The sequence below is a fragment of the Sorex fumeus genome, unplaced genomic scaffold (assembly GCF_029834395.1).
Source record: "Sorex fumeus unplaced genomic scaffold, SorFum_2.1 ptg000014l, whole genome shotgun sequence".
NCBI classification, from domain to species: Eukaryota; Metazoa; Chordata; class Mammalia; order Eulipotyphla; family Soricidae; genus Sorex; species Sorex fumeus.
In genome coordinates, this window is record NW_026606071.1 from 33,801,328 (window position 1) to 33,873,416 (window position 72,089).

The 72,089-nt window shown below is 39.8% G+C and overlaps 1 pseudogene; it reads right to left on the bottom strand.

Annotated features, from left to right (window-relative positions):
* Positions 1 to 26,118: 26,118 nt before the first annotated feature.
* LOC130021171 (charged multivesicular body protein 1b-like) lies at positions 26,119 to 43,854 on the bottom strand (annotated as a pseudogene).
* Positions 43,855 to 72,089: the final 28,235 nt, after the last annotated feature.

Consider the following 72,089-nt stretch of genomic DNA (forward strand, 5'->3'; position numbering starts at 1 on the left):
TTACTCTGCCCAATACATTAAACAACACTTTCAGGATTTCATAAAATCTTGAGCTCTATCATACACAATGACGATTAGCTGAAAGGTATCTTAACAGATCAAGCTCTGCTAACTGAACATTAGGCATCATATGTCTGAAAGTGCTATTAACAAGAAGAGTTTATATGTTTGACGACTAACTCTTCTATGCCTTTTACGTTTTAAATCCTGGACAAAAGGAACTGTTCCTTTGCTCTTTGTGTAAGGAAATGAAAGTACCACACCCAAGCAAAGATTGATGGGGAAGCATGTAAGTGATGGACTGTTGTCTTATTTTGCCCCATGATCCAAAGGACTTATTCAAGAGGGTGCTTGTTGTGGTTGATAACTCATCCAGACATGAACCTCAGAGGAGGCACCACCCTCCCACAGGGTATGGGAGGAGGCCCTGGTCCTAAGAGACATGACTAAGACAAGGTCATTGATGGGTTCATAAGCCAAACACCATGTGAACATCAGTTCTACTAGTGTCTGCCCTTTGCTTTACCAGTAGTTGCATTTCCTCTTTAAAAGGCATGACCAAGGAATAGAAAACCACAGACCTTAATTTATCCCAGCCAAAGCAACCAAGAGAGAAACACAGAACTCTTTTAGGAGTTCAAACTCCCTTTATAAATTCTGGCATTTTGTGGGCAAAGTTATTTATCTTGATTTTTTTTCTTCGAAGATCACCTTCTCCTTTATATACCTCTGATTTCTAAATGAAAGAATCTGTCTTATAAAATAACAGCTATAAGGCACGGACATGTGGTATTTGAGTCATATCTCAAGTATAAGAATCAAGTGAAATGTAGATCCCAAATGTCTGCAATGAATTAAGACTAGGGTTAAAAGTTATCTCAATAAATCGAACTTTGTTTAGGATATCCAGGGAAAATTGTGCTACAGTTGTAACTTTATGGTGTCATATCATTTTTGGTCTCCTAACTTTTAGAATTTTGCCTCAAGATGTGTTTTTAAATAAAAATATTGTTTTCTTTTAAAAGAAAGTCAGTTAAATATGACATAAGCTTTAGTGACACCCTACATGAATAGACACAAATACACACACTAGCTTGTAACTCTATCCTATGCACTTTTGAAAATATTTAATAGCATATTCCACATCCATTCAAAAGGTAAACAAATGAGAATATAAGAGGCATAAACTAACCAAATTTCTTTTTCTCTAAATAAATAAAAGAAATGCATACTCTACTTGCTTGATACCTACAGTCTTCCAAACCTGATATCAGACTCCTGTTTCCATACCCTTTTCTTTTTTACTTAATCAGAACCCCTAACAAGTAAGAACAAATTAAAACTCCTTTACTTTTCCACATTGCAAACTTTATTTCACTTAACAAATATTTATTGAATTTCTATAAGATGCTCATCACAGGGATCAAAGCTGATCATAATATAAAAAGGTGAAAGACTTCTAACATCAAGAGAAAATTCTAGAGAAAAAAATCACAAAGTCATCATGTCAGTTTCTCTTATATGCACCTATGAGCAAACACTCTTTAATTTAATTGTCATACTATTAAGAAAAAAATTGCAGTTCTCCAGCCAATAAAATTGACACCTATGAAGCTAAATAGGGTTCCAGAGTTTCCTGTTCTGTAGAAAGGCTCCAAAACTGCCCTAGTATGGGTAAATGGTAAAGGTCTAAGCAGTGCAGGGTGGATTCCTCGTATGCTATGCGTTCTGAAACCTTTTTCAGATGTGTTGTCTGCCTCCATTACCACACAGAGAAGCATTAGCCAAGGGAGTATTCCCTTACTACATATTCTTCACTGGGGAAATTTAGAGCACAGAGACCAAGGGCACTCTCGAAGGATTTCCAGGGGAGATTGGATTCATACTGAACCTGCAGCTGGATGCTGAGAGACCTGAATTAGGTAAGCATAGGAAGGAAGGAAATTAAAGAAAGAAAATGGAAAAAAGAGAACAGAAAGGTTTTCTATTAGAGGAGACAATATATTGAGTTTGGCATCTAGAAAGAACATACATGGCACATTTAGAAGTCAATTCAGGGGCTGGAGCGATAGCACAGCGGGTAGGGCATTTGCTTTGCACACAGTTGAGCCGGGTTCAATTCCCAGCATTCCCCCGATTCATGAGGTCCCCTGATTCATGAGGACATGAGCCAGGAGTAACCCTTGTGCATCGCCAGATGTGACCCCAAAAGAAAAAAAAATCAATGCACACAGTACAAGAACTGCATTAAGTTATCAAGACCAAGGCTGTGGGGATTCCTTAGAAAAAGAAAAATGGTAATTCCACAGCCTCCAGCAATACACTCTTAAGCATCTACCTGAACGAGAGAAAAACACTCATTCAAAGGGATATTTTTACCTTGTCTCCATAGCAGCGCTATTCAAAAAAGTCAAACCTAGGAATCTACCTAAATGCCTATCAACCAGATAAAGAAGCTGTAAATACTTTTCTACCATTGAAAATGATAAAATCCTGCCTTTGGGGGAAAATGAATGGAACTAAAGGAGATTACACTGAGCAAAATAAGTCAGAAAGTGCAATACAATTACCAAACAGCCTCACTCCTATGTAGAACATTAATTAATAAATTAAACAAATGGTCAAGAAACACAAAAGCCAACTCTGTGAAAATTAGGGTGATTGTTCTTCGAGCCAAAGGACATGAGGGTGGGAGAAATGAGCAGAGAGGTGTTTGGAGTAGTAGTGGGGTGGCCAGCACTGGAACTTTGGTTGTGGAAGTGGGAATAACTACACCAATCCAGAGTTGTGTGAACCCTCCAAATTCCATAAAATTGTAAACCAATGAAAAAATAACAAATATTCTAAAAGACTATAAAAGGCAATAAAGGTATGTTGAAATGCCAAATACATGAATCATATATTTTATATAAAATATATTTTAATATATTAAAATTAAAATTTGCCTATACACACATACATATATATGTGTATATATATATATGTCACATCTGTTATTTTCCTTATTCGAATAATCCTGAAAGTTAGATGGTACTACCATCATTTTTTGGCTGGAGCGACAGCACAGTGGGTAGAGCATTTGCCTTGCACGTGGCTGACCCAGGTTCCATTCTTCCATCCCTCTCAGAGAGCTCAGCAAGCTACTGAGAATACCCTGCCCTCACGGCAAAGCCTATCAAGTTCCCCGTGGTGTATCTGATATTCCAAAAACAGTAACAAGAAGTCTCACAATGGAGACGTTACTGGTGCCCGCCCAAGCAAATGGATGAACAACGGGAGGACAGTGCTACAGTGTTGCCATCATTTTATAGATAAATAGAGTTGGAGGGATTAAAAAATTTACTCAGCAAAGCCACTACAGTTTTCGAACCCAGTTCCGATCCCTATGTCATTCACTTCAAGTAAGAATGGGAGCATCCCTAGGTCTGAGTACTGGATAAGGAAATGTATTGTAGTAAAGAGGGATGCCTAGATCACCCTGGACCCCAGTTTTTAAAGAGGAGGAGGACAGAGAAGGAAAGTAATCAAGAGGGAAAGAAGAGAACGGGAAGTAAAGGGTGATATGGGTGTGTGTCATTCAAAACACAGACTCAACAAAACTGAAAACTTGAGAGCTAAGTAGCAACCACTGAAACTTTGTAATGTGCCCGTCAAGTTGACAGGCAGGGACGGGGTGGTGGTTAGGGTGGGGAGGAAATATGGGAACACTGATAGAGGGAAGTTGATACTGGTGGCTGGATTGATGTTGAAATACTATATGTCCAAAACTAACAATGATTTTGTAAACCACATTTCCTTAATTAAAAAATTTAAATGGGAGCATGAAGAATATACTCCTGAGAGCAAATGAAAATAAAAGTGTTCATTTAAACACAAAATCACACCAAATAAGAAAGAAGGATGAAGCCCGATCGTCACACAAGCTTGGAAATTGACTGGGTAGGATTTTAAAAGCCAAACTAGGGTGGAAATGTGGTTTATTAGACACCGTGGATGGTTTTGCAAGTTTAAAGGTTTCTTAGGAAAGTGGCACAAAGCTTGTGTGCTAGGACGATAAGCCCTGCCCTGGTGCCAAGGACAGATCAAAGTCAAAAACCATAGGACAGGTGCTATCATTTGGAAAACTGTTCTGATGATCTAACATAAGGAGATAACCAGCAGGATAAGCTTGGAGGAAGTGGAAGAAAAGGAAGTGCAGACAATTGCAAATGAAAGGGGCACAACCATTCAAGTTGAGGGCTAGTGGCGCTTGATGACTAATTAAAGGTTATGATGAAAGAGGACCATCTCAGAGGTCTCTCTGCTTCTTTCTTGACTCTTTAACGGTGAGCAGTTGGAAGGGCCTCGGGAACAACTAGGTATTGGACAGCATCCCATAAGGCATTGCAAAACTGGGCTTTCCTGAGGTATGCTCTCACACAGGTGTACATATATTTCTTCCAAAATGACTACAACAACCCATTACTTCTCTCCTTCAGATGTGGCATATTCTTTTCATTTTTTATTTCAAGTGTGAGGCGGGTTGTATGTTCTTATTCTCAAAATCAATTGAGAGCCACTTTTTCAAAAATTAAGGAGAAATCATAGAGGTCTAGTCTAAACTGAGTTACCTTGAATTAGTTCCGATTTTTTTTCATTCCAGTCTCTTGACTTCAAAATAGAAACGATGATTAAAGACGTCAATTCAAGGCAGAAAATTCTAGAGTTCTCATAATCAATACCGAATGACAGCTCTTTGGATAGAGTAAAATGTCTTTGGAATGAGCTATTTTTGGAACCATGCAGTTTTCTTTTCAAGTAGATTTATGCTTAGGTGGAAATCTTCTTAATTCGAGGTACAAACCAGATATTTATTGCAACCTCTGAGGCTCTAAGTCACACAACTTGAATCAGCTTGTTCCTTCTAACACAAAGGAAGCTTTGCAAAGTATTCCAGATGTTTCCTAGATGAACCACCTCTTAAAGAGATGTCACAGAATTTTCCTTCATAAAGATTTGTGAGTAATCAGAGACCTAAGTGTGTCTAAATCTTAATTATTATTCCTCCATCACTTTTATTTATCAGTAAAAAAATTGCCCATTAATATATACTGATAGCATTACCTTTTAGTAAATTACCCACAGACTAGTCAAACAAGCAGTTAAAAACTCTGGTCAAGTCATATTGATTTGTTTTTCTAAGTTCACTTTTTTCCTCCCTATAGGACTATAAAACCATGTTTTTGGTTAGCTACAGGCAGAACCCTTTGAAAGCCTCAATATGGAGTTAATTAATTTCTATATGCAAAATTCTGCCTGCATTTCCAAACTTGTTCATCAACTTATGCTCCCAAAATCTTTGAAATAAAAGGTAAAAACAGCTAAGATCAAGCAACCATAAAATGACTACAAAAATGGGAGAGACCTTGGCTGGAAATCTATAGAATATGTCTGAAATAAGTACTGTCTGAGTTATCAAACTGGACATAATACTCTTTTGTTTCCTCACATGAGCCCAGGAAGGTGCTGCTTTGTGTCGGCTGCATGAGTCAATTCCCATAGGGCTCTGCTCAATGGAAAACAGTAAGTACACAGGCCACAGTGAGCAGACCTGCATATTGTTCTCTCCCTGGAAACCACAAGAAACTATGGTTAGGTTGGGGATTTTAGGAATATATGACAGCCGACTGATTTTTGAAGCAGTTATTGTGACTGAAGTTCATCTTTTAAATTGAAGGGGAATAAAAACCACCCTATCATAGAAGCTGACTCATGGGTGAGAGGCAAGTGGGGACAGAAGTGGAGGCGTTGGTGGAGAGAAGTGGCCGCTGGTGAGGGGATCAGGTTGGAAACATTATATGCCTGAAACCCAATCATGAACAACTTCGTAAATTCAAGGTGACTGAAAAAAAATAAAGAGAGAAAAATTTTAGGAAATAGAATCCATCATCAGCAAATGTGCTTGTGGGGAAAAAGGAGTAAAGATGGAACTGCAAGCATCCAAGTACTTAGAATTGCTTTTACACAGAACACAGTCCAAACACAGTCATCTGAATAAACAAATACTTAAGTGAAAGGAGATCCTCAGAAGGACCTAGAGGAAAATGAGGAAGTAAGCAAAGGCAAAAAAACCAAGAGGTCATTAACAGTATATAGCACAAAATATGTGGAACGAAATACATAGTACAAAGTACATAGAACTAATTCCGTAGCACAAAGTACAGAGAGCAAAGTACATAGCCAAAAGTACATGGTACAAAGTACACAGAATGTAGTGCAAAGTATATAGGGCAAAATACATAGTGCAGGGTACAAGTACATAACACAAAGTACACGGTGCATACTCAAAGTGCTTAACACATAGTGCAAAGTACATAACACATGACACAAAATACATAGTACAAAGTACAGAGTACATTTTGCAAAGTACTTAGCACACAAATTACATAGTACAAAATACATCATGCAAAATATGTGGTATATTCTGCAAGCGCATAACACGCATTGCAAAGTATGTTGTGCAAAGTTCTAAGTCACAATCAAAGTATGTAGTTGGCACTACGTAGTACACAGCACTAGTACAAATTACATAAACCACAGTACATAGCTCATAATACAAAGTACATCATATATAATACATAGTACCAATTTGTGCTTTGCAAGGTTAATCCTCTATGTACCCTAGGATATAGGTTGGATAGCATCTCAGAGCTGCCTCGTTGAAGTGTGAATCAGGGGTATTTACCTCCGTTCTATCAGAGAACTACCCCGGGTGCCCCAGCTCCCTCTTACCCATGTGCACCAATAGAGAGAGTCCTCAAACCAGATCACAGTGGCCACAGGGAAAACTGCCATCCCCATACACTGAGAAGTGACAATGACACATAGGCAGTTCTCGGGCTACATTTACTAAGGCCTTCTAAAGAAATAGTGAGCATGAGTAAACATCAACAGGACAGGGTTAAATGGTGGCGAATAGAAGTTTTTAGAATAGTGGAATTACTCGGTATGATATAACAGTGATTACATGGCATTACACACTTGTCAAGACCCATTTAGTGTACAGAACCAAGAGTGAGCCCTAATGTTAACTGTGGAATTTGGATCATTATGATCTGTTAATGTGGGTGTATCAATTATAACATAAGAATGCCATTCTAATGGGATGTTGACAATGCGGGAGGCTGTGCATTGTGGGGAAGAGGATACATAAGACATCTCTGTACCTTTCTCTCATTTTGCTGTGGGTTTAAGCAACTGCCAGAATATATTAATTTAGAAAACATATATGCACACTGGCAACAAGAACAAGACAGGTGTGTAATGGGTGGTGCCATTTGTGTGAAAAGAAGAGGATTAGCAATGGAGGAATAGATCTGACCAGATAAAGCAGGTAGGAGGCAAGTGAGCATGTAGAACTGTATAGGAACACCCAAATATGCATGCTTAGACAGACTATCTGTGGATGGATACACAATAAATTCAGTATAACAATTGCCTCTAGGGAACAAAAATGAAAAACAAAATGGGATGGAAACTTTTCGCCACTCACCACTATTACTTGAATATATTTATTTATTTATTTGCTGGGCTGGGTTTGGGATTGAGGGTTTCAATGCCCTCAGAGACCCATACTCAGAAAATTTTGTTTTCCTTATGTTGAAGGTAACTGGTAGAAAGAGTGTAAAGGAAACAAAGAAAAATTATGGTTCTAGTTTCTAGTCTAACATGTACCACATGTACCTTCTGCTCAAGTCAGATAGATTGTCTCTGTTCTCTCTCAAATGAGCAGCATTTATTCCTGAATGTTTTATTATGCTACTCCTCTGTTTTCCTCAATAATTGGGTGCTTTTATTTATATACAAGCAAGTCCCTAAGTAAAAGTTCCTTTGTGAATATTTATACTTATTTCTCCTCTTCAATTAGAAAGCGCTGTTGTTTTCCTGGCATATTTTGTATGCCAAAGCTGCAACAGGCTTGAGAGAACTTCTGAGTCACAAGTCAAAATTTATTTTCGTCCTGTTCCATAGAGTCCACAGAGGACAAGTGTGGGTCTCCCTCTGCTTCAAAAGTTTTCATTTTATCCAAATGAAGTCGTTGGTGACTCAAAATTTTTTCGTGTGCAGTTGAATATTTACTCTTGTCCAAGTCTTTTCTTCGCTGGCCTTGCTACTGGACTCATAGTTCTCTTAGAAATAAAGGTATCCAACTATTTTTGGAAGAACAATGCATTTTGGTAATCTACCAGGATGATTCCATGGTAAAGTTATTGCAGCCTTTCAGATATCAAACTCTTTATACATGATAAATGAGAACTGAGAGTTAAGCAGAAATGTTTTCAGCATGCCAAAAGAGTCCACTACACTTTGCCATTGGAGCTTCTTATTTCTTTATTTAATACAGATTGCCAACCCATTTGGTAATTTCAAAATCTCTTTTAAATTTTCAGTCACGTATCATTTTGGAGAAATGGTTGTTGTTTATAAAAATTGAAGCTTGAGGCATGTTAGGTTAAATAAGTGACTTTTGGAGTCTGAACAAGAAATTTTTCTAGGGCATCATAAAAAATATAGAATCACTTCTTAGTAATTGCTTCTTCAATCTATCAGCAATATTCTGTATAATGTCTTTTTCCCCTGCACTGTTAATTAAATAACTGGAGAACTGGGGCATTTTCTCAACTAATAAAAACAAGAACTACAGCCTAGGGGAGTGGGGAGGAAAGCAGGTATAATTGTACATGAATGCATAGCTTTTGGCCCAGAGAAAACCACCAGTGGTGTTTATTGAATCTAGCATAACAGCAAGAAGATAGAAAAGAACAATGAGAAGCTGAGCTGAAAAAAAATGAAGAAAAAAGCACTTGAAAGTAAGAAGCGTGAGCATGAGAGAATACTGCCATCCTACAATTCTGGCTATGAAAGTATATTAAGCAGAAACAGGACTTCAGTCCTATCCTGATGATGCCCGAATCCTCTGACCAGTTGGCAATATTTTCTAGCTGGGTGCAAGACAGAGATAAAGAGAATGAACAATGAGATGTTAAAATGTAGTTAATGGTGGGAGACTGGGCCGGAATAGGGTGTGGGAAAACTTAGGGGAAGACAAAAGTCTTTTGTTTCCACTTAAAACTTATTCTACCTATCCCTATTATAGCACATGATCCCCTGAACACTGTCAGCAACTTCTTTTTTTTTTAATTTAATTTTTATTAGTGAAACACTATGAGGTACAGTTGTAGACTTACAAATTTTTGTGCTTGGGTTTCAATTATACAATGATCAAGTACCCATCCCTCCACCAGTGCCCATTTTCCACACCACAGGTCCCACTATTCCTCCCACCCCCCACCCTCCCACCCCACCCTGACTCTGTGGCAGGGCATTTCCTTTTGTTCTCTCTCTCCTTTTGGGTGTTGTGGTTTGCAAAAGAGGCATTGAGTGGCAATCATGTTTGGTCTATAGTCTACTTTCAGCATGCTTCTCCCACCCTGGGAGGATCCTCCCAACACCCTTTATTTGGTGCTCCCTTCCCTATCTGAGCTCCCTTTTCCCCTAGCATGTGTGGCTGGCGTACAACCCATCGAGCAAAACTCCTGGTACTAATTTCGGCCACTCTTGGGTGTTAGTCTCCTATTTTGTTACTTTATGTTCTCCAGATGAATGCAATCTTTCTATGTCTAACCCTCTCTTTCTGACTCATTTCGCTTAACATGATACTTTCCATGTAGTACCACTTGTATGTAAATATCATGACTTTGTCTTTTCTAACAGCTACTCTGCCTAACACCATGTACAAAAGTAAGATCAAAATGGATTAAAGACCTCAACATCAGACCAGAATCCATAAGGTACATTGAAGACAAAGTTGACAAAACCCTCCATGATATTGAAGCTAATGGTATCTTCAAAGATGTCAGGCCACTGGTCAAGCAAATGAAAACAGAGATAGACAAATGGGACTATCTTAAACTAAGAAGCTTCTGCACCTCAAAAGAAATAGTGACCAAAATACAAAGACAATCTACAGAATGGGAAAGAATATTCGCCAAATACACATCCAACAAGGAGTTGATATCAAGGATATACAAAGTACTGGTTGAACTCCACCAGAAGAAAACATCCAACCCCATCAAAAAATGGGGCGGTGAAATAAACAGAAACTTTCTCAAAGAAGAAATTCAAATGGCTAAAAAGCACATGAGAAAATGCTCTACATCATTAATCATCAGGGAGATGCAGATCAAAACAACAATGAGATATCATTTCACACCACAGAGATTATCCCACATCCAAAAGAACAAAAGCAATCGGTGCTGGCGTGGATGTGGCAAGAAAGGGTTCCTCCTTCACTGCTGGTGGGAATGCTGACTGGTTCAGCCCTTCTGGAAAACAGTATAGACGATTCTCAAATAATTAGAAATTGAGCTCCCATTTGACCCAGCAATACCACTCCTGGGAATATATCCCAGAGAGGCAAAAAAATATAGTCGAAGCAACTTCTGAACACAGAGTCAAGGGCAGGTTTAAACTTTGCCTCGTGAGCTCTTCTCCCCCCAATCCCCTACAAAAATCAACACTTAACCTGAAATTTATAATAGTTTGAATAAAGATATCCAGTTTGCAAAGAAAAAAAATAAGCAGAACCTATGACCTTTCCTTCAATCTTTGATCCCAGATCAATCCTGAGGTAAGAAGCAGAAAAGAATTTGTAATATCTTCCGAAATGAACTGGAAATGAGTAGACGAGTGCAAATTCAGAGCGCAAATATTTTATTTATTTTCAGAAGAGACATACAATGTCCTAAAATATCCTTTGAGGGGCTAGAGTGATAGTACAGTGAGTAGGGACTTTAACTTGCATGTGGCTGACTCAAGATCCATCCCAACTAGTCCCCCGAGTCTATAAGAGGTGATTTCTGAGCACAGAGCCGGGAATAACCACTCAGTATTTTTAAAATTTTTTTTAAATAATTGGGCATTTCCTGCTAATAATGATAAAGGCAACAACCAAAATACTACAATAACAACACATACAATAAACATATAAAATGGCCCAGGCACTATGACAGCTGTTTCACATCTAAAAACTTATTAATTCCTCCCAACCACTCAGTATAATAAATACTAGGATTTAATTTGACAGATGAGAAAATTAGGACCTACAGAGGCTAAATAACTTGCCCCAAATTAGGTTTATAGAGTTAAAGAATGCTGACTGCAAAGGACAACATGAATTTGTGATTACAGGGTATATTCTCATTATAATAGGATGTCTCCTTCTCTCTGTCTCCAGATGGTCATTTAGATTGCTTCATTTGACCCAAAAATATTTGTACAGAGAGTTCTTAAGTTTGTGTTCCTAAATCCAAGAGCACTGCAGGAGGTGTCCTTTGAGGACAATTCATTGAGGCCATTAACCGGAAAGCTGACATGAAACTCGGGTCCATACACCCAAGTTCTCTCTCACTTGCAGACTGGAGATCAGTAGGGGAGATAAAGACTTCTCGTATCTCTCAACAGTGCCCCTCCAGGCAGGATTTCCCACAGGACGGGAAAGTAGCAGGAGAATTGCTCTAAACAACTCTCTACACATAAGCCTCAACCTTTATTTAGGTAACATCTCTCTGGCCTACTGGTTCTACCCCTGCTGCATCCAGAGTCTCCTACTGTGGCTGTTATATCTTAACACTTATCTTATTCATGCTTTACTGGGAAGAGTTTGGGATCCTGCTAACCTCAGAGTCAAAATGTTAACATCTTGCTATCCCCCCATCTAAAATACAGGGAGAAATTAATGGCTAGAAACAGAGCACCTATTCCCTGGAGTCAAGGAAAAGCTTTCATTCCCAAGGAAGAAATGGTTGGTGTTAGGAGGCAAGAAAAGAAAGAGGAGCCAGAGAGATGTTACAGCAAATAGAGCCTTCAGTTTCATGCTGCTAACCAGATTTGATCCTCCAGAGCAGTGCTTGAAGTGATCCCTGAAAGCAGACCATGGAGTATGTCCTGAGTACTCTTGGGTGAGGAAGGAAGGAGAAAGGGAGGGAGGGAGGGAGGGAGGGAGGGAGGGAGGGAGGGAGGGAGGGAGGGAGGGAGGGAGGGAGGGAGAATGCGAAAGAAAGAGAGAGAGAGAAAGGAAGGAAGGAAGGGAAGGAAGGAAGGAAGGAAGGAAGGAAGGAAGGAAGGAAGGAAGGAAGGAAGGAAGGAAGGAAGGAGAAAAAGAAAGAAAGAAAGAAAGAAAGAAAGAAAGAAAGAAAGAAAGAAAGAAAAGAAATTTGGATGTTTCTGTAAATACATAACCCTTGGTTATGGTACTTCTCAGATAGTTTCAGGGATCACTCCAGGCACTGCAGTAAGCATGAGGATGTTATAAAATTCCAAAATTTCTCCAAAGTCCACATGTATCTCTGTGCACTCAGAGCTCACTTGTCTGCCTCCTAAACAGTGCTTACTACACTCTGTTATGTATGCCCATCTTCCCATTAGACCCCACTGTTGCTGCAGCAAAGTGGACACTCAGTAAATGCAAAACAAATGAATAGATATGCAAATTCTAGAGATATCACAGTGGATAGTCAACAAATTATCAAACTTCTAACAGGCTACAGTCTTTCCTTTAATTGGACCCCATCACTTCCATACAAATGTTTAGTTATTTTTTAATGTTTTTAATTTTTCACTGTTGGGGGTATGGTGCCGCCAGCAGGTGAATTTGTACCTGTGAGGCAACTGCATCAGCAGCCTGATGGGACCTTCAGATTTCCAGATACCCCAAAATTACTGCTGTGCCTTTGGTCAGACCCCAAAAACTTGGGACAAAGTTTACCAAGAGAGTAAATGGCCAAAAGTTAGGTATGTGGGAGACACACTCACAAACCACCTTCCACTAAGTTATATAATTGGAGGCATGGTTCCTGGTTCCTGATTGAACTGCTTAATGGCCATGATCCCAGAGACTCAGAAACAAATCTCGAAACCCAACAGCTTTTGGCAGAAATGCGTCCAGTCCCTGCAGTAGGTTACTGGCGCTGGGTCACCCCAGATGGGAATAGATTTCGTGCATTGGCCTGTTCCCCCTGGTGGCCTGGTGGCCACCATCCTCCAGAGACCACTGAACAGTCAGGTTTGGGTCCCCAGTGATGAGACACGCAGGGCCTCAAGGATGGGGGTGGAACCGGCACTTTCCTCCCCACCCCAACAAGGCCCTGAGTCACCGTCCATGAAAGGCTTTTCTGGCTCCTGATCAAGCTGCTTAACATCCATGACCCAAGAGACTCAGGAACAAATCTCGGAACCCAGCAGGTTCTGGCAGAAATCCCTCCAGATTTAATTGTTAAAATTTCGGAATTTCAAAATCACGTAGCCACTGCTGCAGCCACACGACATCATATGTTATTCATAACCAGCAATAGAAAACAAATTGTCTACTATCGCCTTTTCAGCAGATGTGAGTGTTGGGGTAAAATCCCAAATAACAATGGTGGGTGTGGTGTGAAAATATTGAATGTAATCAAAGTAGAGAGTGAGTGATGTGGAAATCATCTGCCCCACAGGTAGGGGGAGGGTTTGGGATGGGGATATACTGGGGTTTTGGGGGGTGGAGAATGGGCACTGGTGAAGGTATGGGTGTTTCATTGTATGACTGAGACTTAGGCCAGAAAGCTTTGTGACTGCTCTCATTGTGATTCACTAAATAAAATTATAAAAAATGGAAAAAAGTAAGGTGCAGTTTATGCCCAATTCAATCAGCTAATCAGTTGAATAAATAGCAGTACTCCTACATAAATAAATAAATAAATAAATAAATAAATAAATAAGGTAAAGGTAAAGGTAAAGGCCCTCCCGTTGATCGTCGATTTGCTCGAGCGGGCCCAGTAACGTCTCCATTGGAGACTTCGTTGTTACTGTGTCTGGCATATCGAATACTCTCGGTAGCTTGCCGGGCTCTCCGAGAGGGGCGGAGGAATCGAACTCGGGTCGGCCATGTTGGCCGCTTGTAAGGCGAACGCCCTACCCGCTGTGCTATCGCTCCAAATAAATAAATAAATAAAAATAAATTTTTCAGTGACACTAATTTCCCAAATTTATTCCTATTTGAGTTCTTTGGGGTCACACCTGGCAATGCTCGTGGGTTCCTTCTGGCTCAGCACTCAGAAATTACTCCTGATGGTGCTTGGGGGACCATATGGGGTGCTTGAGATCAAACACATGTAAGGTCAAGTGTAAGGCAAGTGATCTACCCACTATACTATCATTCTGGCGAATGTTCCAGCACCAGTGCCACCACCAATATCAATTTCCCTTCACCAGTGTTCCCAGGTTCCTACCCTCCCACCCACCCTCCCGCTCCCAGGCCTGCCTCTTTGACAGATACATTTTTAAGCTTGGTTGCTGTGGAGCAATAGCCCAGCGGGTAGGGCATTTGCCTTGCATGCGGCCGACCCAGCAAATGCAAGTTCGATTCCTCCACCCCTCTTGGAAACCCTGGCAAGCTACTGAGAATATCTTGCCCACATGGCAAAGCCTGGCAAGCTACCCGGTGACGTATTCGATATGCCAATCACAGTAACAACAAGTCTCACAGTGGAGATGTTACTGGGCCGGCTCAAGCAAACTGATGAACAACGGGAAGATAGTGTGACAGTGCTGTGGTTTGGAGCCCCTGCTGTTATTAACTCTGTGGATTTAATCCTTCATCCATCTCTCCATCCATCTGTCCATCTACCAAGATTGAATGCCTGTCATAGGATGGCCTGTGCTAGACAACAGAAAAGCAAGGGCAAGCAAAAACAAGACATGCTGAAGATACAGCAAGCTTTCCCCTTATGTTTCTTACAGAGTTAGAAAGAAAAAGAGAGTGAAATATAGGATGAAGTTAAATAATGAATAGTGACTGCCAGAGGGATGACTAAAGTTATGCTCAAAGGGAAAGAAAATGTCTTTCTAAGATGATTAGAAAAGAAGGGCACTGCCAATTCACAGAAAAAAGAAGCCCAAGGAAAGACATTCTAGACAGCAGAGTTATAAAATAGTCCCTTAGCAGTGAGAAAACCCAAGTCTGCCAAGTCATTGCTGTATTGCTGAAGGCAATAAAAGGGTGCCTGATTCATCTACGTACTCTGAGAAAATCCAGCTGTTCTCTGGACAGCAGAATGCCTGCCTCAGGAGCAGAGCTGAGTGTTTAATAAAACGCAGACTGTTTAATAAAATATGTACAGTTAGAGAGTAAACACAAAGCTCAAGAATTCTTGCTGTGTATTTTGTGGTCAGCAGGATACTGTTGTTCCTTTAATAAAAAGCTATTATCCACAGTTGCTGACTCATGTTCTTAAATGCCATGTATGCTGTTCGTTTTGTGACTGTCTTCTAACGGGATATTTATCCTTCTTTGGATACTAGCTCTGAATTTTGATATTCAAAGTAATTCTTCATAGAAGGCAGAAACCCGAAGAAGAGCAGTTCTTAATACATTTGTGCGAGACCCAAACTGTAACAACCAAAACCTAAAAATTTGCCTGTTAAGGGGGCAGGTGACACGCTCATTACTGCTCTCTACATGCTCAGGTACAGCCTCACCCAGCAGTGAACCTATTATTGGACTGTGCAGCCGCATTAGCGGCCATGCCACACTTCATACCACACACCCTACCCATACTCCAAGAGTACCACACCACATTTGGTGGAGTTCAAAGTAGGAGTCAACCAATCTTAGAGGGATTGGTTGCCATTCACCCAAAATGACCTTCCAAGTCTCAAATATTCTTTTTTACAGATATAAATAAAAGCACACAAGGTTAACTTCTAACAACATGTTAGCGATCTCTTATAGAAGGGCTTAATGGTACTTGGGTAGAATACAGCAATCCTCATCCTCTTTCCTCTAAGGATACTTTGTTGTAGCATTTTCAGTGGGTTTTCCATAACAAACAAGACAAAATATATTATTTTGGTTCTGCTCTGGGGCAGGGATTGGGGTTCGTGATGGAAACACCCGAAATATGGTGGCGGGAAGGTGTAATAGTGGTGGCATAGGTGTTTGAATATTAAATGTAATGAAATACTGTGAACTACTTTATAATTTTTTTAATTATTAAAAAAGGTTAGGGGGCAGGTAAGAAGTATAAGGTGAAAAATTGGGAGGGAACCTGGGACATAGTTGGAAAGTGGTTGACACTAGTGGTTGGATTGGTGCTGGAACCTTGAATGCTTGAAACTCTACTATGAATAATTTTGTTAATCATGGCTTAATACTTTAAATCTGTACACCTACTGCATATTTCCATTCACCCAAAATGACCTTCCAAGTCTCAAATAGAATTGTTCCTTCAAAGCCTCTTAACACTTCATTTGAAAGGAATGAATTTAATTGAATGGTCCTAATTATCAGAGAATTGTTTGTATCAAAATTCCAAGCCAGGATTCTGAGTGAATAGAAAGAACAGTGACTGGCATGAAAGAGAAAACATTTGGGGTATTTTATAATGTTCTTCTGATTTCTCAGTAGAAATGCCAGCATGGTAAGTATTTTGAGCCTTAATTTTTAATTAAGCTGTGAAAGAGGTCCTTTAAAATGTCCCCCATGGGGCCAGAGTGATTGTACAGCCCTTAGGGCATTTGCCTTGCACATGCGGCAGAGACTGACTTGATCTTTGGCATCCATCTGGTACTCCAAGCACAGCCAGGAGTAATTACTAGAGTAGTCAGTAATTACTCTGGAGTAATTCCTGAGTAAAGAGCCAGAAGTAACCCCTGACAGGTATGGCTCCAAAACAAAACCAAAAAATGCCCTTCGGAGAAAAGAAGGTAACACAGCAGCTAACTTGCTTCCTAAAAGGTTGAGTCATTCTTCCTACGTCAATTACAATTCCTATGAAAACTTTCTAATTAATAGCTCCCACTACAACTGACAAGGGAGAGCTATATGAATTGGATTATTCCCCTTGTTCAGTTGGCAGCCACATGATTTACCGCAGGTCTCAAAGCCTTCCTAGGAAGTTAGACTAGACTAAGGTCCCCGGGATACATTTAGAGGATATCTAAGAATTTTAAAGTTAATAATTTTATGCTAAAATTAGACCTTGACAGATTTTAAATTTTTTTAACTAGAAACTCAGCACCATCACGTAGCAATAATTAACAAAGGACACTCATTCAGGGATTGTCCAATACTCGCCACTATTTGCATCTTCCTACTTAACTCTTGAAGCGTCATGCCACTTGAATTTAAATCTTTTAATCAATAGGCTAAACTCCATTCTAATGTTGATATTTTTAGGTTGCTATCATATATTTTAAACATAATTTGTATGAATTTTCAAAATAAAAAGACAAATATTTGCCAGTGACCCAGAAATGTAGTAGAGAAACAGATCCATATTTAGAAGGTATAGAAGAAAATAATGATGCAAGAGACTTATTAGCTCAGCCTGGAACATTCTAAAACATATTTGTTCAAGTTTATCACAATATTTGCCTGAAGGTTTCCCTTTTAAAGACCTTCCTTCACTGCTGGTGGTAAAGCAGAATGGTCCAGCCTTCTTGGAAAACAATATTGTTGACACTTGTCAAAAAAAAACAGGAACTGAGTTTTCATAGGAAACAGCAATTCCACTTTTGGACATTTGTCCCAAAAGCCCAAAAAACTCTATCCAGAAATGACATTTGCATTCCTATGGTCATTGCAGCACTGTTCACACTAGCCCCAAATTGTAAACAACCTAAGTTTCCTAAAGTAGATTACTGGAGAAAGATACTTCGGTATCTATACACAATGGAATACTACTCAACTCTAAGAAAAGAAAAAAAAAACCATGCTAATTGCTCCTACGAATGGACTTAGAAATTTTTATGCTGAATGAAGTAGAGGCACACAGTGTGATCTCTCTCATATAAGCGCTAGAAAGGATTAACTACTCGATATAGCAGAGGAATAGCAAGCGGCCAAAGGCAACTGAAACTGAGCACTGGTCTTCAGTAAGTAGCTTATGGGGTGGGAAGGAACAAGGAAGGTACAATAATAGAGGCTAGCAAACACTGTGGTGGAAGGTGTGGTGCTAGAATGTTTTATGCAGGAAACCCTACTAGTTACAGTACTGTAAACGATGGCGCCCAAAATAAAATAAATAGATTTTGTATTTCCTAAAGGGAAGGGAAGGAGAAAAAAAATTTTTTTGCTGTTTTTTTTGGGGGGTGGGGGTCTCACCCAGCAATGCACAGGGGTTACTCCTGGCTCTGCACTCAGAAATTACTCCTGGCTGTGCTCAGGGGACCATATGGGATGCTGGGAATCGAACCCGGGTTGGCCCCGTGCAGGGCAAATGTCCCACCAGCTGTGCTATTTCTCCAGCCCGAGGAGAAAAAATTTTTTAAATATTTCCCCTTTAAAGAAATTTTTGTGTGTGGGAGCATATTTTGCTTGATTTGTGTTATAATATAAATAAAACTATATATATATGCAGTCAGAAGAGGTAATTGTTTTTTACTATATGATATTTTCATGGGCTGGAATGATAGCACAGCGGGTAGGGCATTTGCCTTGCATGCAGCCAACATGGTCGACCCGAGTTCGATTCCTCTGCCCCTCTCAGAGAGCCTGGCAAGCTACCGAGAGTATCTCGCCAGCATGGCAAAGCCTGGCATGCTCCCCGTGACATATTGGATATGCCAAACACAGTAATAAGTCTCACAATGTTACTGGGCCCGCTCGAGCAAATCAATGAACAATGGGAGGACTGTGACTGTGATACTTTCATGGGTATGAATTTGAGGCAACTGTCTCTAGTTCAATGAATTTAAAATAAAGCAAAAATTATGTGTCAGGAATAAAGTAAAGGGAAGGTAGAGATAGTGTTGAATCATGGGTGTTCTGTGTCTACGTTTCCAATATCATTGGCCCTAATACATCTTCAAAACTCAAATGAGCTATAATTCATATTGGTAGTGAAAACACCAATATAGAAATAGAGAATAGAGAAAACTCAGCCATCCCTCACTTTCATTTTATTTTCATCTTATTTCTCTTTAAATTTCTGTTGAGAAGTTTGTCAGTAGCCTAAATTAGATTACATTATTATAACAACCCCCAAATCTCATGATACCAAAGACTCATGTCATATTTTTATGCAATTTTCCTCTGAAAAACCAGACTGCATTATTTTGCTACATCATCTGAAACAGGCTGGTTCCATGTTAGAGAAAAACAGTAGGAGGCCCACATAAGATGTTCCCTGGAATAAACTATAATCAGTCCTGCTCAGATTCCATTGGTCAGATGCAGTCATGACACCTCAGCAATACTGCAAGGGACGTTGGGGGATGTAGTCTTACTGTGTGGCTAGACAAATAAACAATATGATGAAACATCACATTTTTCTGTCACACAGAGCTAGATACATCTGGAATACATAAGTGATAACTTAGGTATTGCCAAAGGTAAAGATCAATTTTATCTTCACAATTCAGATTTTAGCCTTAGGTACAAAGACTATGGAAACAGATGAGATTGTGATAATAGGACCAGAGGTAAAATGGAATTAGGAAAGGAATATACAAAGGAACTAATCTTCTCTTTCCCATGGTATCTGTTCTCTGGGATAAGTCCTTCAGAGTCAGGACCACAGGGGTAACATAATTCTAATCGCTATGGCTTCTAACTGGGTTATGATGTATTGACTGGGGTGAAGCTCAGAGAACTAAGGGTTCTCTCTTGTTCCAAATAAAAGTAGTCTAAAATAAATAAATGTAGCCTAATCGTTCCTTTGGTATAGAAATCGACTTTCTTGAGGTCCAGCTAATTTTGGATCTTAGACCAAAACTTGTGAGATAAATTAATTATGTGATTGTCTTATCACCAGGTTGAATTCAACATAAAAGTAACAGAAAAAACACATTTGTTAGGGGTTTGTCTGCAACTACTTATAGGAAAATCCAGAGCAGAGTTATTCAAAGACCCTTAGTGAACTACTAGTCAAGGATTTCCAAACCCTGAACTGTTCCCACTGAACTGAAATTCATAAATATTTTATGATATTTTAAAAGAAAATATACTGTGGAAATTAAAAAAAACAACCATAGAACCTTTTATTTTTCAGTTATTTAAAACAAAATTTAAAAGGTTAAAAACTGGGTGTTAATATTTATAATGCTTATTTGACAAAGAAGTAGTTATCTATAATTTATGTAGCTATCTCTAAAAATAAAGATAACGTCAATAAAAATATAGAAAAGTCAATAGAAATATAATCCAACAGAAAAATGTACCAAGAACTAAACAAATATTTTCTTAAGTATGGGTTAGAAATGATAATACACATGCAAAAGATATGGCTTATTTGCAATCCAGGAAATGCTGATTAATGAAACTACTTTAGAAAACATTTTGGTATTTTCTAGAAAATCTGAGTAAATGTAACCTTTGTATGCAGACAGCACATGCATGGGTATACTTCCTAAAGATATCCCTACATATGCACCAGGAGAGAAGCACAAGAGCTTATATAGCAATACAATAAATCAAAGTAGTCAAAAATGCTGAATATGCATTGATATATAAACATACCATGACAAAAATATAATGCAACAAAAATATTATACAGTCATGAAAACAAACAAATTACAAACAGGCACACTAATAATGCAGTTAAATCTCTGAAACATAATTTTGAGTACAAAGGGGCAAGTTCCATTTTCTCACAGGATGTAGGGATAAGGAGATATTTGTAATCAGAAAGAGACTCCAGGAGGTTCAGATTTGTTGTTGACTTTTATTACTTTACGTAGGCTATGGATTCACAAGTATTTTATTTGCCTTGTTTTAACTGCACATATATACAAATGATATAGACTTCTTCCTATGTTATTATGGTAAACTGTTACTTGCTTCTGCAATATCCATTATCTCTGTTTCTTCTTGCTAGTAACACCTTTGTTTCTTTTGGCATACCTCCCCCAAGCAACAAATCATCTTAAATTTTCTAGAATTCAGTCTTCTCTCCAGATAGCATCTGAATTTGAAATGGAGACTATTAAGAGAAAGAATTCCACGAGCAGCATCTAGAGAATATATATGTCAAGAGAATTAGGCAGAAACCTCGCTATATTTTATGCTGAACCTCAGAAGTTAGAGAATGTCTCTTCCACCATGTTAACATGAATTGAGATAGTCACAAATTTAGCCAGAATGAAGAGGAGATTGTATGAGTGACACTTCTCAATGCAACATGCGTCAATGTGTCAGGAAATTTGAGACTATGATTTAAAATTATTTGATAAGTGTTTTCTTTTGAACAGAGGGTCTGATACCTGGAACGCAGCAGCCTTCTTGTAACCTCAAGGAAAAGGTGGAGAGAAAAACAGAGACAAGGCCCAGGCAATGTGAACTAGTGAGTTGGTAAAAAAAAAAAAAAAAAAAAAAAAAAAAAAAAAAAAAAAAACTGTTACATACAAATTTGGGAAAGGTGAGAAAAAATTAACTCCTATTTGCTGAAACAAATTTTTTTAGATTCATCTTACCTGCAGGCAAAAGCATTTATAACCAATACAACCTATTCCAGATCATTTCAGAGTAATAAGAGACTTATTTTGAGGAAGTGTAGATAAAGAATTAAGAAACTCTATATAGGGTGTAGGGTTTTTTTTTAAATTATTTTTTATTAGTGAATCACTGTGAGGTACAGTTACAGACTTACAAATTTTCATGCTTGTGTTTCAGTCATACAATTCTCGAGTACTCATCCCTCCACCAGTGCCCATTCTCCACCACCAATGATCTCACTATCCCTCCCACCCAACCCTCACCCTGCCCCTATGGCAGGGCATTCCCTTTCATTCTCTCTCCTTTTGGCTGTTGTGGTTTGCAATATAGCTACTGAGTGGCCATTTTGTTTGATAGGATGTAGGATTTTATATAGTTCCATGTGGAATGCTATATGAATGCATTTGCTTTTTATTTCTATTGTTGAGTTTTCATCAATTCTAAGCCTCAGAAATTTTCAGTGTGGAGCATATTTATTAGTTGAAATAAATTTTATGTATAAAGCTGACATGAAACATGCATTAGCCCTAAAAATTTGGTGGACTACTTAATGATGGCAAAGCACTTTATGATCTTCAGCCTCACAATTGGCATAAGTGATCTACACTCTTACTTCCATTTGGGGTCAATTCTCAATAGAGTATAGAAAATGAAGATATTTAACTCTTCCAAGAAATTATGCCCTTAGAAAATAGTCTGGAAGAGGCCTTAGAGATTCCTCCTAAGTTAAATACTCCTTCTAAAGAAAATTGGAGGGAAAAATCCCACACACAATGAGTCCCTATTTCCACTTATAGGGAGACCCATCTCTGCCTTGTTATCTCAGTGTGGAAGGGGAAGCACAGAAAACCTCCCTCCTTCATTCTAAAATTAGTTTCCTACACTTCTCAGCCTGAGTTTGCCGTGTATCTACTTAAGTCATGAAGCCGATCCCATCGCCCTGTACAACACACGCTCATTTTATACGGAAATGAAGTTCAGGAAAAGAAATTAGTTCACTTCTCAGACAAGAGTAATCCTAGGATCTGTATCTTAGCACTGCACTCTCAGAATTCTCACTTTAGAACTTGTTCCAGATCTTAATACAGCTCTCCTATATGTTCTTTGCCCCCTGAGACCTAGGAAATGCTTTGAGCATAGTGGTCACGATTAGAGAAAATATAATTGTTCTAAAAACTTTTGCCTCTCATCAGTGACCAAGATTCATTACTTTCATGGCCGTGTCAGTGTGTGCTCAGACCTCACACAGTAGGATCCTCCTGTGAGTGTGTGTGTGTCTGTGTGTGTCTGTGTGTGTGTGCGTGTGTGCACGGCACGTGGGTGGCAGTTGGGGGGAGGGAGTGAAAGATGTTCCCACAATGACTGAGAGGTGTGGTTTGGGGATGTGCCAGATCACAGCCCTGGGCATGTGAACTCTGTCCTGGAACTCTTCCTTCCACACAGGTGCGAGGGACCTCCCACAATGACAAGCTAGAGAAATCCTCCACTCAGATCTCCAAAAGAAGCTGTGGACCACCCTAACTAGCACCCCTTGTCCGCCCACACCGGTAGTTCAGTTGTTATATGACAGTCACTAAATTCTTTACAGGGCCCAAAACATCTTTGCCTCAAGTCCTTCAGTCTCTTTCTCTGTCCAACACTTTGTAATGCTCGACTTAAATCCTAAGGTTATGATCCTCAACATACTAACCAAACAGGACTTCAATATAAGGCAAAGCCTTGTTTTTCTTTTTTTTTTTTTTCAAGTAAATAGGGAGACACAATTGCAGTTGTTCTAAAGTTTCCGATTTTCTCAAAGTTTCCATTTGGATGGTATGCATTAGACCCATCCTTAGTGACCCCAGCTAGTCATTATCATTACTAACAACAAAATGTAGCAGATGTTTATTTGGATAATGATGCTGACTCAGGGGTCTAGAGGGAGCACTTACAAAGGAAGGAGTTACAGTCAACACTTTGCATCAGCTGCTAGCTCTGAATGGGGCAAAGCCTGAGTGCATAGCAGAAATCGTGCTAGCTCCATTTTAAAGTAATATTCGGTGTGCATGCGTGTGTGTTTGTGCGCATGTGTGTTTGTGTAGATGTGTGCACACTTGTATGTGCACACATGCTTGCAGCTACATGCTTATAACTTGTCTGCCTTGAAGAAATGGAATAAATGCTTTATTTTGTGTCACTTTTTGCTCATTACATATTTAATGGCAATGCATAAACCTGTCTTAGTTTATGAAACCATAGCGTTCTGCAGACATTGCTTTAGCCGGTCATGTAAGAGGCTGGAGGAGTCTGCAAGAGCAGGTATTATTGTTTCCAGAATCAGTGTCTGGGTGCAAGCTCTTACAGAGTTCTTCAAAGCCAACCAAAGCAGCCCCACCACTTCAAAGCTCCCAGAGGCTTAAATTAGACTCGAAGGTGAAAGTTCAAGGAAGGAGGCTTCTGACTTTCTCATTCCTGCCATCTGGTCTGAATCTGACTCCAGAGAGAGGTAGACTTGGCAGGTGACATCTTATAACACAGGCAGGTCTTTACAAATGCCACCCATTCCTCCTCTGTATAATTGAACCCAAATTTACATTGATTTGCATAAATTATACAGCCATAGAAATCCTTTTGGTGCCCATTTAGAATTAAAATGAACTTGCTGGTGGAGATGGGGAATTTTTTTTTAATTAATAGAAATCCTTTTGGTGCCCATTTAGGATGAAAATGAATTTTCTGTTTTTAAGGTATCAATTCTAGGTGGCTTTTAAAAACAATTAAATATATGATCCTTCAAAACTACGCAATTGGAACGATGTGGATGGAACTAGAGCATAACATGCTGAGTGATCAGTCAAAAGGAAAGGGACAGATACAGAATGATCATCTCTCTCATTTATGGGCTAAAACAGCAAGATAACAACAATATCAGAAGAGAACATAAGGGGAGAACTGATCCACACAACTGAGAAGCCTGGGTTCTTAAGGAATGGAGAAGGATACACTGGAGATAGTTGTGGTGCTGGAATTATGACTAAGAGAACTCTTTAGTAGTACTGTTAATCAAAGAATTTAAAAAATAAATAAGGAAAATAAGTAAATGATTTGTATAGTCTATGGACTACTAGGGGGCTGGAGCCATAGCACAGCGGGTAGGGCATTTGCCTTGCACGTGGCCAACCCGGGTTCAGTTCCTCTATCCCTCTCTGAGAGCCCGGCAAGCTACTGAGAGTATCCCGACCGCACGGCAGAGCCTGGCAAGCTCCCTGTGGCATATTCGATATGCCAAAAACAGTAAGAACAAGTCTCACAATGAAGATGTTACTGGTGCCTGCTCGAGCAAATCGATGAACAACGGGAGGACAGTGCTACAGTGCTATGGAATACTACGACCTCTAATGAAAACCACCTACAGATGGCAAAAAATATTTATGTAACAAGTGTGTGTGGAATAAAAGAATGGTAGTCTTGACTGTAATTTTCCAAGTATTGCTAAGAGAAGCCCCGTCTCCTACAATACTATAGCTTACTGATGCCCACATGTCACTGGAAAGTGGGTTGAGTTGGCCTTTTGATACCTCCCTTTTAATATACACAGAATAACTAGGGCACATCAGCCTGGTGTGATCTATCTCTTCCTTTGGACTGGCTGGAAGAGAATAGATCTCTAAGTTGATAAAAGCCAAGTCAGAATTTAACTAGTTAAGGACAGGCTTTCTTCAAATTCTTAGAGGGTCTGGATGACAATATTTCATGTAGAAACACTGCTGTTTTGTTTTACTTAGGAGCCATACCAGGCTGTGCTACGGGCTTGGTCATGTGTCTGTGATCAGCGATCGCTTCTAGCAGGCTCAGGGAAACATGCAGCGTGCTGGAGATTGAAGCTGGGTTGGCAGAATGCAAGGTAAGGGCTCTACCCTCTGTACTGTCCCTCCAGCTGCAAGGCACTATTCTTATCTGTGATAATATTTCATTCTTCTCAGTTCTCAGAAGGTTCAAAAGAAGAGCAAGATTGCATTTCACATTAAAATGAGACTTGTTTTGTGCTGTGAGGTTTGTTTTTTCCTTCCCACATCTCCAAGGTTAGGATCTCTAAAGGAACCTGGCTTTGGAGTTCACTTTGCTCTGGTTCTCTATTATCACCCCCTTGGAGAGTATGCGCACTCCCCTGACTGAGCTGAAAACTGCCTGGAGTGCATCCCAGGATCCAAACCTGAGTGTTTAAAAAGCACCTCCAAGGAAATACTGTGAGGCAGCCGAGCTAAGAATCCCTAACAACTCATTTAGCTTGTCCCTGAAAGAAATTCAGTTCAAAACAATGTCATTTGATGGAAAGCCAACACAGCAATCTGAGCTCTCTGCTCTCTCAAAAGAGATTCGCCCAGGGGTGAGATTGGAAGAAATGAGTGTCTTTCTTCAAAGTAGTCATGTCTGGGGGCTGCGGAAGTATCTCAAAGGGCTGGAGTGCATGCCTGGCATGCAAGAGACCCCCAAGAGCTGAGTCTTGCTCAGCCCTTGAGACACCTCACAGTATATTTCACAACACACAAATAGACAAAAGGAAAATAAGCCAATAGTGTCTGTAGTGAAATAAAAGATAAAATCTTTTTGATGACAGAAGCATGGTCTTATTGAGCAGATGCCTCCACAGCATCTGAACTGAGGTGCTCCCAAACGCCTATCACAGAAGTGGCTGTATCTGGTAACATAAAGGCCCCTTCAACACAATCCTCTTCTGCCCCAACCTGGTCCTGAATCCTCCATTCAGATTTCTGTTCAGTTCCAGAGAAGGAATCTGAAGGTAAAAAAAAAAAAATAGCTATTTGTTAGAAAAGATGAAGTCATGAAATTTACATACAAGTGGCACTACATGGAAAGTATCATGCTAAGCAAAACGAGTCAGAAAGAGAGGGATAGATATAAAAAGATTTCATTCATCTGGGGGACATAAAGTTACAAAATAGGAGATTAATACCCCAGAATAGCCGAGATCAGCACCAGGAGGATTACTCCATGGCTTAGAGGCCAGCCGGGCATGCTAGGGGAAAGGGCAGCTCAGATAGAGAAGGGAGCACCAAATAAAGGGTGTTTGGAGGATCCTCCCAGGATGGGAGATGCATGTTGAAAGTAGACTATGGACCGAACATGATTTCCACTCAGTGCCTCTTTTGCAGACCACAATACCCAAAAGGAGAGAGAAAACAAAAGGGAATTCCCTGCCACAGAGGCAGGGTGGGATGGGGGGAATAGTAGTGGGAGGGATACTGGGATCCATCGTGGATCCTGGGCACTGGTAGGGGGATGGGTATTTGATCATTGTATAATTGAAACCCAAGCACAAAAATTTGTAAGCCTACAACTGTACCTCATGGTGTCTCACTAATAAAAATTTAAAAATAGCGATTGATTTATTTATTTATTATTAATCATTTAATTGGGCTGGAGCAATAGCACAGTGGTAGGGCATTTGCCTTGCATGCAGCCAGCCCGGCTGAGCCAGGTTCGATTCCTCCGCCCCACTCAGAGAGCCCGGCAAGCTACCTAGAGTATCTCGTCTGCACGGCAAAACCTGACAAGCTACCCGTGACGTATTCAATATGCCAAACACAGTAACAAGTCTCACGATGGAGACGTTACTGGGTCCGCTCGAGAAAATCAATGATTAACGGGAGGACCGTGACTGTGAATTATTTAATTATTCCTTAATCTTATTTTTTTGGACCCCAAGGTTGCTCAAATCTTTTACTGAATGTCATAAGTCCCATATCCAGAAACCATCAAAGATCTGCTATTCAAACTGTTAAAAGATAAACAGAGGAATGTTTCTTTAAGTTAAAAACATAAGCAACTATCTCTTTAAGTCAGGCAGTGGCAAACCAGAGGTGGTTAGGAGACTTCTATTTAAGAAATCAAGGAAAAATCTTCCACAGAAGCAAAACATGAAAATCTTTGGATTAGTTGTAGCTTAAAACCTAGTGAGCTATTTAAAATTGATTTCCCTGAGCATTTCTATTCTGTAACCTGGAGGAGTTTGCAGATTTAGATATTGACCTGCTCTTGGCCTTACAAGCCATCAATCTAGTAATATCCCTTTTCATTATTTAACAAGCTGAGTAGCATTAGACTCACCCCACATTGGGGGACTTTTAAGATTGTATCATATGTGTGTCGTAGTATGTGTGTATGTGTGAGTGTGTGTATATGACAAGAGAGGACTAGAGCCTTAATCTTAATTCTTGGAAGTTTCCAAAGCTCCAGATATTATTAGAAAGCAAGACTGCAATAGTCAAGAGCCTTCCTGGTAACTTATAAGTCTTTGTTCAAGACTGAACTGAGAACCAAAACGCAGTTCAAAGTGATGCTAACTGGAAGTTTGTCTTCTATAATAAGGTCCATGAACTACATTACGCTTATATGCTCCACAGATATACCCAACTGAACATCGTGTGGGTTACATAACACACTATGTGACTTCTGTTACAATATGTAAAAGCAGTGTTTTTGTGAGCTTCCTAAATCACCTTCCCTCTCCCCCCAAATATACACAGTGAACACCATTTACATATTGATGCTTTGCATGGTACTTCATTGAATTCTCACAAACCTTATAAGGCAGGTGTTAACATATTTCCCAGATGAAGAAATTCCCAGGTTACACAGAAAGCACCAGTGCCAGGATTTGAATTTATGTTTGTCCAACTTCAAAGGATCTGCAATTTCCACTAAACATCCAACCTCCCAAAATAACAAGGCAGAGATGGACAGCTGCCCTCTGATCTAGAACAACTCTGCCAAAGCCTGATGTTCAAAAGGACAATTTGAGTCTCACATCCCAAGAATGGAGAGATGGCAAAGCACTTTTTTTTCTGTTGCCACAGAGCTTTTCTGGGCCACTATGGGCTAGAAATTTTCCAAGAATCATTAGTTAAAACCCACTAGTTTAATTTCCTCTACAGTGGTTTTAATCAGTTTAACAAAAAAATTTTAAAAAACCGATAGCACAGTGGTAGGGCATTTGCCTTGCATGCAGCCAGCCTGGCCGAGCTGGATTCTATTCCTCCTCCCCTCTCAGAGAGCCTGGCAAGCTCCCGAGAGTATCTCACCCACACAGCAAAGCCTGGCAAGCTCTCCGTGACCTATTCAATATGCCAAACACAGTAACAACAAGTTTCACAATGGAGATGTTACTGGGCCCGCTTGAGCAAATTGATGAACAATGGGAGGACAGTACTACAGTGCTAAATTGGTTTTACCTAACTTCCTAGAGCAAGCAGGTAGCTTTAAGGATTTAATCTTTCAGGGCATCAGAGCCCAAAGTAGAGTAGTATGATGCATTGGCCTGGTTTTACTGTTCTGCATTTACTCTTTTGTTTATTGTTTTTCTGAATCTGAAGAATGCAAAACCACAGTGAGACATGTAGCTGTCTTCCAAACACAGTTCCTGAATGAATGTTCCAAATGGAAACTTTTGTACTGTTAAGCATGTACCTTTAGAATCAGAAGCCAAGCTGCGGGTGTTTCCACCCTGATTTCTTTCTAAACAATACTTCTTGTATCTGCCAGAAGTATTGAATGGGAAAGATGTGATCCTAAGCAAATCGAATGAATACATGAATGCAAGTCTGACTGCCTGGCCAAACAAAAGGAAGAACTCACAGATCTTGTCTAGAAGTCACTGACCTATCAAAACCCCTGACATTGGTGCACCAAACACCTCACACCCCAAAATTCAGTTCATCTTTCGAACTTTATCCTAAAGAACTACAATGCTATTACAAATGAGGATGCCAATGCTGAATGACCTTATGCAGTCTGCCTCCTTCTCCTAGGTAGTAAGAAGCACAATACAATCGATTCAGTCTTTTCATCGCCTATTTCTACCCCAAGGCAGAAGTAGCCCATAAGAACTGGGATTTTGCTCTTACGATCCAGTGTCAGATAAACAGCATTGCAGACTGGTCAGAGATTCACAGAGCAATCCTAAACCCCAGTGGATCTGAGGTATTCTCAAGCAACAGACTCCCAGCAGAGCTGGCTGACCCACTTCTCCAGCAGTTCCATTCAGATCAGAGAGGGAAGTAACAAGTGGGAAGCCTAGGACATTTTGTTTTACTCTAAATTCTCCTGGAAGACAAATTCATGTTAATTGATTTTTCATTCTCAAGACCTCCTGCTTTCTTGGGCACTCCTTCACATCTGCTGCTCCCTATCTTTGGTCAGGTTATAGTCACTGAAGAAAAAAGTTTTAGAGAAAAACAAAGCATTGGAGTAGAGAAAACAACAGTATTCTTTTCCTCACAACCTAAAGCAATTCCTAGGTCATTCTTGCTCCCACGCTGTCGACAGGGATAGAAGCTAAGTTCTCCTCTTTAAGTTGAGGTTTACATGCACTCAGTAGAGTGTGCAAGCATTCCAAAAGAAGATTATAACCATTCCTTAAAATAAAATCATTACCAAAATGCCACTAACAAGCACTTTTCACGACGTCCCATATTCCGTTCATCTCCAAAGAGAAATGGTTCACTTGCCGTGTGCCCTAAGACCCAATGGGGTAAGAAGTGAGATGATTTCGTAGCCTTTTATGCTTATGAGAACGATTTTTATAATTAAATTCAAAAATTTAATTATAAGCAAGAATTTAAAAAATTATAATCAAGAGTCAGGAAGATAGCACAAGTGGTAGAGCACATGCCTGGCATGAACAAATTCCTAATTTAATCCTGGCATCCACAATCCAGCACCATTGAATGTGGCCTGGGACCCCAAGCTATACTGGTGGTAAATTTAATTTTTTAAATTATTATTAAGAAATATGAGATTTTATTATAGTCATTGGTGAAAATCCTTGTGGGAATCCTAACCTTAAATAAAGTGGATTCATCCTTTTGTTGTAAGCAATTGTGGGGGAAGGGGAGGAAGGGGACTGGTAATGTACTTTGGGGAAATAATAAAATTTAAGAAGGGATCACCCAGTCCTGAAGTAGTCCAAAGATCACATCCTATAGAGATGCAAATACTGACCTTTCTAGAGATGAAAAAAACTGAAGCATAACCCAGATGCAGAAATCCAAGACCCCACAGAGAAGGGTGAGTCCTTCCAAAAAGGAAAAGATACAGAAGTACCTAAACAGTCCTGTCGAGATTGTGAAAGGACCATCAACAGTGCAAGGCTTTCCAGGTGACAAAGCCCAAATCAACTTCTTGTTGTTTTATTTTGGGATCACACAGGGAAGTTCAGGTTTGCTTTTGACTCTGTGCTCAGAGATCAGTCCTAGCAGGTTCAGGGGACCAAATAGTTTCCTAGGGATCAAATCCAGTTTGGCTACATGCAAGACAGCCTTACCTGCTGTACCTTCACTCTGGTTCCAGGTTCCACAAATCAACTTTTATGCAAGCATGCAAAAAAAATCAAAGAAAACCTCCAGAGAGGGGGAACATGTGGAGGAAAAAACTTCCTTTTACTGAAAACTTACATTGGCATGAGAAGCTTCCACAGGAGTGAAACTGCACACAGAGGGAAAGGAGAAGCAGTTCCACGCTGGATCGTACAATAGCAAGGATGTGATTCCTTTGCCAAAGGGGGTCTCTCATACCCCCCGCTAGAAGAGAATGTTGGCAAGAGAGCAGGTTCCAGGGAAGTAAGACCAGACACCAGGTTTAGATTTTCATGTGTCCATGGAAAGACAGTAACAACATCCTTGTTGGCATCAGAAGCAGAGAATAGAAGAAAGTGAGATTACGTGGGGGATGGGGACCGTGGGGGGCGGGGGAGGCGGGGGACTAGCTAAGGAAAGAAGAAATGGAAGAGGAGGGAGGGGAAGTGGAAAGTTGGAATCCCATTCATTTCTGGCATCACTCTAGCAAATAATGCGCAAAATCAGGCCAGTCTGGTGATGCAGTTGTTCCCTGCCCTTTCCTGTAATCCAGGGATTTCACTTTCATCTTGCTAAAAAGAAAACCTGACTCAGACACCTCTCTCCAGCTGTCTCTGCAATAGCTTCTATGCACAAGTCAGCCGGTATGCGCTGTTACTCATGAATTTGCATATCTAGTGATAGAGTGATTTATTGCGGAATATTCTTTGGTTGTCAATAAATATCATGAGCTCATTCACCAATGTCCTCTTTGCCCTGCCTTTGGAGGGCATGTAGCGGTAAGATATATTTGACAGCTGCCACAGAACAAAAGCAGCTCTCCTCCACTGCTACACCTGAGGAAGAAAGCTTCTTCATGTCTGTTCGTGTCTGTTTCCCAGAACTCTAGTAACCCTGCTGACATCTTTGCATCTACGTTCTTGGCTTAAGATGTGATGGAAAGTAGTTTTGACCTTCTTGATCTATGGTAGAAGCAATGCCTGAAGAAAGTGAAGATAGTGAAGAGGGTGATTACGGTGGTTGATGGGGAAGACATACATTGGGAGGTTAGAAGCAGAAGAACAGCACTCAGTCCATGCTTCTTGCCAGTCTTTTCAGAAAGTACTGAAAGCAGTGGCATTGTCCTAGAAATGCAGAGAAATCCCCTGAGCACCGTGGTGTCCCTCCTCTATATCTGTAGACCTCTCCCCTCGGCTCCATTACCTTCCCAGGTAGGCTATATTCACTAGGTCACATTCCAGTCTTGGCCAATGGAAGACACTAGCAAGAGTTCAGAGGCAAAGCACTGTAGCACTGTAGTACTGTCGTCCCGTTCTTCATCGATTGTGTGACTTGTTGTTATTGTTTTTGGCATATCGAATACACCAGGGGGAGCTTGCCAGGCTCTGCCCTGTGGACAGGATACTCTCGGTAACCTGCCAGGCTCTCCGAGAGGGACAGAGGGATCGAACCCGGGTCGGCCACGTGCAAGGCAAATGCACTACCTGCTGTGCTATAGCTCCAGAAGCAAAGCACTGGAGGTGAATTTCTTCCCTGTCCAGCTTCCTCTCTCCTTCCCTAATGAGTTTAGTGGTGCAGCGCCGAGAATCCTTGACACAGACACTTTTCCTATCTGTGTGTCCTCTCTCCAGTGAGCTCCAGCTCACTAAGATAACCTCTCCCCGCTCTCTCTAGATCACGAAGAGAATGACATCACTTCCTGCTGCCTCTGGCACCTGTCATCCTCATCTTTGGGTAATTGACTTCATTTTCCCCACACATTTTTCAAGGTGTCCCCTTTAGATGATCTTTTGTGTGGCTCATCTGTGTCCGGCCTGGACCTTGGCCACTGCATACACCTCTTCATTCTCTGTCTGGATTATCTATCTAGTTCCACTTCCCAGAACACAGCTGCAACCAGAAATGTGCCTGTTGTATTTAAGAGCATTTTATAGGCCTTTGAAAAGAAGCAAGTATGTTAGAAATTGTTTTGGGGGCATTTAAAAATATGAAAAACCATTCATCTATGAAAGTTTGTGTTTTTTTAGTAAGAACAGGGACGGTGGCACAGAACTATGACCTGCTGACTGCTGCTTCCATCTATTCCAGCTTGAGGCAAGGTCCTCTGTGAACACACCCCATCAAAGGGGAGTCCCTCTCCCTCGAGTGCCTTGCTGAAGGATTCTTGTTTCCTGCTATAAAAAGCAGGGCATTGTCATTTCATAGTCCTCCAACTTCAAGCTCAAAAGGCTAATTCTTGGTGAATGTGACTGAGTGGTGAGGATGTTCCATCTTTTATTCAAGCCTCACACATGGGGCAGGGATGCTACACCAGAGAGAGCAAGTCAAAAGTCTCTAAGGGTTCAACTTTCCTCTTGTTCAGCTCACTAAGAGGGCAGATAATTCACAATAAAAGAAGCAAGGCAGGAAGATGAAAGAAAGGTCATCACCCCTAGCCACTCTCTAAGCTGTGGCTCAGAAATTTTTTTGTAGGGAGGGGCTGGAGTGATAGTACAGTGGGTAGGATGCTTGCCATACGTGCTTCCAACCAGGGGTTCAATCTTCAGCACCCCATATCTCATATCCCTGAATACTGCCAGGAGTAATTCCTGAATGCAGGGTCAGGAGTAACACCTGAGAATTATTGGCTTTTGGCCCAAAAGCCAAAAGGTGATCCAAAGATGACGTATGTGAACCCCAGCAAGCACTAAAACTGAAGATGTACCAGCACGATGTCCAAAGTTTGAACCTGTCAAGTACTAATTGAGCACTTTAGTGACACGCAGTGAGCACCACAACCAAAACACACACAAGTAATGTGCCACTGAAAGAGAGCTACCCATGGTGAACACCAGAGCTCAGTCTGTGAGCACTGAATCCAGACATTAAACTTCAGGAGAGTACCACAAAAAGGGGTGGGGGTTAAGGAGAGAAAATAAAATAACTTTTGTGTAGAGAAAGAGGCATTCTATAACAGACCACTTCAAATCTTTCCCTTTAAAAAAAAAATCCCTTGATTACAAAAAACAGAAAGTAGAGAACTCAAATCTAAGTGTGATCTGAAAGCAACGGGTATTTTGGTGGTAAATAATTAAAAGGAGACTCCGTAACCACAGACTAGGTAGTCGGTTAACCAGTGGAAGCCAGGAATATAGGTATCCAAGAATAGAACTCAAAAACTGGTCTCAGAAACGCCTCCTAACTGACTTTAATCAGATCAGACTGTAAAGCAGGTTATACTCCAGTTATTGGCAAGCACTATAGAGAAATCAGTCGACAACTGGTGAAGGCTAACAATTTAGTGTGATAGCAAATAATGCAGACAGCTTGACAGGAAGCTCTTGAAAAAACCAAGGAGAGTAAAATTGCAGGGATGCGGGGGATGGCCCGGTGCTTACAAAAACCCCTGCCTTGTGATCATGAGACCATGAGTTTGATCCCGAATGCCACCCACATGCGCTGCGCAAGGCTCTTTGGGCACTTCCAGAACTGCAACAGAGTGTGGTTTCTAGCACACAATCAGCAAACCTCAGAGCTGAAGTGTGTGAACCCCCAACAAGCGCTGAAACTGAAGATGTGCAAGTACTGTGTTTCAAGTTTGAACCTATCGAGCACTAGCTGAGCACCACAATGACCCACAGTGAGCACTACATCCAAAATGCACACACGTAATGTGCAACTAAAATGGTGCTATCCATGGCGAACACAGGGGGCTCATTGGGAGCCCTGAATCCAGATATGCAACTGCTACTAAGCACCACAGAAAAGGGAAGTCCCTGATCATCTCACAAGAGCAACAACTAAGGGAAGGGAGAGGAATAAAAAGAGTAATCTGGCAAACAAAAATCCAATTATACAAAGAATAGAACTCACTGTGAATGGATTAAGTGACTAAGTAAAAAGGCAAAGATTATCAAACTAAATTACAAAAAATAAAACCAAACCATATACTGGATACAGGAGACACACTTTAGGTTGATGACAAATAGTTTGAAAGAAAAAAAATAGAAATAAATTACATTGTATAACCAGCAGCCATAAAATTTCTGTAATGACTAGCTCTCCGGCAAAATGAATTTAAAAATATAAGTAGGGCCCAAGAGATAGCACCTAGGGGTGTAGTGCGTGTTAAGTATATGCAAGAACCTGGGTTTTATTCCCCAATATGACTTTCCCCTCTCAGCATCAAGTGTGGTCCTCAGCACTCAAGAGCCCAAATATAAGAAGCCCAGTTCAATGCCCAGAATCACATGATCTTCTGTGCTATGCCAGGAGTAACCCCGGAGCACCAAGCAGAGAGTAGCTCCTGAGCACTGCTGACTATGGGCCCCCCACTCCCCAAACAAGCAAATTATCGAGAAGAACACTTAACTTTCAGATAAGCACTCAACCACTACACTGAGTTATTATCACTGGGAATGACTCACTGGAGAGGAGGCAGATCTCAAAAAAAAAATGGATTTTTTAACTTTTAATGGATTTTCATTTGCATGCTTCATGGAATTTTTTGTAAAATTGTTCATGATGATTTGTGGCATTCAATATTCCAACACCAATCCCACTTCCTTTACACCATCCCACCACCATTATTTCCAATTTTCCCAATCATGGAATTTTTTTAAATGTTGCTATAGAGAACTGGGGACATCTTATAATGATTAGGATGCCAATTTCTCAAGATAACACATTGAAATATGCAAATGTAACAACTAAAGATACATGAAAACCACCATCGAGTAGAAACTGACAGAACTAGGGGAGAAAAAAACTCATGATAAAGTTGGAAACTTGGCCATTTTCAATGAGCAACTATAGAATAGAAAAACAGAGAAGATAAATAAGGAAACAGAAAATATGGGCAGTATTATAAGCCAATTAGACCTTATAGACTTTCACAGTCTCATCAACGCAACAGCAGTAAGTCACCCTTCTCAATTCATATGAAATATTCTCTAGTATGTATAGGCTATATGCTTAGCCATAAAAGAAGCCTCAATAAATTTGAAAAAAAAATTACAATTCACAAAACATGTTGCCAGCCACAGTGGAACTAAAATTTTAAGTTCACTTGATCACTTGACTTCCCGTTAATCATCTATTTGCTCGAGCGGGTGCCAGTAACATCTCCATTTGTCCCTATCGCATGCTAGTGTAGCCCAATGGTGTCTGTTCCCTCTAGGAACATGAATAGCCTCAAACCAATCGTTCATGATCTTGATGAAGAAGTCTGACCATCTGGTAGGTGGGCGGCCACGCAGTCTTTTGACATCCTGTGGAATCCAGTCAGTAACAGCTCTAATCCAGCGGTGGTCTTTAAATCTCATTACGTGACCAGCCCATCTGATATTTGACACTTTGGCAAACGAGACAGCATCCCTGATTCTTGATCATCGACGGAGGTCGGAACTCCGGATTCTTTCTCTCATTTGAGTGAAACGTGATATTCCAAGCATAGCTCTTTCAATTCCTCTTTGGGAGACCCAAATAGGGTTCTCATCCTGTTTGCGTAGGACCCATGTCACTGAGGCATATATTAATGCAGGAAGAACAGTGGAATCAAAGAGATGTGCCCAGAGCAGGAGGTTCTTCGTCCTCTTAGCTATTTCTTCGACGCTCTTGAAGGTGTTCCAAGCCGCTCTCTTCCTCCTGCGCAGCTTGGGTACCAGGTCATTTGTCATGTTGACTTCTCAACCTAGGTATACATAGCTGTTGCATTCAGAGATGGTCATTCCGTTGAGAGTGAATGGGGCGTCAGGAATGAGGCTGTTTCTCATAAACATTGTCTTCGTAAGATTCAGCTGTAGTTCGACCTTTCCACACTCACGGTCAAAGTCGGCCAGCATTTGTGCCGCTTGGCTAATGTTTGGTGTTATTAAAACAATGTCATCAGCAAAGTGGAAGTGGTGTAGTTGCCAAACATCTATCTTCACTCCCATTCCTTCCCATTCTAGTCGTCGCATGTTGTTCTCGAGGGTGGCACTGAAGAGTTTCGGTGAAATGGTATCAACCTGCCGAACCCCTCTCTTGACATCAATGATTATTTCTTTGTAGAATGGTGAGATCCTGTTAGTGAATCCGTAATACAGCTCACAGAGGATATTGATGTATTGATCTTGAACTCCCCAGAAACCTCAATGAGCTTGGTTATCGTGTGGATATGGTCGATGGTGCTGAATCCTTTGCTGAACCCGGCTTGCTCGCAGGGTTGTCCTTCATCTAGTGTTCTGCCAATCCTATTCAGGATGACTCGAGTGAACAACTTGTAGGTGACAGACAATAGGCAGATCGGGTGATAGTTGCCAATGTTATGGATGTCTCCCTTCTTGTACAGTAGTACAGTCCTGCTGGTTTTCCACTGGGACAGAACCTTGCATTCAGACAGGTCGTGTGTGAAGAGCCAAGCCAGTGTATTGATGAGTACTGACGGCAGGTTCTTCAGGTGTTCAGGTCTGACCTTGTCTGGGCCGGGTGCTGTTGTTAAAATTTTAAGTTAATTACAAAATAATTGGGGAATTTTACAAATGGTGTGAATTAAATAACAATGCTAACCAATCAATGGTCCAAAGAAAATATAACAAGGAAAATTAGAAAATATTTTGAAATAATAAAATTGAAGCTATACCACACCAAAAACATTTTGGACACAGTTCAAGCAACGCTCACAAGAAATTTTAAGGTTGTAAATATCTGTATTTAAAAAGAAAGATAAGGGGTTCTAGAGACAATATGGTTGATAAGGCTCATGCTTTGCACATGACTCATCTGGGTTTGATTTCTGGCACCCCATATGGTCTCCTGAGCCCACCAGGAGTGATACTTGAATGCAGAGCCAGGAGAAAACTATAAGAACTCTTGGATGGGGCCCAAAAAGAAAAAAAATTAAAATGTAAAATAAAGATAAAATCAAGTCAGTACCCTAAACTTCCTTAAGAGCAAAGAGGAGAAGAAAACTAAAGTTTCTATAAGCAAGAAAACATAAAGAAGAGAACACAAACCAATAAAATGGAGAATAGAAAAATAATAGGGGAAACCAACAAAATCCAAAGTTGTTTCTTTGAAAAGAAAATTGATATGCCATTAGCAAACTATCAAGAAAAAGAGAACAGAAGCTCAAGATATAAGGCATGAAATAGGGAGCATGTCTACTGAGTTTATACAGACATTTCTCTGAAGTAAATGCAAGCTGATCAGCACAGAAAATATTCATTAGCCAGGAAGAAATTGCAAATCAAAATCACAAGATATATCATTTCACACCTACAAGAATGCTTATAATACTTTTTTGAGAAGAATGTGTTGATGAAAATTTGGAGAAACTAGAACCCTCATATATAGGGTCCTGTTGGAAATATCAAATAGCAGTCACTGTTGAAAAGAATTTGCCAGTTCCTCTTATTGATCTCATAACTCTAGGTATATGCACTATCATGTTATATACTGAAGACAAATGAGAGTCACCCATTCACTAAAATGATTTACAGATGAATGCTGATAGCATCATTATTCATAATAAATATAAAGTGAAAACAACTCAAATATTCATCAATTTATAAATTATGGCTTAACCATATCATAGCATGTTATTAAATCTTAAAAAAGAATGAGGTTCTCACACATACTACAGCATGGTAGACCTTGAAAACATTTTGCTAAGTGAATGAAGCCATTCACAAAAAAAGAAAAAAAACCCTATATTTTATGATGGGGAATATTTGCCCATTGATACAGGGTTTCCTTAGAAAAAGGAATGTAAAACTGATTGTAGTGATAAATATTTAACTGTGAATATAATAAAATTGAACTGCAGAGTTTAAATGATCTGTGAATTGTATGATCTGTGAATTATCTTTCACAAAACTGTGTGTATGTGTATCTACAATAGTTTCTTGTTTCCTGATTTAGGAAAACAAACCTATCATTAATAAAGAGCAATATTTTCACCATTTATTCTCACTCTCTGCACCACTCAAATTTCTCTCACATAGGATGTCCAGGAAGTACAGTGTAATGGCAAAGAGCCAGTAGCCTGTGTTGGAATTCTGACTTAATCATTTGCCAGATGTGGGAACTTAAGAATATTCCTTACCCTCTCTGTGTCTTATCTCCCTTAGCTGTGAAATAAAGATAATAAAATCTAACCCCCAAAAGGGGTTTTTACCATATCTAATAATATAATACATATAAAGTTATTATGGTGTCTGTTGCTTGTTTGTTTGTTTTTGGTCACACCTAGCGACCCTCAGGGTTTACTCCTGCCTCTGCACTCAGGAATTACTCCTGATGGCGCTCAGGGGACTACATAGGATGCTGGGGATTGAACCTAGGTCAGGCGTATGCAAGACAGAAGCCCCACCACTAAACTATTGCTCTGGTCCCTGGCTATTGCTTCTTAAGTATTCATTAATGACCACAGTTCCTTCCTAACATTATCACAACCCCACCACCACCAATCAAAAGGATAGGTCAATAATCATATTCCATCCTAGTGCCCACAGTTTGGTTTAGAAATAAGCATATTCCTGGGGACAGTCAGGGACAAAGGGATTAGATACTCAGAATTTGGTTGAGCTGTCAGTGGCAATAAACAAGAGGAGAGTGGGGGAGATAGGAGACTTCAACAGAAAAGAGAGATGTAGATAATATTTTATTTTATTTCATTATTATTTTTTTGGTGACGCCAGATAGTTTTTATTGAAATTTACCTAAAAATCTGTGAGGGGAGAGAAAGGGAAAAAGTGTGTGTTCAAGAGAGAACACAGACTACTCCAGGGTATAAATAGGCAAGGAAAGAAATAGACAGGCAAGTGAGAAACATGTTCAAGGGAGAATAGGCCTGAAGACCAAGCCTAGCTGGAGATGGAGGGATGGGCACTCAATCATTGTATAACTGAAACCCAAGCACAAAAATTTGTAAGTCTACAACTGTACCTCATGGTGTTTCACTAATAAAAATTTAAAAAAATAAAAATAAAAAATAAATAAAATCATTCACTAACAAATGAAAAAGAGTTTAGAAGGCTCTTCCCCAGAATCACTGCACACAGAGAGAATGAAGACTACAGCCACACAATAACACGATAAATCCTAGATCCCTGATCCTTAAGATCAGACACAAGTCAGTTTGTAGAGGAAAATATAAATTTAAACCTGTTGATCGGAGATCTTTATTAAGAAATCTTTGTCCTAGTAGAGAAAAGGCCCGGGACAATCGTTCCATGGTTTGGAAGCATGAGGCAACCTGTGGTAGGAGAAAAGGTAGTTGGGGTGGAGAAGGGACTACTAAGTCAGTGAGGGTTGGAGGGATCGCTCAGGATGGGAGATGTGTGCTGATGGTAGATAAAGGACCAAACATGATGGTCTGTATTGCAAACAATAATGCTCAAAAGTAGAGAGAGAGTGAGAGAGAGAGAGAGAGTAAGAAGGAAGATGCCTGCCACAGAGGCAGGGGTGGAATGGGGTGGGGTTAGAGGGTGGGATACTGGGAACATTGGTGATGAAAAAAAGTGCACTGGTGGAGAGATGGGTGTTTGATCGCTGTATGACTGAAACACACCATGAAAGCTTTGTAACTGTATCTGATGGTGATTCAATAAATATAATTTTTTTAAAAGAAATCTTTGTCTTTGTAAAAGTATCAATTTTGGTGACAAATTAGATATCTTCATCTATTACAAAATTTAGGTACAGCATATAGCTCTTGTTTGTGCATCTTTGTTTTTAGGCATATAAAAAAGTGCCTGGAATAAAGTAGGTGTTTAATAACCATATAAATAAAACATGAATAAATCAATGAAAAAGCATGACTTTTTAAAGTTGTTGCTATACCAATACTAGATCCAAAGTTTTCTTCTTTCAAAATCAAACGTCGTGAAGCCACTCTAGTGTTTACTTTTTTAACCTGATTTTACAATTTACAAAATACATGGGAGGGTCAAGCACGTGGCAGGATGATCGTGTAAATTATGCTCCTTCAAAATAACAACGATTGCTCTTCTGGGAGCCAGAAAGCATAAATATCCTGTTCTTCTGCCTTCATACATATATTACACTTGAGCAGTTCAGAACGTTGAGTTGAGTAGATATTTTTTTTTTCCAGATGAAGAAAAAGTCATAGCTGAGCATAGCCCAACTGAAAAGGAAAGCAATGGAGTCTTGACAATGCTTTTCTCTAAAATGTAAGGCGGGCTAAAAAAAAAAAAAGCAATAAAAATATTTTTACTTTTCCTGCGTTCACTGTTGGCCTTCATTTGACAGCCTTTCCCTTGATCTCAGCTTCAGTTCAACACACTAAGATAAATGGGATATGGAAGCTATAAAATTCTTGCAAATTTTCCATGATTCTTTTATATCTCTGAGAAATAATTTGCGCAGAAGTAAGAAGGAGTTTTCTATTTTCTTATCTATTTTCAAGAACTAGAATTACAAACTGCAGGAAGAACGAAGGATGATATTCTGCACAGATCCATGTATCCACTCACTATGAGAGGATAAAAAGAGTAGGGAAAATATGCTCTTCAGAATAATTTTGGCATACATTTAGTCATATTAACATTGCCCCGCAGGCAAATGTGTCCAATTCAAAAAGGGTTTACTGTACGTTCTAAAGTTAAGCTTGCTTCAAGTTACTTTCAAGCCCCTGGGGTACCAGCCAATGCTCAAAGGCTACTTCAAGGGAAAGAAATGCAAGAGATGGAAAATGGCCAACAAAGAGGTTGAATATACTGACGAAGGGTGGTCAAACCACATGAATATTAAATCAAGCCAAATCAAACCTTGACCCTTCATTAAAACAAAAATAGTTTAGGAAAAAAATAAAATAACGCTGCTCTTCCTAAGCTATTTGTCATCTCATTCATCTTCGCTGTTCTTGGGATTACAACATTGTATAAAAGGAACTACTCTTGTAATACTTCATTAAACTTCCCAAAGCAAGGAAAATCGATGACCTAATGTAATGCTATGCTATGTGAAGAGCCATTCTCCTCCCCAGATACTTTGCCATTTCCTTCCGCACACTCTAGTTATGGCTGGAAAAGGAATTTTGAGCTCTGAATTTTTAGCCAGATGGGGAAGTTTTTTTTTTTCTCAACTGCATCATTTTTTCTTCTCACTTTATGTGTTTCCTTCCTTTCCTGTTCTTTAATTTCCCTACGCACCTACTAAAGAAATGTATTTACAAATTATTACTATCAACTAACATCTTTGACAGTTCTTTCGGGTGAACTACGAAACAAAGGCAAAATTGTTGGCAAGAGTTTCTGTTGAGCTGTATGTGAAAATTCTTGAAGAGTTAGGATGACACCTTTAGAGATCTGGATCCTATTTCTGAGCTGTATTGAAAACACTAATTGGTCTCTATGTTGAAGACCTCTGGATAAAAGTGTCTATGGGATTGCCTTCCACTTATAACAATAGCACTATATAGCACTGTCCTCCCATTGTTCATCAATTTGCTCGAGCGGGCACTGGTAACGTCTCCACTGTGAGACTTGTTATTACTGTTTTTTGGCATATCAAACAAACCACGGGGAGCTTACCAGGCTCTGCCGAGCAGGTGAGATATTCTCAGTAGCTTGCTGGGCTCTCCAAGAGGGATGGAGAAATCGAACCCAGGTCAGCCGCGTGCAAGGTGAATGCCCTACCCTCTGTGTTATCACACCAGCCTTCATAAAAAGGTACCTTTTTTAAAAGGTAGTTAGAGGAGAAGGGCCGGATCTAGCCCCCACCTTGTGAGGTCCCGCATGTCTCCAACTCCTGAATGGCCACGATCCCAGAGGCACACAAACCAATCTCAGAACCCAGCAGCTTCTGGCAGAAATCCCTCCGGATTTAATTACTAAAATAGCAGAACTCCAAAGTTTTGTGGCCGCTGTTGCGGCTGTGTGACATCATATGTTCTTCATTATCAGCAATAGAAAACAAATTATCTAATGATGCCTTCTTGGCAGGTCTCAATGTAGGGGGGAGGGGAAATTCCACATAATAATGATAGGTCTTCTGTAGAAAAATTGAATGGAATCAAAGTAGAGAGGGAGTAAAGAGGAAATCATCTACCATACTGGTACGGGGAGAGGTGGGATGCGGGGTATACTGGGGTTCTTGGTGTTGGAAAATATGCACTGGTGAAGGGACGGTGTTTGATCATTGTATGGCCGAGACTTAAACCTGAAAACTTTGTAACTTTTCTCACAGTGATTCAATTAAAAAAAATGGTAGCTAGAAAAATACACATCACAAGCCATAGACAACTTTAGAATCTGAGTAAGAATGTATAAAGCCGGGAGGAGCTCTGCAACGATCTAGAGCATACTGTCAACCCAAAGGCAGTAGCATCTTCCATCAGGCCTTCCAGCATTGAACTCCATGCTCTGCGGCTCCCAGGGAGTGCACCACCCGCTCAAGGCCCTGACGTGGCGATGGTCATCACACCTGGTCCCAGAGGGGTCCAGTCTCTGGGACAGCTCATCCTGCTTGGCCCAAGCCATGTTGGTGCCCACCAACCTTGTTTGGCCTTGTGGCAGCTCCATGTTAAGGTCGAGTCTGGCCTCCTCTGCCATCCCCTGGAGCAGCAGATCCACCTGGTTCTGGGGAGTGGTCAGCATGGTGGTGCTGCTCATTGTGTCCTCCATCTGCTGCGTAAGGACATGCAGCATCCCAAACTGGTTCTGGAACTTGTCCATGAGGGTGGAGATCTTCTCCAGAAGACCATGAGGTCTTCAGCATCACATCCATGGACTTGTCTACACTGGTCATAGACTTGGTCACCTTGCTCATGGTCACGGCCACCTAGACATGAGCAGCCACAGTGTCTATAACATGCTCCTTCACAGGCAATTCACAACCTGGTTCTTCTTCTGGCACATGGCATTCTCGGCATGGATGTGCACCACTTCCATGTTGTCCTTCTGAATGGCCTTTTTATGGTGGCCTTTGTCTTCTCCTTGCTGCATTTCTTGGCGCTGGGACTCTCTCTTTGGCCACAAACTTGAGGTTGAACAGATGTTTCTCCATTTGGACATGGTCGGTGGGCCCAGCGTGGGTGGACACTTCAGTGGTGTTTGGTGACCTACCTCTCCAGGCTCTTCAAGACAATGGGCAAAGGACGGGTGGGGATAGGTGGATTCCCTAGTGTTGTCCAATCTCTTCCTTTAGGGAGAAGTCATAGCCATCATTATGGCCATAGTCCCAGTCATCAGAGTTCCATCATCCAAGTCTCCTTGCAAAATCTCAAAGTCTCCAAAGTCTCAGTTCTCTTGCTAGTCTTTAGCATCTTGTCATCGACCTTCTCATCCTCAACATCTAGTCTTCAGTATCTAGTCTTCACTCTAAGTCTTCTCTCTGTGTCTTCTCTATCCCCAAGCCTTTGTCTTCCCCTTCAGCCTCTGTCTTCCTCTGCTTTTGTCTTTTGCCTCTATCTCTATCTCTAACATTTGTTATTTCTTGTTTTATGGATAACAGCAATTTTCACGTTACCAGGTGATATAATAATTAAACAAAACAACATGCAATTCTTAAAAAATTGAAAGAAAATTTGATGAAATATATGAAAGAGACTATCAATTAGAAAGCAAAACCACACAGAGAAACAATTCTAAATGACTTTCAAAGATTACAAACTACTTCCAAAGATTAAATCTTCAATATTAGTAGTAGGTATCATTATTCTGAGTCTATTGTATATGCATTTTAAAACTAACAGAATGAGTAACTATGTTCATGTTATTAAAAAAAAAGGTTATTTGGTAAATAGGAATGAAAATCAAATGTAAGCATTATTAGCAACCTGTCATCCTAAATTTGGATCATATATATCAGCATAAATTCATGCTATATATTTTTAAATTCAGGTTTCAAAGGTCTGTTCTCTGAAAAGGTCTAGAAATAATTGCTGAGCTGAGTGCAGTGAGTAGCCCTTGGTCCCAGATTTCTTATTTACCGATTATTTCTAACTCCAAGGAGTAAAATAGTGTTCTCCTGGGAAAATGATGAGCTCCAAATCTGGGAAAGAACTACAGAGAAGGAGCCTAAAAAATGATCTCATACCACAGAATCAGGAAACTCTCAAAAATCACTGTGATTGCTCAGAAAACAACTTCAATATGTTTTCTCTGGTCAAAGACAGACAAATGTTAGCAACAATAAAGATAATGACAACAGTGAATGAAATCATATAAAACGTGCTAATTCCACACAGTGAAATAATGACTTTTAAAGTTAATGAGTTAACATCTTTGAAGAATGTTAACCAGTGGATATTTTTGAAAATTGATTAAAGAAAAGGATTTTGTCTTCTTCGAAGCTTGCCTAATCAAAATGACTGGAATAATCAAAATAACTGGCAAATCTAATAAATAAGAGTGTAATAATAGAATTTAAATATCATCATCTTGTGATGATAAGTTAATCGATCTTGGCAATTATAACAAATAGCTACAAATTTACAGGAAAGAAGACAATTTGACGTTATATATTTCTGGGTAGAAGTGTGTAGCACTGTGTTCTTTTCATAAACAATTAATAAACAAGAATCTTATTATGTCTAATTTTTAAGACATTTTATATTAGGGAAATATGTTAAATAGTTCTTAAGTAACACAATCAATAGAATCCAGACCTAGGAGAATCCTTTGGAATTAATTACCCAGATTCTTCAACAAATAAATAACCAGAAAAAAAAATTAAAATAAAGGAGAAATTTTCAGATTGGAAAAGAGAGACAGATAGATCAACTAACAATGATGGGTGGATTTATTTATTTCTAAATTTGAAAAAATACTTTTTTGAAAAATATGAAACTACTGAGGAAATTTGGAAATGGACTATAATATTTTAGTATACTTCCAAATTGGTTATAACTTTGGTGTGATACAGGGTTTGTATTTAAGTTTGAAAAATAATTCCTTAACCTTATATACTTACAAATAAAATCATAAAGATTTAGTAGTTAATTTGAAACAGTTCAAGTTGAGGTAATAGTAGCTAAGAGTGTAAGGATGAAACAAATTAAACCACTTATTGATAACTATTGAACTGGATGATGTGTACACAGAGTTCTACACTATTTTCTCTAAATTATATGTATTTAATTTTTAATTAAAATAGTTTTCTAAGTGCTAAGAAGATAATTCAAAGGACTAGTGTATGTGTTTTGCATGTGGGAGGCCCAGGTTTAATCCCCAGAAGCAATCACCAAAGACCAAACTAAGAATATCCCCTGAATATTTCCAGATGCGGTCAAAAAAATAAAATAAAAATAAAAAATATAAAAAATATAGAACAATGAGTGGCAATCATATTCAGTCTATAGTACCGCATGGTGTTTCACTAATAAAAATAAAGAAAATAAAAATTAAAAAAAAATTTAAAAGATCAAAAATATTTAAAGGAAAAACAAAAAATTGTATTGGCATGTATTAAATTAAAAAGCTGAGTTTAATATAAAAAATATATAAAACAATGAAACCAGTTTTCTTTAAGAAAGGTTTAGATTGTCTAAACATGGATACCTTACTCCAGAAAATAGACAATCTTGTCTTTCTTTTCTTCAATTCAGTTCTTTCAAGTGTTTAAAGTCTACCTTCAATTTTCTAGTACATAAATTATTCATAAAATTTGGCCAGGGTGGATTATTAAAGAGAAAAATAGATTGATAAGAAGAAACCAAATGGACATGTAGAAACAGAGATTGGTTAATAGGGAGATTTGGAGAAATATTTGGTCATTTTTTTTTACAATTTTTAAAAATTTTTATTGATTGAGAGTCTATGGTTTATAATACTGCTAATAATGACTTCTCATGTACATATAACTTCACTACCACATCCATCACCAGTGTACTTTCTACCTTCCCCAAAGACCCCAATACTCCTTCCTTTCACCCTCCCTCCCCATTAGTGTAATATTTTATTTTGAACCATGTAAAATCAATACTAACACAGATTTAACACACATCATCTACCTGACTCAAGTTGTAGAAGTTAGGAGAGGTCTGACCTTTATTCTCTTCACCAGCCTGGAGCCAATATTTGGGCAATAGAGAGTCAGCAGGCATCAGAACTCTGCATCACAGTAAAGGCTCAAGAGCACAAGAGTTCAATGGCCAAGCGCTGGAAGAAAATTTAAAGTCAGGCCAGGAGGACCGACTCCAGTTCTCGAGAATTGTAGAACAGCATTGGGACTCAAAATGGAAACTAAATCTAGAGAGATTTCGCCCAAAGTTGAAAATGGATGCCTGGTGTTTGCTTCAAATGAATTATAATGTCCAATTTTACCTTACCAACCACTATTCCATGTTGCAGAGAAGATGAGGGGGAGTGAAAATACTGATCTACTGTTATCAATACTTGTCTTGGTCTAAATCACAGAGATAGTGACTTGCAAAAGGCACCATTCAAGATCACAGTTGAAAGAAATTCATAGCCACCCTTAATATAGTGTTAATCCATTTATTCCATCAATAGGATTAACCAGACAGCTTCCAGAAACCACATAGCTGTGGGGCTACACAGATAATAGAGTGCGTGGGTCACTTGCCTTGCACACTGCTGACCAAGGTTTGATAATCAGCACCCCGTCTGAGCCATGGGGAGTGATCCCTTGCCAGGAATACAGCTGGATGTGGTCCAAAGACAAAAACCAAAAACAAACAAACAAAAAACCCACAATCTTACCATGTAATAAGAAAGACATTACAAGCTAAAGATTATAGGGTCATCCTTCCAGGACCACCAATGCCAACTAATGGATTATCCACTAGAATTTTTCCCCTCTATAAGTAAAATAAGCAAAAAGCTGATTATGTAATTTCTGTATAAAAAAATAAAAACCAAAACAATAAAAAAGAATCTCCATTTGGTACCCTACTGCCAATGGAACATCCCAAATATCGACTAGTGAACAGAGATGAAGATCACTATGAGTCAGTCTCCACACAATCTGCTCTGGACCTGAGGCCTGAACTAGAACCAATCATTTTATGCTTTCACATTCCAGGGTCTCTGTGTTGTCCAAAATAGCCTTCCCGCTCTTCATCACCCCCAAACTTCTAAAAGCACTTTGGGACCTTCTCTGGACCTCTCCCAGAGTTAGGATGCTGATGACGTGTTAGGACAGAATTAGACTCTGAGATGTGCACTCAAGGCCTCTGCATCGTGCTGTCGGGGTGTGCATCTTGTGGTCACTTTTCCAAATTGAGTTACCCTCCCTTTCTAAATCTCCTTGAGTAAAGGGTTCCTCTTGGAGCATTGTAATTCTCTACTTACCTGCTACTCTGTCACTTTAATGTGGACACCAGGAGTCACTTCTTTCTGCATTCCTTGTGGGAGAGAATATTTTGCTCCTGGGTTTGTTTTATTTCTTTTTTTCTCTTTGGTGGCACAAGTCTAAGCCCAGGTTCTTCTCAAGGGGGTGAAGTCGAGCATGGGCACAAGGTAGGGGGACACGGGCATGTATATAACATCTGATGCTGCCCTCAACTGTGACTTGGGACTGCAACCACTTCACCTGACCCACAGGGGCAGAAACCTCCTGGAATTTAAGTCATGAAATTTAAACCCTTGGGGCTGGGGGCAGGGAGCTGACTGAAAGGAACAGAGTGCTTGCCTGGCAAGTACAGGGTTCCAGCTCCGACTCCAGCACCATGTTGCCATCAAGTACTCATCCAGGGAGCCCACAGCTAGGTTCCTGAGTACAGTTTGCATGTCCCCAACCCCAAGCCAGAGACCAAGCCTTTGGTTCAGAGGTAAAGTGCATGCCCTGAATGTATGAGACCTTTATTCCATCCCTTGCTATACAAAAATATGAAATAAAATAAAAACCTCTTAGAAGTTCACAAAAATGAATATCTGTAATCACACTAGACCAGAAGTACAGACTGAGTCCTGCCGCTGGCCTTGTAGACGTTTGGATGTGTTGGCAGATGGGAAGACGTTTGGATGTGTTGGCCTGGTAGAGGAAGAGAAGGAGATGGAGGAAGCCAGGGGAGAGCAAGAAGGTTTGAAAGCTGGTAATTAGATTCGGTGATTTGATTTGTAATTTCAATGTGAAAAAATAATTCTAAACACACTGCAGTCCAAAATTAGCAATGACTTTGCTTTCACGAAAAAAAAAACAAAGGTAGGTGGGGAGGATGAAATGAAAGGCCCTGGGAAGCAATTAAAAAATGGAAAGTGGCTGTAGTAGAAAACTGTAGACACTTTGGTTGTTTTGTCTTTCCCTGAAAACCTCATTTCCTCACCAGTCACTGCCTGAACCTCCCAGGCTACATGAAGAGTCAGCATGGGGATTTCATCAATATCAGAAGTGTGAGTGAAAACGGATAAAGATAGGAAAGAAAAACATAAAGGTAAACTTATTCTGTTTGAGGAGCACTATTATGTGATTTTTTTTAATTTCCTTTAATGTTGTGATTAAAATGCTATTTTTTTCAACTTGACAATAGATAAAAATAGCAGGAAGTTTTAAGTCATTGATAAATGGTTTTAAGGGGTACTCCTCCCAGAATGTCACTTAAACTGGAATAACAATAAATCTATTCTAGTAGATGTTATGAAGAAACATGAAAATAGGAAAACGGCTTTGAAGTCTTTCTCGCCAAACCTTCAGAATCTCCAAGGAAATGCTTACTCTCCCAATTTGCAGGACGATAAAATATACTATTTCCCCTAGCATTTTTCAGTGAATAGTTACTGTAAGGTATTTGTTGAAAACAATATAGAAAAGGAAACCTTTCTTTGAGGGAAATGACTTAATGTTTTGACTTTACTGTTAATTTGATCCTTTTTGTAGAAAAATTTCATGAGCAATGAGTCACAGCTGGACACAGTGAACTTGAAAGTGACAAAGTGTGAATAATTATCCCAGGCTTAAACCATTGTCCAAATCTACAGTAATTCCTTTCTAGGAAATACTCTGATGCTTTTTTAAAAAGTATATTAATGAATTAACCCATTAATTTTGCAACTTCCTTTTAAAGAATACAATTCATGACATATCATAAAACACATACAAGTTCAAGCTGATCTTCAAAGTTCCCTTGAGATTGATTCTTGTTGACATCGACTTGTGTATTATAGGTAACTATTTCAACAGTTCCAAAATATTCTTCATAAAGAAGCATTTAAAGGAACTAGTCTCACCCCAAACTATAGACTACAAAAACAATTCTGGGGATGAGGCTAACACAGAAGTTAGGGTCCCATGCTTTGGTTTGATCCCAATACCTCACAGCCTTCTATATCTCACTAGCTGTGGATCTGGAAGATCCAAGTACCACAGGGCCCAAAAAGTACAATGTCCTTAATTCTTAAATTTAGTTGTTGGCTTGGTTGAGCAAATATTGTAGGGAGTAGCTTTTAGCCCCAAGCACTAATTGGGGGTGACTCCCAACTCCAGTCCCCGCCCTCCAAATAAAGAAATAAATAAGAGAAGTTCTGAGCCATCTTTTTGCTAAATGTTATCACTGGGGTCCTTAATTCACCCATCCATATACTTGTGCAAAAGCACAGATAAATTCCAATCCTGTGTTGTCGCAACCACCATATAGAGAAGTGTTCAAGGCCTGAAGAATGAATCCCATCCGCATGACTGGCCCACCAAAAGCATCCCATGATCTGGGCAAGGGATCAGAGAAGTGCCAAAAAGAGTCTTCCCCACTGACCTCTGAAAACGACTAGCATTCTGACTGTTGAAACGACTTTGGCTTACGGCACTGCTTCTCGGTTTGTTATCCAAGAATCTCGGATGGGAGAAGAAGTGAAAACAGATCCTAGCATATCCAGAATCCTAGCCCAGCATAGTTTGTCAAAAGTCAAGAATTCTTATTTTCTCATGTCTAATATTTTTTTAACATGGGGAAATTTTGCTTTTACTGTAATATATCTATGTGCTTTAATATGAAAATAATGTGGGTTTTTTTCCACAAGAAATGCTTTTTTTCATGTCAGTTTAAAAGTTCAGGGAAAAAAATTGAATATCCTGTGACATTTTTCCCTAAACACAGGCCATGTTGGCCTGGAAGGATTTAAGGTATGAAAGACCCAGTCAGATAAAATGGAAATGGATTTTTGGGGGAATATTTGCTTTAATGGGGGTGATACATGTCAGGAATTAAAGGTGTCGCATGAATAAATGTATAAGATCTGACTTCTAAGACCCATGAAGCAAGTTAGACCACAGAGATAAGGAAAATGCAGGTCAGAAGGCTGGACCCTCCTTATGAAGGAAAGGAAAAAGTCACAGTAGCAGCCCATGTGTGAAGGAGCTGACAGGAAGAACAGAAAGAGTTTTTAAGAGCAATGCAAGATTCTGAGAGAAAGTTTTCCCACGTCATCTGTTTATCAAGCGTACACCCTGACCCTATCACCAGGAACAAGAATATAAACATCTGCTTAAAGCATAATCGGCTCGGTGAATTGGAAAGTGGCGGGTGTGGGTCCCTTTTGATGGTTCTCAGGCACTTGGGGAGAACAGGACCAGAGATAAAAAGGAACAGACTCCATCTCAGCCCCAAACAGCCTTGTTTTCTCTCAGCTATCTCCACCAAAGACTAGTGGACAGAGGTTATCAACTAGGACACCAATACGTGAGTGTCAGGTAAGAGAAACTAAGGCATTGCACACATCCCCATTATGTACATTCCACAGTACCACAAGAACTAAGTAAACAAAATGCAACAGATAAAACCTGAGATTTGTTAAAATAGCACACTGACTCACTCTGAACTAACTCCAACTATGCATCTTCTAGTTCAGTGTTTCTTGGAATATCCTGGTGGAGGGTGTGGGCAAATGGATCAGGGACCTCCCAGAATATTTCAAGGATGCCACGGGCAGAAGTTAAATAGATGGGATGAAGCACAGTATGAGACAGTTGGACAGAGGGGCATAGAAAGGAAGCAATGTCAGAAAGGGACCATGGTCAGAAAAATGTTGAGAAATGCTACTCTAGAGAGAGAAGGGAAGTGGTCTAGGTTTCTTTCTTTGTGAGGTCCTACCCACTATTGCCACAGAAAATAGGTATTATTCAGCATAGCACAAGCACCACCATTTTGAAGTGGCAGCTATTCTGCACCCAGAGTTTGCTTAATGTAAAATTGGTACAGCCATGACCATGACCTTGAGGCGTATCTCAGGATTGCAGTTAGCTAGAAATGCTGACGCACAGAAGGATGTGGAAACCTGCGGTCAGTCAGTTCTCAGAGAGAGAGAGAAATGAGACATGAACCTCCAGATGGCAACAACCAATAGGAGTTTGATATGACACTTGCCCAGCACAAACCAGCTGAAGGTGGCCAATCAAATAAAAGGTCTGCAGGAAGTTAGCTAGACCACCAGGAATTGGGCAACTTGTAGAAATCAGAGATAAAAAGGGTGTAAGAACAAAGGAAGAGGTCGCTCTACTAGAGGGGACAGCGCTGACCAGTCAACCTTCTCAGCTTTCTCAGCTTTCTGAACACAATGTTTGTTTGACTTGTGCTGAAAAAAACTTTAGACTACAAAGCGCATTGCATTGTGTGGTCTTTCAGGTACCAGACCCTAGCATTCTCCATACTAAGAGAAGGCCTGTCTAGAAGATACCTTCTGACACCAGGAATAACGACTTTGCATTCTGTTCTCTCAAAACTAAATCACAATCTCAAAAAAGAAAAAAAAAGCCAGGATCATTTTATTGACTTCTTTTGTGTTTCCCCCAAATCATGCTCTGTACAAGTGAATCCAAAAATTCCCAACCAGATTCGCAACAATACTCAACAGATCCATTTGGTTCAGACGATATCACCAAGTCCTTCAAGCACGGTTAGGTTAGAAAGTGATGAATACAGGGCCAGAGCAATAGGACAGGGAGTAGGGTGCTTCACCGGTACGATGCCACCCCAGGTTCAATTCTCAGCACTCTGCATGGCTCCCCAGCCTGCCAGGTGTGGTACCTGAGCACTAAGCCAGGAGTAAGCCCTAAGCAGTGGCAGGTGTGGTCCCAAATCAAATAAATGAAAGTAATAAATACGGGGTTGGTTTTATATCTATACTGAAAAACTGCTTGCCACCTGGCACAATTTTATAGGAATTACAAAACATCACAGAGGTTAAAAAAAGAAAGAAAGAAAAAGTTGCTCCCAAAGAAAAAGACCTCCCAAAACACTGGTTTGTCCCATTGCTCCACCTAAAATGCTCCATCAGTATGGTGATTTGTGCCTGCTTCTCTAAAGAGGAGCCCTAATAACTTCATTCTAAGTCACTTACATTAGATGTGAAGACTCACCTCTAGGACCTCCCTGCGGATGCCTATCTCCTTCCATCACCTTCTTCCATCACCTCCTTCCATCAACCTCCTTCTTTCACTTCTTCCATCACCTCCTTCCATCACCTCCTTCCATCGCCTCCTTCCATCCTCTCCTTCCATCATCTCCTTCCATCACCTCCTTCCATCAGCTCCTTCCATCTCCTCCTCCCATCACATCCTTCCCCCCTCCACCCCCGGATGTCCTCCACCTTGCCTAGCTCCCATTTTAGTAAATCCCTCCCCTTCCACCAGTTCAACTTTCTCTCCCTACTACACATACATTTACATAAACACACACTTCCCTCTTGATAATTCTTATCCTCTTTTTTTTCCAGAAGAAGAAATCTGAACCTCTGAAACTGTAACAAAATCTATAATTTCTGGTCTGAGGATCTCACTCTTTCCATTCTCCACCCAACACACACACCCCGCTCCCCGGCCTGGAATGTAAGTAATCCAAGGGCTCACATGGTAATTCCTTCCCAGTTCCTTCCACTCTCAGCTGGGAAGTTGCCACTTCCCCCTGATGTGGTCCAGATCCAAGGAACGATGACCAAATCCTCGCCCCCTGTCTCCAGATGGAGCACCCTGAAAGGCTGTGTACTTACTCTTCGATTCCCATGGCATCTGCTAAGACCTTCTTGTCCCTGAATCTCAGCCCAACTTCCCCTTCTCCCTCTCTGCTTCCATCACAGCCCCACAAGGTGGCATCAGGAACGTGCACCCTGGTCAACCTCCCAAACATAAATTTCTATCTCAGATTCTGCATTGCAAAAGACCTAAGAACTTCTGTCTCTGTTTCTTCTGCCTTACTTCATTCTTTCATGCTGGGGTGTAGGTCAGTAATAAAATACTCGCCTTGCATGTGTGAGATTCTGGGTTTCATTCCTGGCACAAAAAAAATTATAATAATTAATTAATAAGAATACATGAACATTGTGACAGCTAGATGTTGCTAATAAAATCTGGGTGTCCAAGTAAAATTTTACAGTGAAATACTCTTTTTAGAATCGGAAGTCCAGAGACTTTCCTTTCAATAACATCTACAAGAATCTGGTTGTGTTGCCCATGAGGTCACACACTTACCTTCCATGTCTGAGGCCCTGGGTTCAATCTCTGAAACCAGAAAAAAAAGATACGATAATAATATCCACAAGTCTCCAACCTTCTCCTCACCCTCATCTAATTAAAAGTTCCATTGTCCAAGCAACGTCAAAAAATAAACTATTATTAAGTTGATTGCTTGCTATTATAATTAATAGATTGGAAAACACACATCTTGATTTCAAAACAACAGCATTTTCTTTTTCTCCTGCTTGCATGGGAAATGTCGGTCATTTCACTGAACCTAAGTAGCTTTCTATAGAGGGATCTTTTGTTCTTTCACTATTTTTTTTTTGATAGATAAATTATTTCTAAGTTCAAAACAACTAACTTTGAAATACTCTGTTGGGAGCCCCAGCCTTCTGTTAGTTGGAGCTCACAGTCACTTCAAATAATTGGCTTTAGAAACTGGAAGAAGCCTGACACCATTGCAGGGACTTGAAACGAGCCTCCAGCCTCCCCCAGAGGAGGCAGCTGCCCGGTTGTCTGACTGTGGAACAGCAGAGCCATCCCAGCTGGAGTCCTCCAACTCCAGATCAGCGTCTGGTCCACATCCACAAGGCCATCCAAATGCTCTGGCTACTTGCAGGGCAATTGGGAGGACTCAGCCACACGACCTTCTTCCTTACTCTGAGGGCATGGGAGGTCATCTAATGCATGCTCCCAAAGTTTTCCCAGCCCCTTCTTTTTTTTCTCTTTTTTTTTCTGGGTGAATATCACACCCAGCGATGCTCAGGGATTACTCCTGGTTTTGCACTCAGGAATTACTCCTAACAATGCTTGGGGGACCATATGGGATGCTGGGGATTGAACCCAGGTCAGCCGCATGAAAGGCAAATCCCCTAACCACTGTACTATCACTCCGCCCGCCCCCCAAGTCCTTTCTTTTCTCTTTTTAGAAGTGAAGTAGGGCTGAACATTGGAGCATTTCAAGTCATCTCTCAGTCATTTGTGTTTAATCAGACAGACTTCCCTAGGGAACAGGATGATAAATGAACAAAATGAACAATTCCAGAGCTTCCCATCCACCTGAGAGTAAAGACACAGAGTAATTGTCGCAGGAAGAGGGGTGCCACACTGAGCAGAATCAAGAAGCTGGCATAGACTATGGGGGCGGGAGGTGATTTTTTTCCTTTATTAATTGACAAAGGGAAGAGCTTGGTGGTGAATCAAAGTTGCTTATTTCAAATATTCAAAAGATTAATGATGGCCTCTGATAGGAGCCGTGAGTGATATGAAGATGTATGTGGTTGCTAATGAAGTCTCATGAGCTCTGACTAGAACATGGAAGTCACCGCAGGCGAGAGGGACCTGGGGAGACCCTTGACAGTTGTGGTTCTGGCCTGGTCAGGAGGCCGGAGGGCGGTGCTCCTGTTAACAGTCTCCTCCAGCAGGAGGGAGGCAGCCGCCAAGCCCGGAGCTCTGTCTGCTCCTGCTGTGTGGAGACAAGAATGCCTGGAAGAGTCCTGTTTCCTGGCACCAGGGATAAAGTCATTTTTCAAACCCGGGCAGCAGAAGGAAAGGCCAGAGTGACAGTTCAGAAGAGAAGGGAGGAAGCTCTCCTTTCTCTGCCACTTTCCTTCATCATATTCATTGTTGATTCTTCCTCCTCTAGGTCTGGATTTTTCAACAAAGAAAGTTATTTGTTTATTTTTTTCTAATTTGTAATACTCCCCTAAAGAAGAGAAGTAAGCAGACAAAAATGTTGCATTTAAATTCTTCCTAGTGACAGAAAATGAATAATATGATTTTTTTCAGGTAAGGTTGAGTTTTGGAAGGTCGAAAATCAGGTTTCATATCTGAGATAGAATCTTAAACTATGACATAAGTTAAATAATATGCATATTTTATATTTATATAGATAGATTGGGAAGTAGGGGACTTGGGGCAGACTCAGATGTGGGCAACATTCTGGCTACACTCAGGAATCAGTCTTGGTGGGCTCAGGGAACCATGTGGATGCCCAGGATCAAACTCAGATTGGCAATGTGTAGGGAAAGTAAACTACCAGCTGTACAGTATCTCCATTTATATATATTTTTTCCTTCCCAACTAATATCATACCTTAGAGGAGGTGGTAGCACTGTAGAACTGTCCGCCTATTGTTCATCAATTTGCTTGAACGGGCACCAGTAGCGTCTTCATTGTGAGACTTCTTGTTACTGTTTTTGGCATATTGAATACATCGTGGGTAGCTTTCCAGGCTTTTCCATGCGAGCAATATACTCTCCGTAGCTTGCCGAGCTCTCTGAGAGGGGCAGAGGAATCAAACCCGGGCTGGCCGCGTGCAAAGCAAATGCCATACCCTCTGTTCTATTGCTCCAGCCCTCAATATTAATAACCCAAGAATGATGTATGTGAGAGATAAAGGTACTAACAGATCAGCTCAATTATTTAGTAATTTTTTTTCATTAAATTGCCGTGATTTACAAAGCTGTTCATAGTTGAATTTTAGACATACAATATTGCAGCTCAAGCGGACCCAGTAGCATCTCCATTGTGAGACTCGTTGCTATTGTGTTTGGCATATCCAATACGTCACGAATAGCTTGCCAGGCTATGCCGTGCAGACGGGATACTCTCGGTAGCTTGCCGGGCTCTCCAAGAGGGGTGGAGAAATCTAACCGTGGTTGCCCAGATTTGGGCAACGCCCTACCTGTTGTGCTATCACTCCAACCCAGCAGCCCCACACGGCAAAGCCTGGCAAGCTCCCCGTGTCATATTCGATATGCCAAACACAGTAACAAGTCTCACAATGTTACTGGGCCAGCTGGAGCAAATCAATGAACAACGGGAGGACAGTGAAGTGACAATATTGCAGCACTGAGCCCACCACAAGTGTCAGCTTCCCTCCCCCAATGTTCCCAGTTTTCCTCTCATATCCCCACCCCTCAAACCTGAAATCAGTCCTCTTGACAGGCACCTTTCTAAATTTCATTGTTAAAGTTTGGGCCTCTGGCTTTCAGGGTTGTTGACTCTGTCATTTGGATATTTGGCTTTAGCATTGCTTTGTACCTTTGTACCTGACTCCCCTGACCTGGCCTCTGTTGCTTCTCATCTGTCTCTGCTTCCTCTCCCCTCTACGCTTTCCTGCCTTCTCCTATGCTCTAGGGCTTCCCTTCATTTAAAACATTGCATTCCCTCATCCAGTTATTCTAAATGCCACTTATAAGTGATATTATCCTGTGTTTATCCTTCTTACTTTCTTTAACACGATGTCTCCCAGGCCCCTCTGTGCTGCCACAAATTTAATCATTCTTTGTAGCTGTGTGGTGTTCTATTGTGTATATATACCATGTCTTCATGATCCACTTATGTCATTGAACATCTAGGTTGATTCTATATCTTAGCTATTGTACTGAGTGAGGCAATGAATAATGGTATGCATACACTCTTTGTGACTACATTTTAGTCCTTAACATCAACCTTTTATTGATGTGTTGTGTGTGAATATTTTATCCCTCTTAGCTGTTGGGCTAGAATTAAATGCCATTTAGTAATTTTAAGTTGATTTTGGTAGAAATGACTGAATTTCAATGAATTGTATTAAAATCTAAGACAGAGAAATTGCCAAATATTACTGAGATGCTTTAGGATGATTATCTGCTCTGTTTTTAAGTTTTCATTTATTTTAGGCCTTGTTATTTGCAACTCTGAAAATGGATGAGTTCTTTGTATAAAAAATTCCATCACCACATCTTCCACCAGAGAGTTTGCCTCCCTCCACCATTGTCCCAGTGTCCCACACCTCTATCTTACTGTCCTCCATGCCCCTGCAGTGAAATCCTTCCTGCTTAAGGATTGTTTTCAGTTTCTATTGCCTTTGGCCATTTGTTCTTTCCCTTCTATGTTTAGTTATATCCCAGATATGATAGAGTTCATATTGTATCTGTCCCTCTCTTCTGACTTACTTCATTCAATATGATGCTCTAGATCCACCTTATAGCCTATTAATATTCCATTTTATAAGTGCAACATAGTTGCTTTATTCAGTTATCTATTCTTAGAGATTTGGGTTGTTTCCACATTTGGTTATTGTGAATAGTGCTGCAGTGAACATAAGGGTTCAAATGTCTTTTATGAATAAAGTTCTTGAGTCCTTGAGGTAAATGCAAAGAAATGAAATTGTTGGATCATGTGGAAACTCAATTCATAGTGTTTTGAGAAGTGTCTATATTGTTTTCCTAAAAGGTTGAGTCAATCAACATTCCCACAAGTAATCAGTGAAGCCCCTTTTTCTTCACATCCACACCAACACTGTTTGTTTCTGTTCTTTGTGATGTGCACCAGTCTCACCGTGAGATGATACCTTGTTGTTTTGATTTGCTTTTCCCTAATGACTTGGAATGCAGACAATTTTTTTCTCATATCTTTTGACCATTTATGTGTCTTCTTTGGGGAAATTTCTGCTCATCTCTCCACCCTGTCTTTGGATACATAGATTTTGTTTTTTTGGTTTTGTTTGGTTTTGTTTTGTAAAGTTCCACCAGTGCCTAATGTATCTTTGATAATAACCTTTTCTCTGATGAGTTGTGGTCGAAGATTTTCTCCCAGTGTGTGGGATGTCTTTAAACCCTGGTCATTATTTGTTTTATGGTGCAGAACCTTCTTAGAATGATGAAGTCCCATTTCTTTATCTTTGCTTCAATTTGCTAAGACAATGGCATTGAATATTGAAAATGCTTCTACGTATAATATACTGAAGGGTTATACCTAGGTATTCCTTAACATAATTTATAGATCAGATCCTGATAATGAGGTCTTTAACCCATTTTTAATTGACTTTTGTGCATGGTGTTTGAAAGAGTTCTGAGTTTATTTCTTGTATGTGACCACACAGTTTTCCCATGATCATTTATTGAAGAAGCTTTCTTTGCCCCACTGTATACACTTTTTGTCAGATAACATTGGGTTGTCCTTGCTCCTCCAGCAGGGAGCTTAAGTTTATTGAGTTACTCCCACAACAGTGTCCCTGAGACACACCCAATTCCACCAGCACTGATAATCCTATGTTGCTTTTTTCTTTCCTTTATGTCACTTGCATGGTTTAGCAGTGTCTGTTTTTTTGGGGGGGGCGGGGGGGGGGGTGACTCCTGGCTCATGCACTCAGGAATTACCTCTGGCAGTGCTCAGGAGACGAGATGGGATGCTGGAAATTGAACCTAACCTGGATCGGCTGCAAGCAAAGCAAATGTCCTGCCTGCTGTGCCCTAAAAAAGTAGTGTCCTTTTTGTATAAACACAGGAAAACAGTTCATGCTATGCTTTTGTAATATGGGAGTTAATTCTTTTGCAAACCACAACACCCAAAAGGAGAGAGAGAACAAAAGGGAATGCCCTGCCACAGAGGCAAAGTGGGATGGGGGGGTGGGGGGTGGGGGGGAGGGATACTGGGACCCGTGGTGGTGGAAAATGGGCACTGGTGGAGGGATGGGTACTTGATCATTGTATAATTGAAACCCAAGCACAAAAATTTGTAAGTCTACAACTGTACCTCATGGTGTTTCACTAGTAAAAATTTAAAAATATATATGGGAGTTAGTTGACTCCTAAATAATATTTACTCTTGGGCATCCATCATATTTACCTAACTTAAACCTCAATTGCCCTTACTTCCTAACACCCCCAAAAGAAGGGTCATGATGGAGCAACAGAATGGACACTGGGCAAGCTGTAAGCTACCCTGCCATCAAAAGGGGACAATCTAAGCACCATAAGTATAAGTTAAGAGCATGGTCATGGAACAAACTCTGTCATGACCCAAAAGAAGTAACTGAGTAAGGACTCTACTGGGGTTAAGAAAGATTAACCTGGCCTGAGGACACTGGTCTGGAATATATAGCAAGATGTCCCCAGGAAGAGCCAAACTTAAAGCTTAATAAATTTCTTACTGTGTTCATACAAAATGACTAGCAATATTATAAGAAGTAAACTTACTATGATTGTTTAAGTGGATTACTAGCTGAGGAAAGGGGAAAACAGTACACCCTAGATGGAATCCCACCATTGAGTGTATCTCCTAGTAATCTAGAGTGCTGAACCCTCAGATGAAGATTTTGTCATTGAGTTAATCTTCTAGAACTTCCCCTGAAGGAGTGGCTTTACCTGTTTGTTGCTATGGCAATGTTCAACCCACATATGTGTACCCCCATCCTTCACAATTTATATATAACTGTGCTGCAAGGTAAAAGAGGAGGTTAGAAATATAAGGACTAGATAAGTGCTAAGAGGACAATGAGGAGTAGGAAGAAGGAACTATAATGACTGGGACCAAGATCAAAAATTGATTGTGCTGTAACAGGAGGTATTGGACTATGCTGGGGAGGAGAGAGAGAAATACACTCACTACCAACCAGCCTGGAGGCCCATTTCTATGTTACCCCCTGATCCTTTATCCATCACTGTGGGCCTGCAAGGGGAACGGCTCTTAGCCATCACATGCTCAAAACCCCACATGCCTTTTTCTTGAAACTCACAATTGTCCTCCTTTGTCAGGGATTTCCCTTAGGGGTCTGTCTCTAGACAAGTATAGTCTATACTATTTCATGCTATCTGGATTCAATTCCCAGCACCCCATATGCACTTCCAGTCCACCAGGAGTGATTCCTGAGTGCAGATCTAGGAGTAAGCCCTGGGCACACCCAGATGTTGGTATTAGGCCATTTGTTCCTTCCAGCAAAGCTAATATTTACCATTTCTTTTATTTATCGTATACTGCAGAGGACCTGATATGCACTAAAATTGAATTGAGTGGTGGAGGCACAAGGATAAATCAGAGACAGACTCTTCTACTTCTTCCAGAGCCAAGCTGAGCTTTTTGAAATGGCAACTTTATTTCATTGTCTCTTTTGTTCAAGATTAGTTTACTATCAAATAGTATTTTAGTTGACATAAACTGAGAAGTCGCAGGTCACTGAAGAGACAAAAGATGCATTTATGCTAAGGGGAAGCAAATGAGGTTAGATGCAAAGTCTCTTAGTAGTTCAAATGGAGAAATGGTACAAGAATTGGAAGCCCCAGAGGAGTCTCATCAAGGGATAAACCTGTTGAAAAACCCAGGTTTGTGAGTTTTGTAACCGAAATCTCCAGGATCTCATGAGTCAGGGATGGGTGACCTCCCCACAACCTCCTGTTGTTCAGGAAGTCTGGCAGTCATGCCCATGAACTGCCTCTGGCACTATAAAAGTTCATTTAACTAGCCATGACCCAGAAATTCATAAATAAATCTCAACTGCAGAGATTCTTCCAAATCCCCAAATCACCATTCAGTTAAAAATTTCACTTTAGCTTTATCACTCCATTCAAAATTTAGAATTAATGGATTGTTACATCTCATACTTTATGAAGTACACTAATATACCAGGAGTAGCATACCACATCGGTGAGATAAAAAGTAGAAGGTAACCAATCTGGATTAAAGAAATATTACCAGAGAAAGCTCAACCTGTAACAACATGTTAATTATCTCTTATACAAGGGCTTAATAGCTCCAGGGTGAGCTACAACAATCTTCACATACTTTCTTCTAAAGAAATATTTTTTGACCGTTTTCAGCAAATGAATCATTACAAGTGACACAAAATAAATTATTTAGGGCCTGCTATTGGGGCAGGCTTGCATGGTGGCTGGGAATATTGGAAGTAATTGTCGTGGGAAGGTATAATGGTGCTGGGATTGGTGTTGGAATATTGAATGTAATAAATCCTCGTGAACAACTTTATAAAAATTAAATTAAATGTAAAAAAAAAGAATTGGAAACATTCCACTGCATGCAGCAACATGAACTGTCATACTACGGCAATCAGGAACGTATTCATACTGTGAATAGAAATTTAATTTCAACAGAACTTCATCTATCACATAAAATTAATGTTGTTAGTTGGAGTTTTATTGGTTGTAGAGTTTCCACTCTTCAGTTTGTAAATTTCAGTTTTTATAATTAAGAGAGCTATAAACACCAAGAATTGATCTAACTTTTATATTTGTACATATGTAAGTAACATTGTCCTTAAATTAATTTCAGTGACACTGAGAAAAATCTGTTTCTTGAGTTCATCTAAGCTTAGGAAAATATGCTACGATATTCATAATGGGTGTTTCCAGCAATGGGGTTATTCTAACTCCTACTAATGGAGCTACCATCTCTGTTTTTTGTTTCTGGGGGGGGCGGGGGTTTGCCCCCCAATTGTTCAGTTGATCTTAGGGTTGAAAGAAGCAGTCTGTTTTTGTTATCAGGAGGTTTGAGGGAACACTTTTGGCCTCTGTGTGCAGAGACTATAATTTCCTTCAAATTTATCAGTGAAAGAAAATGGTGAGCTGAGCACTGGCAAATATCTGAAAACAATAAAAAGGAAAGGAAACCCCAGTTCAGTCTATTGCCTTAGGGAATGGGGAAAAGTCTGTGTTTTCTGATAACACAGGGGAACCCATGGAAGATACCAAAAGGCTATTGCAGTCCCAGTAGGCATTGAACAAAGCCCCGTTTACAATACAGGTCTAAAAGGTGATGATGAGAAAAAATAAATAAAAATAAAAGGTGACACTGAATACCTGGTAATCCTTCCACATCCCTCAGTGTTTTGTTCCACATGGATTCCACATATCTGTCCTCAGAACTGCACAGGGCCATGGTAGTTTTCAACACTCTGAAAAAACAAGAAAGATAAGATCCACCAGTGTTTATATAATTATGTTGGTGTAAGGTTACCAATTCTTTTCCTGGAAAACTGTTCTTTGTTCTAGGATGTGACCTTCTTGGGGGTTTTTGTGATTGAAATATCCCAGGAAATATTAGTTACAGACTCAAAGTAAGCTTTCCTGCAGATAAGGACTCAGACATGCTCTGAACTGCTTGTCTTCCAGAAGCACAAAATAATAAAAAGTAAAGTGACATGTTAACTTTTTTAAAACACAAGAAATAGAGCTAAAGCACTCCTTTTCAACATTGTATTAAGGATAGATAGTGATCTCTCCTTTTCATTTTTCTATTTTAGCATATAAAAGAACATCTTATTTTAATCCTAAGATTTTTTTGTTTCTGCTTTTTGAATATTTACTATTGTCAGAAATTTAAAAGTTCAAGAACAGTTGTGCAGACAAGAGATTGAGATTGAGAGACAGACAGACAGACAGACAGACAGAGAAAGAGAGAATGATGAGATTTTGACCTGAACTCCAACACATGCTACATTACCTTGAAAAAGATGCAACATCTTTCAGTCTAAGGACCCTGATATACAAAAATAAAGACTATAATGTTATATATATATATATATATATATATGTATATATATATATATAGTACAGAGTTTCTTGTATAGATTAATGAATGGAGTTTTACTAAATGGAAGTTACCATTATTACAAACTATCACCCCTTGGTTTTTATACATTCAATATAAATTCAATTTAATTGAGAAGACTTGGCACCAATTATAATCAAAGACAAAGTGTATGTCTATAATGTCTAACCCAATTAGTTCAATTTGTTTCTGAAGTAAACCAGGTCATATGTAACCTGATTAGTTCATTTTTTTTTCTGAAGTACACCAGATCTTATCTATGTAACAAAAAATAAAATAAAAAGAAATAAATTGGAGCAATGGCTCAATCAGTTTAGTATCAATGTTTTTGAACTTATTTTGACACCACTTCAGATATTTATCAACATCCTTGGAGATGTTCATCATCTAATCATTATATCTAGCTGGAGCGATAGCACAGCGGGTAGGGCGTTCGCCTTACAAGCGGCCAACATGGCCGACCCGAGTTCAATTCCTCCACCCCTCTCGGAGAGCCCGGCAAGCTACCAAGAGTATTCGATATGCCAGACACAGTAACATCTAATCATATATACATAAATATGTTATACACATATACACATAAATATATATATATATTTGCTGAGACAAAACAGAGTCTCCTGGCCCCACACCTGGCTGTCCTCACCAGGGTCCCTTGGAGGGGGGCGGGTTGAGCTTCCCTCCCTGCTCCGAGCAGAGCCCCAGCAGTCAAAGACCACCCAAACCAGCCACACCCATGCTTAAGCCCACTCTCCACACATTTGGGAGAGCCTCACACATGACGGAACCGACAGAGGAACCCAGGAATGCAGGACCCGGGGCTGAGATCTCCAAGCCTGCTCAGATCGGAACTGGGCCTCCTCCACCCAGATCCCCCATCTTCCAGTAGGTAGGCATTACACCCACCAACTGCCCCCAGCGCCATGTTATCCCATCAACGGCCAAAACCCAGACACTATAAAACCCAGCTCCCGGAAGCACAGGCAACCGCGTTCGTGGCTGGACCTCTTATTATCTATTTCTTATTCTTAGAGAACCTGGCAGGCTACCGAGAGTATCCTGCCCACACAGCAGAGTCTGGCAAACTCCCTGTGGCATATTTGATATGCCAAAACCCCGTAACAATGATGGATCTCATTCCCCTGACCCTGAAAGAGCCTCGAATGTGGCACTTTCTAAAATCTCAGAGCTAGGATGAAGGAGACATTATTGGTGCCTGCTCGAGGAAATCGATGAACAACAGGATGACAGTGATACAGTGAAGAAAGAACAAAATGCCATGCTTCATGTTTTAAAAAATAAATTTTCGACATTAAAAAGAAAAATCATTATAGATCCAAAGGAAATAGAAATTAGGAAAACTGCCCAAAACAACAAGAAGTACTTATTGAAAATGAGATATATTTATGTCATTAAAGTTAATTCATTAAGTTCACTCACAAAAATAAATCATTTGAAAATCTTTCTAAAAACATTGTTAACAGGAAGCTAATCTGCACTGGTTTTATTTACCCAAGTCATTTTTAAGAATGAATAAACCTAAGGATAAGCTAACTTTTTAAGAAAATACAGACTTAATAGATTTTAGTTGAGGAGACTACATGTTCTTCCTTGTTTGAATAATGTTCGATTACTATTTTTTAGCCATGGGGGAAATAGCTCAATTTTACTCTAAACAGACTCCAACTGAAAAAATAACACAAGACGCTATTTTGTTTACCTGGGCATTTAAGATCTCTGGAAGTTCATGTGGGTTTCATGAGTGAAAGAAATGTTCAACACTCTTCATTCACATATCAAATTGACTGCTCCCTAAATCAAAACATGGTCGGGTACGAATTGGGGTCTTGCTGTAGCACACTTTTGAAGTGTTCCTTATGAATGTACATTTTTAATTTAACAAGTTGTTCACCTAGTTTTAGCAAATTAGCCTCTTGTTCCCTCACTTTATTGAGTTGTGTTTTCCTTTCCTCCTATAAATTGTGGTAGCATACAACTGATAAAGGAGTCCTTGACAAAACACCCCTTGACCATTTAAATAATTTCAGTTTACAAAATTCAATGAAGTTAGAGGACTTCACAGAGAAGATCAAAGCAGCTACAAAAGCCCCTAGATAAATGCATTAGAAAAAAGAACTACCTGTCCTCCACTCAACTTTGTTCTGCTTACCCCTTCCCAAACCTACAGTGACAAAGAATCGCTCAGCCCTCCCCTAGTTCAGTTTCAGAGAGCAGTTTTGAGCTAAGGTATTTCCTCCACATATTCCCCGCACTAGAAAAGAAAAAGCCTTTGCCTTGAATGTATCCACTAGTTTCCTTTGAAGGTAGTAAACCAATTTCAGATGCAATTTCTAATTTGAAGAGCTGAGATTGTACAGCCTTTTTTTTTCTTTTACTGTGAGGTGAACAAATCTAGTGACTGCTTTCATTCTTGAAAACGCTGACAGTGATCTAGCAGAGAAATTGTCTCACTCAATTCTCTCCATCTGCAGAGGCAAGTTTTCCCTGAATGCACCTCCTAAGGCCGACTGCACATTCACTTGCCTTTGGCGCTCTAAGGAATAAGCTCTGTAAGCATCCAGAGGATTTCACTCTTTTCAATAACTCTGTTCTCACAGTCAAATAAACTTAAAAATTAAACTTTTCAGAAGCGAGTTGGAAGGGATGGAATAATCAAAACTTAAAGCAATTTATTTCTTTATCCCCTTGAGAGTGAAAGACAGTAATAGTATGTTGTTATCTTCTGAGATTCTCTGGATCAATCCTTTTGTATGCAAAGTAATAAATCACAGATTTATCTCATGTTCACTTATTAAATTGCTTTTTCTATATTCACTTTACTTCTTAATAACACTGCCTTTTAAAATGCTACCTATTTTGTTTAGAAATCTAACGACTTTCAGTGACTTTCATTTTAGAAAAAACATCAATATTTTAGAAAAACAGAGCTCATTAGTTCATGTCAAATGTCAAAACTGGATTCTATTGACAGTATTCAAATCCTATCATTCCCTCAAGAATCTTTAATTTAAATCCTAACTTTACCAGGGAAATTTTTTCTGACTTCCCAGTCTGAAAGAGTTTTCATGCTTCTAAACTTCCAACCAACTCATTATTTGTAATTAGTCACAGTCTGAGAACATGACCATATTGATGCCTTGAGTTCTTTTCATATCCTGAATACTATTTTATATTTAATGCATTTTCACTTTCCCCCCCTTACCTAGTTTGAAAACACACTACTTTTTGTTCAGAGACCAATGAAATGCTACATTACAAAATAAAATCGAATTTAGGATACAAAAACTTTTCATTAAAAAAGTATATAGTTAGAGCTCTGTAAACTACAATAAAGAAAATTATTCTTTAGGGCCAGAGAGTTAAGGTGTTTGGGTTTAATCAGGGTTTAATCCAGTGTTTAAGGTGTTTGCCTTGTAATCAGTTTATCTCAGTTGTATCTGTACACCACAAATGGTCTCCTGAGCATGACCAGGAGGGATGCCTGAGCATAGAGCAACGTAGCATATGGCCCCAACAACCCCCAAAGTAGAAAATTATTCTCATAGTAAAATTAATAGGAAGTTACCAGAAGTCTTATAAGTAAAATGGTACAATCTTTTAAGAGAATCACTCAATCTCAATATGATATCAGTGACTAGATGTGTATTGATTGTGGAAATACATTTGTATAATTTTGAATAAGTTCCTTGCTTCTTTTTTTTAATGTTATTGAATTACCATGAAATAGTTACAAGCATTCATGTTTGGGTTACAATCACACAATGATCAAACCTTACTTCTTTATGCTCTTATTTTTATGTGTTAAGAGGGAATGAAAAATTGTATGTTCCCCAATGACTTTATGAGTATCAAACAAGTTAGTAAACATGAAGAGCTTAAGACAGTTTGGACATATAGGAGCTTCAATATTATTGTTAGTTTTATTCTTGTTAAGATTTCCTCAATACCATAGAGGAAATATGAGCTTTTCAATAAATGGAATTGGACATTTTAGTAGCCATGTGTCAAAAAATAAGTTAAAACTATTCTTTCTACCTACACCTAAATAAAATTTATATAGTTCCAGGGTGTAACTGCAAAATACAAAGCAGGGAACAAATTTTAAATACTTTATAATAATTTTAATATATAACTGATGCCAAAAAATATATCTATAAGTAGAGAGAGAGAGAAGTCTATTTTGGCAGAAATAACTTTAGATAAAATTCAAAGACAAAATACTAAAAAAAACTATTTGTCATTTATGTCACCAAAGTATTAGCTTCTCCAGTGTAAAAAGTTCCACTCATCAAATAAGTGAAACAAACTACCAAATAGAAAACAGATAAAGAACACTTCATAAAAAAGACATAGTGATGTTCAAAAATGAATATATACTCGACCTATAAGTTAAAGAAACATTAGCACTGTAGCACTGTCCTCCCATTCTTCATCAATTTGCTTGAGCAGGCACCAGCAATGTCTCCATTGTGAGACTTGTTGTTACTGTCTGGCATATCGAATACACCACGGGGAGCTTGCCAGGCTCTGCTGTGTGAGCAGGATACTCTTGGTAGTTTGCCGGGCTCTCCGAGAGGGATGGAAGAATCGAACCCGGATTGACCACATGCCAACATGATAAATAATTGGACAACATATTATCTGAAAGCAGTGTCAGTGATACCTGGAATTGAAAATGGATTTGACCAAATTTCCCATGTCTACTTCAAAAGCAAATAGGTTAACTATTTGACTCAGTATTTCACTCCTGAAAAATTATCCTACAACTATAACTTCACATGATTTAAGTGTCCTCTATACAAGACTTTCTTTTTGCAGAATTATTTTATTTAACTATAAGAACAATGTGTGTCTACCATCTCAAAAATATTCTGGTTAAACAGTAATTCACATTTACAACATCAGAGTCTTCTTTTCTCCACCACGGTTTCTAGGTTTTCCTTCATACCGCTCCACTATTCTCAGCATGCCATCTTGATAGGCAACTTATTAAGTTTTGCTGTTAAAGTTTTGATCTCTCATTTTCAGTGTTGTTGTTCAGTGATTTGGATATTTAGCTGCACCACTGCTTAATACCACCTATGTACACAGACTCTCTTGACCCCTACTTCCCATATCTTCCTGTCCATCTCCTCTTCCCCACCTCAGTATCATTTATTCCCTGTCCTTTTCCTCCTTATACTCTGAGACCAAGAGTTATTTAGGCATCATCCCTTTCAAACATGGCATTCCCTCATCCAGTTATTTTATGTACCACATACAAGAGAGATCTCCTGTGTTTGTCCTCCTTCTTCTGACTTACTTCATTTAACATAACTCCCAGTTCCATCTATGTTGCAGCTAATTTTATGATTTCATGATTTCTTACAACTTACTGTGCAGCTTATAAAAAGAATATAACAAGACACTGTATACAGATATGGAAAGATCTTTCCAAAGTGTTTGTAGATATATAAAGTACAGTAAAAAAAATAGTTCAACATATGATATCATCTCTGGGAAAAAGAGAAAAATATACAATTGGTTTCACATAGATACATCTAGAAAGGATCATAGGAAACTAACAACATAACCTGTTCCCTTGGAACAGGGAACTGGAGTGGGTTTGTGATAAGTATACTTTAAACTCTGCTTATTACTCTTTTTTTAACTTTTTAAATTTGATACTCTATTTAGGAATAGTCTATATAAAATTGTATCTTCACACACATATATATACATATATATATATGTATGTTGGTTTGTACATATTATTATTTCTGGGAAGAATGCATGGGAGAAACACAAGATGTAAGAAAACATCAGAAGTTAGTCATAGTCACACAAGTACTATGAGCTGATGATTGTTGTGGCAGGGGAAATGGAAAAACATAAACAGGTTTTATATGGGGACCTGGGAGAACTTTATTCCTGGAACTGCCTTTCTGTATGAACAGCTTGTTCAGTGTTAGCAAGTATACAAGCAGCAAGGGACCCATTTTAACATTAAACTTAATATTCTACACCAGCACCCATAATTTTAAGATCAGCTTAGACGTTTGCACTTTCATTCTTGTGTGTGTTGGGGAGAGGAATGTCTATTCACTGATGATTCACTTAAAATATTACTTAAAATAATTTTTTCAGTGCCTGGGGGATATTACAGTGGGTAGGGCATTTGTCATGCACGCAAAAAAACTGAATTCAATTTTTGGCATCCCATATGGTTCCCTGAGCACTGACAGGAGTGATTCCTGAGGGCAGATTCAGGAGTAATTCGTGTACTTCACCAGGAGAGTGGCCCAAAAAACAAAAAAAAATGATTTTTTTAAAAAAATTATATTTTCTGAAGTATTAAAATGAACTACTTTGGACTGGAGCGATAGCACAGTGGATAGGGCATTTGTGTTGCATGTGTCTGGCCCGGATTTGGTTCCTCCATCCCTCTCCAAGAGCCCAGCAAGCTAGCGAGAGTATGCCGGCCTCATGGCAGAGCCTGGCTAGGTCCCCATGGCGTATTCAATATGCCAAAAACAGTAACTACAAGTCTCACAATGGAGACATTACTGGTGCCTGCTCAAGCAAATCAACAAACAATGGGAGGACAGTGCTACAGTGCTATTAAAATGAACTATGACCATCATGTATAAATTATATCCTTTCCCAGCTAATATTCTACATTTAACATAAGGAATTCTGTCCAGAGAGGTTCTCATACTAGAAAGAAAAGAAGGAAAGAAAACTAAATGGATTCTTTGGCTATTCCACCGCTGTGATATTTATTCTCTATGGTATGCTAATTAATGGCAAAATGATACACTCCTTTGGACTTTGGATTTCAAAAATCATCTGGTTTGAGATTTTTAAAAAATAACAGGTTTGTAAGAAGAAGAGCTGCTTTGCCTTTTTTGACCCCTTTTAATTTCATCTCAGAGTTGGGACATGGTTGGACATTAAACACAGGAATGTGGCCGGAGTTGGAGGACCAGGACCATCAGGCAGTGTCCAGACAACAGGGTGTAGCTGTCAGCAACCTGGATGAATGTTAAGTTGAGAGAGAAGTTTAGCAATCTGGGTGTCTGCTGTTTTATGTAGTTCAGGAGCTAGGCAGCTGACTCTAGCAACAATCAGAGCAGTTGGGGGGTGGAGGACGAGAAACAACCTTCAACCTAGGGTAGTAGCAAATCATTAAGTAGGGATTTAATCACGTAAGAACAGGGACCTACAGCTAAGAATAAAATAGCAGCAAGGAAGACATTACTAAAACTCAGGGCATAGGATGACATTCTTTAAATCCTAAACTCATATGCTACTGGAATCACTGTATCACTGACATCCTATTGATCATAAAATTACTCAAGCGGGAGCGAGTAAAGACTCTAATTCCTCCAGCTCTGAGATTTTAGCAGCCTCTCCTTACTCATCTCTTCCCAACGATTGGAGGCTCTTTCAGGGTCAGAGGAATGAGACCTATTGTTGTTACTATATTTGGCATATCAAATACGCCATAGGGAGCTTGCCAGGCTCTGCCCATGCAGGCAGGATACTCTCGGTAGCTTTCCAGGCTCTCCAAGAGGCATAAATGGGTAGAAAGTGTCTATAATGTGTTGTGAGGGTGGTCCGGAATGCGGCCTGGAGCGTGGTGGTGGTTGGGCAGTGGAGGTTGGCTGCTGGGGCTGGATCCCTTAAGGTGGGGAGGGCTCTCACCCACCCCACAGCCTGGTGCAGAGTCCAGTAGCATGGTTCTGGGAGCCTCCTTTTATTCTCCTGTCTGGGAGAAGCATCCATGAGTTCTGAAGTGTGGCAGATGAGGAGATTATCTGGTGCCGGCAGGGTGTGGCTTATGGGTGTGATCTCTGAGTCACCTGAGACTGGGGGAAGCAGGCACAAGATCTCTGTTCTGGGTTCCATTGAGTCCAGAATACTGATTAATATATTAAAATGAAAATAATCATGTTTAGTTATTAGTTACTTTTGCAACACCCCCCACATCCTCAGCTAATGCCCTTTTTCTCTTCTAACGACCTACAAACATATGTTCTCACCACATGCCACGGTCCAATAGCTAACCAGCCCCTTCTCCGAAGCTTTATCCACACCACGATGATATCCTACTGGGAGGTTGCATTTGCCTCCTTGTAAGCAAATTATGGGCAGCTATATGACCTCCCCCATCCATAAATTGTGTCTCCCCATCAACCTTTCCCTGGAGTTGTGCTTGTATTGATTATAAATTAGAACTGCATCTCCACCTCAGACTATAACAATTACTGGTTGTTTAATATTGTTTAATAGTGTCCTATTTATAAATCTCTTCTATTTAAGCTATTACTTGTTCTGAAAAACTACACATACACATGTGTGCACACCCACAAGTGCACACACACACCTCAGTACTTTACAAGAAAAAACAGTCAACGCTATTTTAAAAAATGGGGTGACAAGATGAACAGAAACCTCCCCAGAGAAGGCATAAAAATGATCAACAGGCATATGAAAAATGCTTTCCATCATGGAAATGGTGACTGCATTTCTGTAGTCCATAGAGAAATGCAAATCAAAAC